Source organism: Cololabis saira, chromosome 6, assembly GCF_033807715.1.
Source record: "Cololabis saira isolate AMF1-May2022 chromosome 6, fColSai1.1, whole genome shotgun sequence".
NCBI lineage: Eukaryota > Metazoa > Chordata > Actinopteri > Beloniformes > Belonidae > Cololabis > Cololabis saira.
Window position 1 is genome coordinate 2556212 of NC_084592.1, and position 71611 is coordinate 2627822.

The 71611-nt window shown below is 44.7% G+C and overlaps 2 protein-coding genes and 7 non-coding genes across 9 annotated transcripts; 1 reads left to right on the forward strand and 8 right to left on the reverse strand.

Moving 5' to 3' along the window:
• Positions 1-4667: 4667 nt before the first annotated feature.
• maip1 (matrix AAA peptidase interacting protein 1) lies at positions 4668-28034 on the reverse strand. The gene is made up of 5 exons (XM_061724325.1): positions 27706-28034; positions 11073-11144; positions 8583-8709; positions 5461-5608; positions 4668-5378 (listed from the first exon to the last, which is right to left on the reverse strand). The coding sequence occupies exons 1-5, from the start codon at positions 28006-28008 to the stop codon at positions 5300-5302; spliced, it is 729 nt and encodes a 242-aa protein (XP_061580309.1). The 5' UTR covers positions 28009-28034; the 3' UTR covers positions 4668-5299.
• Positions 28035-30298: 2264 nt separating this feature from the next.
• Positions 30299-58282, forward strand: tyw5 (tRNA-yW synthesizing protein 5). The gene is made up of 8 exons (XM_061724326.1): positions 30299-30403; positions 32520-32674; positions 33496-33565; positions 33654-33698; positions 36882-37019; positions 41033-41120; positions 54909-55025; positions 56521-58282. Exons 1-8 carry the CDS (start codon positions 30323-30325, stop codon positions 56859-56861), a joined length of 1035 nt encoding a protein of 344 aa, XP_061580310.1. The 5' UTR covers positions 30299-30322; the 3' UTR covers positions 56862-58282.
• Positions 58283-65720: 7438 nt separating this feature from the next.
• trnah-gug (transfer RNA histidin (anticodon GUG)) lies at positions 65721-65792 on the reverse strand. Its single transcript has one exon. It is a non-coding gene; the product is annotated as a tRNA-His (tRNA).
• Positions 65793-66374: 582 nt separating this feature from the next.
• trnay-gua (transfer RNA tyrosine (anticodon GUA)) lies at positions 66375-66463 on the reverse strand. The gene is given in 2 exon segments: positions 66375-66410; positions 66427-66463. It is a non-coding gene; the product is annotated as a tRNA-Tyr (tRNA).
• Positions 66464-67412: 949 nt separating this feature from the next.
• Positions 67413-67501, reverse strand: trnay-gua (transfer RNA tyrosine (anticodon GUA)). The gene is given in 2 exon segments: positions 67413-67448; positions 67465-67501. It is a non-coding gene; the product is annotated as a tRNA-Tyr (tRNA).
• A 308-nt stretch (positions 67502-67809) lies between these two features.
• trnah-gug (transfer RNA histidin (anticodon GUG)) lies at positions 67810-67881 on the reverse strand. Its single transcript has one exon. It is a non-coding gene; the product is annotated as a tRNA-His (tRNA).
• Positions 67882-69527: 1646 nt separating this feature from the next.
• trnay-gua (transfer RNA tyrosine (anticodon GUA)) lies at positions 69528-69616 on the reverse strand. The gene is given in 2 exon segments: positions 69528-69563; positions 69580-69616. It is a non-coding gene; the product is annotated as a tRNA-Tyr (tRNA).
• A 981-nt stretch (positions 69617-70597) lies between these two features.
• Positions 70598-70686, reverse strand: trnay-gua (transfer RNA tyrosine (anticodon GUA)). The gene is given in 2 exon segments: positions 70598-70633; positions 70650-70686. It is a non-coding gene; the product is annotated as a tRNA-Tyr (tRNA).
• A 305-nt stretch (positions 70687-70991) lies between these two features.
• Positions 70992-71063, reverse strand: trnah-gug (transfer RNA histidin (anticodon GUG)). The gene has a single exon. It is a non-coding gene; the product is annotated as a tRNA-His (tRNA).
• Between the last annotated feature and the right edge of the window lie 548 nt (positions 71064-71611).

The following is a 71611-nucleotide window of genomic DNA, read 5'->3' on the forward strand; positions in this document are numbered from 1 at the left end:
AATGTTAGAGAATAAAAAAAAAAGGATACCTCTATACATATGGGTGGAAATAACGTACAGACAGGCTGAATAGGTGCAGCCCACCTTGTGATGTCATCTAAAGTGAAAAACACCAGTCAGACAATTTTACAGATAGGAGGTTATGTTCTTCGGCCCTCGAAATGCTGAAAAGAATAAATTGATCCAAACATAAAGTCATACATGACATTTCTTTATTTGAACACAGACAGACAGAAAAGTGCAACACAAACATGTTTCCCATCAGGGTCATCAGGTCACATTTATCTACAATAATTTCCAGGTTTTCAACCAAAAACACTGCTAGATTTGAGACCGATTTTTTTTATTTTTTTATTTAAAAAAATGCGGGAAAAAAAAATATCATTGCAGACTTTTCCGTGTCCATTCAGCCAGTTTTAGTTTTTATTTCCATAGTGCTCCCTCTCCTTGTTCATACCAGAGCTGAGGATGACAGACATATTAAAGGTCAGGGGCCTCATTTATAAAAGAGTGTGTAGTATTCAGACTAAAAGTGTATGTGCGCTCAAAAGCCGAAAATGGCGTGCGCACAAAAAAATCCTGATTTATAAAACCGTGTGCACGCACACTTGCACGCAATGTTCTCTTTATAAATCACAGTCCAGCTGGAAGGTTGCGCTGGTGAATTCACCTCATACCCCGCCCTCTATCATATTATACCATGAATGGGCAATGCAAACTACATGATGACTGTATTTGCATATGAATGAGCCTGCTGAGCATGCGCAGCGCCACCTGCAGTCTGTTCCTGCTGCGTCAGGATGAATGAGACGTGTGGAGCCACCGTGCCACTAAATTTCATGGAGACTGAAATGGAGATGTTGTGGATGAGGTGGAGGCAGGAAAACCACATTATTTGGTGGTCAGAGTAAAAGTATAAATAGTACTCATCTTCTCCCGCTTTATCCGTTACCGGGTCGCGGGGGCAGCAGCCTCAGCAGGGATGCCCAGACTTCCCTCACCCCAGACACTTCCTCCAGCTCTTCCGGGGGGAGCCCGAGGCGTTCCCAGGCCAGCCGAGAGACATAGTCAGAACCACCAGACTAGTTAAATAGTATATAAATAGTATAAAATAAAGTGAGTGAGTGGCAGCACGTCGTTGTGCGCTAAGCGCCGTGAGTGCCATGGACAGATCTGTGGCAGAAACAACTTTTCATTAACTGTATTTGGCCTTCAATCAATTTTTGGCAGGTAAAAAGACCATTTTCAGGGGAGAAATCGGATTCTGGCAGGCAATCACTCTTTGGCACGACACCGGCCCGGCGTGTGCTGCGCGGTGCAGGACACGTGCGCTGCAGCACCAGCGAGTCCTGACTGACGCTGAGCGTCACACACAGAGGGACACGATCAGCGCTATTATATTATAAGTCTGATATGTGATGACATTAACAGTATGACATTAAGAGTATGACACAAATCTGGCTTCATTTCACCACCTCACCGTCTGCGTCGCCAGTGCCCCATATCGGTATCCCCCCATACCCATATCCCTTTATCGGTGTTTTCTGAATCAAGTAACTTCTCAGTAGTTAAGCTCTTTTATTGATCACTTAGCGCGGTAGCGTGTAGGCGCTAGACAAGCTACATTTCCAAAATAATTTCTGATCAGTAATTGATCAGTAAGATAACACTGATTTGGCACGAAGTTGGTTCAATTTAGTAAAATGCTTGGATGTAGTTGCACTAATTACTTTCATTTTTCTGTAGCTTAGCTTGCTATGTTTCTGAATGTAAAAGCTTTGATGTGGTTAAAGGGGACCCATTATGAAACCAGGTTTTTTCTTGCTTTAACATTTATAAAGTGGTCTCCCCTCAGCCTGCCAACTCAGAGGAGGAGGAAACAACCAGATTCTGCAGTGTCTGTACAGCCGCCCGGATGAGCCGTCCAGTGTCATGTGGATCTACGAGCCGTTCAGATTTGCGCATTTTCGTTACGTGAGCAAAATGCAAACCACGCCTCGGTCTCCTCCGCTGCTGAAACCACACCCACAACTAACTCCGCCGGCTGGAGCTCCGCCATTGTTTGGAAGTGGTGACTGTTTCCACAACGAGGGACAGTAAACATTAGGTTTTGCATCGACATTTACCCTCATAAAAGGATCAGTTCCCACAGTACGGACCCGGCAACTGCACACGAGTCAGCGGTAAGTGACGTTATTTTTTATGTTATTTATATTTGTTTACAAGTACGATCTTTGCATGGGCTAAGTATTTATCTTAGCTCCGGTGTTACTCCGTGTTACGGAGCTCTATTAGTACCGTAATGCATTTATTTCTGTTTATGGTTTCAGATCTTCCAAGCACCTGAAGCTTCAACGACACCTTCAGAAGACGCACGGCCCTTCCTTGAGCCAGCAATAGTGCATACATGTTATTATATACAACTTGTGAACATTCAGTGTTGTGATTTCTTTACAGTTTCTTTACAGAAATTAAATGATGAGGAATCGGAGTAAAGAACTGTGGTGTAACTGTTTAGAATTCAATTAAATCTTCCTGTGTGAATTAGTGTGAAGACGAGGTGACCCGTTCCCTCTTCAGGGAACTAAAGGCTGATTTATGGTTCCTCGTTACACCAACGCAGAGCCTACGGCGTAGGGTACGCGTCGATTTAACGCAGAACCGTAATTCAGGCTTTAAGATCCATTTACACCGTGTAACTGCATGCCAGCGTCCGACTATCGCGTCGAGCTGCGTGACATCGGACGCTCTCTGTCCCATTAAACTCTCTCTGTCCACACTGAAACCGTTAAACTCTCTCTGTCCACACTGAAACCGTTAAACTCTCTGTCCACACTGAAACCGTTAAACTCTCTCTGTCCACACTGAAACCGTTAAACTCTCTCTGTCCACACTGAAACCGTTAAACTCTCTCTGTCCACACTGAAACTGTTAAACTCTCTCTGTCCACACTGAAACCATTAAACTCTCTCTGTCCACACTGAAACTGTTAAACTCTCTCTGTCCACACTGAAACTATTAAACTCTCTCTGTCCACACTGAAACTGTTAAACTCTCTCTGTCCACACTGAAACCGTTAAACTCTCTCTGTCCACACTGAAACTGTTAAACTCTCTCTGTCCACACTGAAACCGTTAAACTCTCTCTGTCCACACTGAAACTGTTAAACTCTCTCTGTCCACACTGAAACCATTAAACTCTCTCTGTCCACACTGAAACCGTTAAACTCGCGGACAGTTAGGACAGTCCAATACAAAAAAATAAAGCAATGGAATTGATTTTGTCGCAGAAGCTCCCTCGCATGAGACACCCTTTGTGTACGGAGCCGGCTGCTCTGCCCGGAGCGAGGCTTTGTTCCCTCCCCTGCTACACGTCATTCAGGCAGCCAATCAGCGCAGAGCCTCATTATCATAGCCCCGCCCCTAAGGATCACTCACAGATAATGAGGTTAGAAGCGGTAAAACTAGAGACATGGCCCACACAGGCCCGGTTCTACGAGGGTGCATCAGCATTGCACCCTCAGTTTTTGTGTTTGCTCAGTTGAAAAGACGAAAAGAAAACTGACAAATGCGCGCGCGTCAGCCTGATTTATGGTTCCGCGTTAAATCGACGGCGTAGCCTACGGCATAGGATACGCGGCGACGCGCACCATACATTCGCGTCACCGCGTATCCTACGCCGTAATCTGCGTTGGTGCCACGCGGAACCATAAATCAGCCAGTGTCCGTCACTCATCTGCGTCCAGCCGTTCCTGCACCAGCAAGACTCTGCTCTCTGCTGCTCTGTTAACACAAAGTAACGATGGATATTCGGAAGTTGTTCAAGCACAACCACGCAAGCAAGTTTACAGGACTGTCTCAGAAAATTAGAATATTGTGATAAAGTCCTTTATTTTTCTGTAATGCAATTAAAAAAAAAAGTCATACATTCTGGATTCATTACAAATCAACTGAAATATTGCAAGCCTTTTATTATTTTAATATTGCTGATTATGGTTTACAGTTTAAGATTAAGATTCCCAGAATATTCTAATTTTTTGAGATAGGATATTTGAGTTTTCTTAAGCTGTAAGCCATGATCAGCAATATTAAAATAATAAAAGGCTTGTAATATTTCAGTTGATTTGTAATGAACCCAGAATGTATGACATTTTTGCATTACAGAAAATAAAGGACTTTATCACAATATTCTAATTTTCTGAGACAGTCTTGTATATTTATGGTTAAATTTATTTTTGTTGCTATGTTTTATTTTCTGTTGCTAGATTGTCTGATGGGTGAGGTAGTCCAGACTAAATGTAGCATTTTCTTTGTTCTGCAGCGATATTGCTGCAAAAATGCACTTGAAATACACTTCAAATATTGTTGTTTTGCTATTATTATTCCGCTTGAAATTATGGGAAAATGCATAATTTAGTGTTAAATAACGTGCCAGGCATGTGCACCCCCTCTGATCTGAAATGCACCCCTAGTCATCATTTTCTAGAACCGGCCCTGGGCCCACAGGCTGAATTTCTGATTTATGTAGAAAAAACAAGCTTTAGATTGTTTTTAAGACATTCAAGGCCTGTTTAAAATATACATTAAATGCCATAATAGGTCTCCTTTAAGCTTCATTTAATGTTAGAGTAACTAGTAGCTTGCCCAACACTGCTGGAATCGTACATGAGGACGGATCACACACTTACCCATCAGCTGAATTCAGACATGGAAATCACAGTTGAGTCCTCACATTTTTGTATAATTTTATTCTATTATTTATTTATATTGCATTTTATATGACATGTACATCGATTTCAATATTCCTTTTGTGCAACAAGTATAATCCAGAGTCATCGGTTCATGTCGTACCTTTATCTTGTTTATACAGGAACAAACTGATGCAGCTAAAATGCTAGCAGGAAAAGTCCTGAGGAAACTTGCTGGCTAATAAACGAGAGTTAAAACTCATTAAATGTGTGTTATTTCCTGTTACCATGCAGAGGAGCAGCTGGCAACTGGGGTGTAGTTGGCTTTTCACTGAGTGTTTCATGGAGGTTTTATGAAATCAATTTGGACAAAAAAGAAAGCGAAAAAACTCAGTATACCAAGAATATGTACAGTATACCAAGAGATGCCTTAAGTGTGTTTTACTTACTACTTACTTAGACTGCGTATTAGTTTAAAAAGCTGACAGCTGCATGGTTTGGATTGGACTCAGCTCTGATCAGTAGAGGATTGGTCTCAGTCTTTAGACTCAGGTTTAATCAAAGCACAAAAAAACTGACAGTTCCACTTGTGACTTGTTTAAAAGCAACCCTTTAATCCAGAAGCTCGGAGTGTTCTACCCTCGTAATTATCCAGTCTGGAGGAACTCCTTTGGTAAAATCCCTTTGGAATCTGTAGAACAAATAAATAAAGAGATCTCAAAGTTGTTTTTTTGTTTGTCACTGCTATGCCGACAGTTGAATATTACACTCACTCATAAATGGCGCTGAGCAGTCTCTTGTTGACGGTTTCTCCGTCTCCAATGGTCACCTTGAACATGTGGCTGCCCTTCACGCTGTCGTCAGGGATCTGAGCACTCGTCAGGTACCAGAACCGCATCAGGATATTCACAAACTTCCTCCCTGGAAAACAAGGAGCCAACAGGTCATTACATAAACCAGATTCATATTAAATACAAAGGAGAGAAAAAAAACAGAAGCTCAAATAGGCACAATTTAAATCGCTCTCCTAACTGGATTTGATGGACCAGAGCAGACATTTCCACTTTATTCACCAAATTGTATTTCAACTTTATTCTCGAAATTCCGACTTTATTCACAAAATTTCGACATTATTCTTGAAATTGTATTTCAACATTAATCTCGACATTTCGACTTTTTTCTTGAAGTGCACAATAAAAAAATACTCCTCCTCCTCCGATACTCCTCCGTACTTTTACGTTGACGTTGACGTGGGATCATTTCTGTCTTTATGGTGGCTCTGGTGCGATGTTAAATCCTGCTGGTTTCCAGCCTTAGTCACACACTTAGATATTATCTTTTACTACTACTCACACCGAAGGAAATACTACAGAATAAAATACTTTTTCTTCCCTCCACCTCAACATACACGTTCATTAACTTCACATTCTGTCAACTTTTTCTTCATTTATGATGTTTTTGTTGTGAAATTATTGCCATATATTTATATGTACAGTTTTAATGGAAAGAGACAAGGCGGTGCAGGTGGTGCAGGTGGTGCAGGTGGTGCAGGTGGTGCAGGTGGTGCAGGTGGTGCAGGTGGTGCAGGTGGTGCAGGTGGTGCAGGTGGTGCAGGTGGTGCGCTGAATTCCATTTTCATCTCATTCTTTATTTCATTCAAAAAATAATAACAATTCAATACAAATACAAACACAAAGGTTCATAAATTGTGAATGAAAAGGGAGCAGAAAGAAGAAGAATCCTATCTAATCTGCCCCTTTTTCCAAGAAATAAAAGCACAAATAACATAAACTAAAAATTATAAAAACAACAACTAAGTAAATAAAAAACTAAAATAAAATAAAATAACCGCCGTCTATGGGTATGTCAATCAAACTTAACTAACATATTTCTTTATATTTACTTAACATACAGGCTTTAATTGTTCTTTTGAATGTAATGTTTGATTTGGATTCTTTGTTTTCTTTATTCAGATTGTTCCATAAACTGATTCCTTTCACAGAAACACAACGTTCCATCAATTTAGTCCTGAATCTTGGTTTTTTTTTAAATCTCTGTTCCTTTTAAGTTATACTTGCTTTCTCTTTTTTCAAATCTTTTCTGAATGTTGATTGGTAAAGTTTTTTTATGAGCTTTAAACATAATTTGCAGAATACTATAGTCCAGGGGTTCTTAACCTTTCTGACCTTGGGGCCCAATTTTTTCAGTACAGAGTGGCCCGAGGCCCGTTAAATATTAACACTGTATAGCAGCGAAGGTCCAGAACATCATAATAAATATATATATATATATATATATATATATATATATATATTCAAGTAGCCTCATAGTTGTATCAACATCTGCATCTGACTGTTATATTAAAAAAGTACATATTTGCCCATTAACATGTGTAACTTCAATTACACATTTTTTTCTCTTAAAAATAAAATAAATAAATAAGATTTTATTTTATTTTTCAAATGCTATCTTATTTTATTTCTTTACCAGCAGTTTGAATTTCCCCTTTTCTTTGTTAGTTGTCTCAACACATTTTTATAATAAATTAATATAAACACATCTTAGCAATTTAAAAGTTTTGCAGTTTTTCTTTCTTCCCCTTAATCTTATGCCCCCACTTTCTGTTGTTCAGTGAGAGAACTGAGCTCTAATTTCTCCTGCCAGGACTTTAAATCTGGGCTTGATGGTGTCAGGTTCTCGCACATGAGAAGGTGATCATTGATGAACCTGGAACGATATTTAGTTTTAATTATGTTCATTGTGGAGAAAGCTGCTTCACAGCTGTATGTGGACCCAAACATGTTTAAGATGGTCAGTTTATTTTCTGTGACTTCAGTTCAGACTTGAGTGGATATGTTTGATGAAAAACTTTGTGTTTTGTTTCAGTGGCGTTTTACTTTCGCACTTTGAACGCCACGGTCTCTGAACGTATGAGACACTGGTTTTGTCCCAGTGTGAAGACTGAACCAGGATGAATCTGTCCATTCCGGGTTGAACTTCCCTTTCCACCTGTTAGGCTTCTCATCTCTGTAAGAGTCAAGCTAATTACTTACTAAGTAACTTACTGAGTTTTATTTACATTAATAAGTTGTCAGGACTGCGCGTGTCGGATTTCATCCGAGCCTGATCAGCTGAGACGGCCGGGCAGAACCCGCAGCTCTCTGACCGCTGCAGCAGAGTCACTTTCCGATGCTTTTGCGAGCCCGAACAACAGTCCAGTCCAGCAGACACATCTACATGTACAATCCTTCAGCAGTAACGATGGAGCCCACCCGTTTCTATAATACATCCATGAGCCCACCGCCCGAGCGGCACCGACCTCCCCGGCTGCGCGGACGAGTCAGGATAAATGATCATGCCGCGCTCGCTCGCTCTGGGCGCAGACCCAAGTAATCGATCCCTGATCCTGGCGGATCTAAACCTACTCTGTGCAAAATGAAGGATTTTCTCTATAAATACACACAATTTCTCTTACTATTACACCTAGAGCTAGCTGAGGATCTTCTTCTCCTCATTTGGTCGGGAGTTGCTATGCAGTCCCGCGGCCCTCGCGGCCCACACGTACAAAACTGAATTTTTTTCGCGGCCCACTAGATGGCGCTCGCGGCCCAAGTGTGGGCCGCGGCCCTATGGTTAAGAATCACTGCTATAGTCTACTAGTTCATGAAATTCCATGTCAGTTGGGATGTACCAAGGAAATGCGAACAAGCGTAAGCAGGAATTCATGTCTGAAAGTTTCTCTGCATACGTACTTCTCCAGATTTGGGCGTACACCATCTTTCAGCATGAAAGCTGAGCCATTATTTGTGCACGAGACCCCAGATGATTCTTTGTGCATGTCAGTCTTTATTAGGACGGACCAGCCTCTGCAGTGCAGCGGGAAACATCAGCTTACCGTTGTTATCGTAGAAAATCCCCACGTCCCCAGGAGTCGTGTACATGATCTCGTCCACATCGGCAAACAGGGCTTTCTTGTAGTTGGATGGCAAAGAGCTGCACTTCTCCTCCAGCTTTGTGATCAGCTGGAAAACACAGAGAAGGAGTTGAACATGAAAAAAGGAGCAAACAGGCTCCACATGTGATGCTTCTCAGAACCCTGAGTGTACACTCATACGTGCACATTTGCATCCCCGTCTGTTCACGTTAAACGGTTGGACCGTTTAAAACGGAGCTGTGGGGTCTGGACCTCACAACAGACCATGTACAAACATAAAACCATTTAAGAAGAAATAGAAAGAAATGCTTTATTGGAGGTATAAAAGTGGAGACTGTGTTTAAAGATCAGCAGCTGTGTGTGTTCTGGTGTTTTATCACGTTGTCTTTGTATGTTTATATACTTAGATATATTATATATCATAGTTACCGTATATTATATTTATGATAGAGCTTACATCTTGTATTAAAGCGACACTACGTAACTTTTCCACCTTAATCTAATATTTCATCATCATCATTGTGATGGAACATCAACTTCCAACAGGTTTAATGAACCTCTGTCCTGGTCTGAGGGGTCTGTATCACCTTCACTGGACTATGTAACTTTGAGGAGCATGGTAGGAACCCTGCCACACTACTGGTAAAGCACCACCGCTTTTGTCCAAAGGAGACGTCAAACTCAACAAAAGCTGAAAGTTACGTTGTGCTGCTTTAAACAAGTTATTTTTGTAAAAATTCTACAGGTAAAAGCCACTAAATTAGAATATTTTGAAAAACTTGATTTATTTCAGTAATTGCAGTCAAAAGGTGTAACTTGTACATTATATGTATTCATTGCACACAGACTGATGCATTCAAATGTTTATTTCATTTAATTTTGATGATTAGAAGTGGCAATAAATGAAAATCCAAAATTCTGTGTGTCCGAATATTGGCCATAACCAGAATTTTCAGGGCCATGTAAACACCAATAACCCCTTTGAATAACCTGAATTGGGGTTTTTAAAAACCCCAATATGAGCCCTGGGTTACTCCTTTTAAAACCTGAATATTGGGTCATGTAAACACCAAACAGAATATCCCCATCAAACGGAACAGGAATTTGTTTTCTGCACATGTTCTGTTCACAAGGAATCCTGGTCTTTTGAGTCCAGGAAGTTCTTATAAACACGGAGAAACACAAGACCAGGAGGAGACTAATCACTTCATAAATGTAATGAAGGATATGAACATTTCTGCATTTGTAGACGCTAGAAAGTACCGGGATAGAAGATTTACAAGAAGGTGAGAGAAAAGTTGCGCGAAGCAGCATTTGTTTTGAATTTGGATACAGGAAGAAGAAGTGGAAATGAGGGTAATTGCGTCATGACGTTCTCCGTGCGTCGCTGGTTTTTTTTTTTTTATATATTTTTATCCCGGTTTTTTCCCATTTTTACCACCCCGTGCTCCTACCTACTGACAGTCCTGTGCATTGCCATCCTCTACCAACCCCGGGAGGGCCCTGCACTGAGCTCAGGTCTCCTCCTTAACCTGAGGAGTGAGCAGTGCGTCGCTGGTTTGATCCAGATATCCTGAATGATTAATTACCATGTAAACAGAATATTATATTATATTATTTCAGTAACCGGAATATTAGCAATAACCCCAACTGTGACTGCATGTAAACGTAGTCAGTGATGATAGGAAGTGACGATGCTTACTGGCCTGCTGGACTTGTCTCACTATGCACTGATTATGTTCATTTTGGCAAATGAACATAATAATGAATAAAATGTTCGTGTTACATTTTGTTGAGAATTCTTGCTGCAGTTGTGGTTTTTGCCTTGTTGTAAACCTTAGAAATGTGATCATCCACTTCAGTTGTTTTCAGCGGTCTTTCTGGCCTTTTTTACATGGATTAACTCACCAGTGCTCTCTTTCTTGACAAGAATGTAGCAAACTGTTGATGTGACCATACCTAAGGTTCTGCTGTCTGGTATAGATTTATGTTGCTTTTTTCAGCCCCCTGCCTCCTTCACATGCATTGAAATCTCCTCAGACATGTTGGTAGCTCCACCCAAACAGCTGCCACATGCCCACACAACACATGCCATCACCTCCATACCTCTTATCTGCAGCATTGGTCTGGAAGTAATGGGAGAATGCACTGCACCGGGGCAGTTAACCTTTATTCAGTCAATTGTCCAAACACTTTTGAGGTGCTTTGCTTAAACTGGCTGCAATTCCTAAATGGGAAATGCCACATTTTTGTGATAATTTTTAAGTTAAAGCTGAATGTCTACACTTTGAATCCACTGTGGTGTACACAAGGCAAGATGAGGAAACCTCTGTCACTGTCTTCTGAACCTAGCTGTATACGTCATCTGATGTAGTAGAAGGTGGTTTGGGCCTTGGCAGCATGACGTGTGTGGGGTAATGTCAGCAGTGTCACCTACATGAACACACTCACATCTTTAGCCAGCAGCCCCTCCAGCTCTTCAAACTGACACTGAGACAGCAGCCTGGACACGTGGGAGAAGGCCTGGGGGAGAGAAGAGCACAGGTCTCTGTCAGGACACCAAACAACACAACTAACAGCTGCTTACCACCTGGGGGAAAAAGACCTGGGGCCTCATGTACAAAGGGTGCGTACGCACAAAAACGTGGCGTACGCCCTTTTCCACGCAAACGTTCAGATGAATCAAGAGTGAAATGACCGTGGAAATGTGCGGTGCCCGACGCCAACTTCATGGCTGGCGTACGCACGTTTCCACAGCTATTGGTCCGTTGGCGACACTTGGGGCCCGATTTACTAAGATCCTAAATAAAGAGTACTAAATTGCGTGTGCACTGAAAAAGTTTGCGCGTGCTGTTGTTGTGTGGTTTGCGGGTGATCAACTAAGATTGCGTGCGCAATTGATAACAGGTGCAAACAGCAGTATTTAAATGAGGTGTTGCGTGTCTTACGTTTGCGAGCGCAAACTCTGCGCCATGGAGAGTCTGGATGGAAAGCACAGTCACAAGTCACAAGCGCAAAATGAAATTTGACGAGTTAGAGTTAGAGATATTAGTGGAAGAGGCTAATTGTTGTGCCGTATTCAGCACCCCTGCCGTGAAAAGCACCCCCTCGTATATTCAATGATAAGTAGACCAAGAAAAAAAACAACACACTGACACTTCAATATATTTATATATACACACTCACACAAACACATACTTAGGAGTTTATATTATATATATTTATGGCGCACAATAAGAAACACTTTTTTCTCCATGAAAACACGTGATTTATTTATTATCACAAATAAAAAAAATTAAGATGCCTCCTGTGGCAACCTTTTGCTGAACAATACTCGATTTAACATTCAAATAAAATATTTCTCCTTTTGCATGTGGAGAATCCTCGTCATGCTGTGCAGATTAGCACCTTCCTTTTGAACGTATTAAATACAGACGCAATCACAATCCCCGCAAAAACTTTCAGGCTTGGTAAATCTCATTGCGCGTGGTAAATGGACCAATTTGCATTTTCCCCTCCCAGTATTTAGCACGTTCTGCCGGATACGCCCCATATTGATTATTCATCAGGGCAAAAGTACTAAATGAATAGTGTGTGTTATTTTGCGCACGCTATTCTTTGCACGCTGTTAGTAGATCAGCTTGCACATTGGTTTGCGGGTGCTGTCAAGTTTGCACACGTTTTTACGCACGCAAACCTTTAGTAAATCAGGCCCTTAGAGGTGATGCTGGGAAAAACAATTAGCCCTTAGAGTGATGTGCACATCAGAGACACACTGATGAACAATTAACACATTCACCTGTCTGCAATTACACGAGTGGATATAAAAGCATGCGCAAAGTGGTGCAGAAAATACCGTTAACAACAATGGCAGCTTTGGCAGTGTTAGAAGATATCGCAAATGGCGCAGTAAGAAGAGAAAGAATATTTAGAGAGCGAGAGGATTTACTGGCAAACGATGACGACTGGCTCATCAGCCGCTTCAGGTTCCCGAGGGCGATCCTCTTGGAACTGTGCGCGGAGCTGCGGCCGGTCTTGGAGCGCGACACGGCGAGGAGCCATGCATTGCTGGTGTCGTGCCAAAAAGTGATTGCCTGCCAGAATCTGATTTCTCCCATGAAAATGGGTCTTTTTACCTTGCCAAAAATTGATTTAAGGCCAAATACAGTTAATGAAAAGTTGTTTCTGCCTAAATATGACTTGATCTCATTCTTGAGCTTCATAATCTGAAAATCTGACGTTTTAGCGTTTTCCTAATGTAATCGGAGCTATCGACTGCACACACATTGCTATAAAAGCACCATCACTGGATGAATATGTGTACGTTAACAGGAAGCATTTTCATTCCATTAATGTACAGATTATATGATTAATTTATATTTGTGAAGTTATTTCTTGGAAAAAGGGGCAGATCAGATAACATTCTTCTTCTTTCTGCTTGCTTTTCATTCACAAGTTAAGAACATTTGTATTTGTATTTAGTTATTTTATTTTTTTGAATGAAATAAAGAATATAAAAAAAAAATATAAATCCCAGAAGGGTCGGTGTCCTGCATGTTTTTGATGTTTCACTGCTTTAACACACCTGATTCTAATTAATGATCGTCACCAGCTTGTCATCAAAGTCTGGATAGTTCTGTTGATGACACAGCTCCTTGTATCATGGTGCAATTAAACAGGGAAACATCTAAAACCTGCAGGGACACCCGCCCTCGAGGGCCTATTTAAATACATTTGCATATTTAAATGGGGCGTGGACAGGGAGGAGTCTGGTACTCCTACATGTGCGCTCAATTCCACGTTGATTGGGATGTACAAAGGAAATGTGCTTGGATTCATGCCTACGCACAGTTTCATACATCTGGATTTTTTGGGCGTTTTGGACGTTTTCTGGATTTAAGCGTAAGCCATGTTTCAGTAGGAAATCCACGCAAGTCTTTGTACATGAGGCCCGCGGGCTAGGGAGTAAAACACAGTAAAATTCTAGCTCTACAAAAGGTATAAAACCATTTGGTAGCAGTTTTTTATAGGGTAGCAAAAATCGTTAGACGCTATCTGTTTATGCGGCGGTAGCATTTTTCGACAAAGCAGCAGAAATCGACAGAACACCGGTTGTTGAAATGTTTTTTCCCCCCCAAGTGATCCTTGTCTCTTGCCAGGCCGTCATTGTAAATAAGAATCTTAAGAGTCTTAATGACCTGCGAATATCAAATAAAGCGAAATAATTGTTTTTTTTCTTCCTCTTTATCGTATAATGTTCACAAAGTGTAATGCAATTCATGTCATGGGTTGTGTATTTTGAAGGATCAACATCCCATATTATCCATTTCACTAGCAAGGACCACGCCATCAACGAGATACGTTTAATGGATTTATTGAGAGATGATGGCGATGATGACGGCGATGACGATGACGATGGCGATGATGACGGCGATGACGATGGCGATGGCAATGATGATCCGAGGTTCGGTTAATGCGTTGTGGGGAAGCTGGTAGGGAATCCGCCGCAGCGCCCGGGCAACGACGGACCCCCTAGGACTCTATGAGATAGAGAAAGAGAGGGAAGAAGGAGGAGAGAAAGGGGTGGGGGGGGAGGGGTGCAAAGAATGAGAGCGAAGAGGAACTGAGGTTTAGGTTAGTATTTGAAGGTATGCCAGAGAGGCGTGGTTGAGGCGTGGTTGAGGCGTGGTCCTGCTCCTGAAATTCACTGGTTAAGCTCCAATTCACTAGCAAGGACCACGCCATCAACGAGATACGTTTAATTGATTTATTGAGAGATGATGGCGATGACGATCCGAGGTTCGGTCAATGCGTTGTGGGGAAGCTGGTAGGGAATCCGCCGCAGCGCCCGGGCAACGACGGACCCCCAAAACCAATTACTTAAGGAGATGAGACTGAGCGGATCTGAGGTCGCTAAGATCGGAGCGAATGTAGCGATGATAGGTTCGGGAGGACCAACGGCCCATGAGCTGTATGAGGTGCTCTGGGATGCCGTTGCGGGAGGCTGAAGTGGCGGCTCCGATCCTAAAGGAGTGACCGGAGTAGTGCGTGGGAGAGATGCTGGATAAGGAGAGTATCTGACGGAAGTGATGGTGAAACCAGAATCTGGTGACGACGTGTCCTGACTCGGACACGAAAAGAGGATCTGTCGAAGACGTGCTTTGTGATTTCCGGAATGACAAGTAGTTGGCCAGGGTCTCGAAAGTATTCAGTTGTGATTGGTCTTTGAAGTAGAAGACTGGTGTTGGTAAACCTGATTGATTGGTCTTGGTTTGCTTCAGGTAGAAGACTATGATGTCGTCAGAGTAAAAAGACAGGTCGGAGATGCATGCGTAGCGGCGTCGGTTGAAGTGGATGGTGGTCGCAGTGAATTCGGAGCATCTAAGGAAGCCATAAAAGGCAAGTAAGAACATGGCTTCAAGGGTTTGAGTGACATGGGGGGTGCTGTATCCGGAGCGGATGGTGTGGATGCATGTTGCTAACAAATTAGCAGTAAGGGGAAGGCGGCGTGGATTCTGGGCTGGTTCTTGACGTAGAAGTCCTTTAAGGAGAGCGGTAACCTGAGGGTGATTAGAGGCTGGGCTTGGACTGCCGGTTAAGAGCTTGGAGAAAAAATTGATACCGCTAAGATAGACTTTGATGGTCTGTATCTTAATAGCCATCACGGAATGGGCGTAGGTGATGTAGCTAGACAGGGTGATGAGGTCAAACGATGGGAAGGTTATGTTGTGTCTAATGTGAAATTGACGGAAACTTCTCCAGGTGGTCCAGTACGATGACAAGGTAGTGTGTGATAAGCTGTTGATGATGGCATTCTGGGATTCGACGACCAGAGGTCTTAGGGCTGGGTTTATACGTTGAAAGTCAACGCAGAATAAGGAGGAACCGGTGTTGGAGAGGGATCTGCATGTGGGGCCAAGCTTCTGAATTTCTGGAATGAGAAACGAGAAAGAGAGTGTTGGAGTGACCGGGGACATGTGCTGCACGGAGGATGTATTGATGTATGACTGAGTGCCAGACTAGGCGGCGCATGAACACCATGATGGATGTGGAGTTGGAGCGTCCTTTATTGATTAGGTCTACTACTGCAAGGTTCTCTGAGTAGATGAGAATGGACTTGCGAGACCATTCGTGGGCCCCAGAGAATGGCGGCCACTGTGATGGGATAGATCTCGTAGAGAGCAGAAGAAGCCGTGTAATATTCGTTTGCAAGCTCTGAGGGCCATCCTGTTGAAAACCATCTGCCATCGTAGAAACCCCCAAAACCGATTGAAGGGGCAGCATCGGTGTAAAGATTGATATCGTGGGGGTGAGCCAGTTGGTCATCATAAAAGAAGGTGATCCCATTCCAGGTGGCAAGGAGGTTGAGCCGAAGCTCGGCACGGCTCGAGTTGTTTAGGGAGATGGGAGACAAGAGAGATGGAACAGCGGAAGCGATGGACAGCAAGTGGGAGATGAAGGCCCGCCCTTGGGGAATAAAGCGCATGGCAAAATTGAGGTGGCCTAGGAGGGAGAGGAGTTGGCGTTTGGTGCAGCCTGGGGCTAAGAGGAAATTGGAAATGAGAAGACTGATTCGGTTGAGCTTTTCGGTTGGAAGAGAAGCCTGAAAGAGATCTGTATCGAAAGTGATTCCGAGGAATTCGAGGGAAGTGGAGGGGCCCTCCATTTTGGAGGCGGACAATGGAACCCCGAGTTCGGAGAAAACGGAAGTCAGGGTGACCAGGCCAGAAGCGGGTGGCGATGAGGGAGGGGTAATGATGAGGAAATCGTCCAAGAGATGGACGAGGAAAGGAATGCCGTGGTTGTTGGAGAGGATCCAGCAGAGGGCCTCTGATAAGGTATCGAAAAGTTTGGGGCTGCTCTTGCAGCTGAAGGTGAGCCTGACTGCGAAGTAGTATGCACCCCGCCAGCGGACGCCGAAGTATTGCCAGAAGTCTGGGTGAATAGGGAGAACCTTGAAAGCGCTGGTGATATCCGCTTTTGAGAGCCACGACCCTTTCCCGGCGAGTTTAATGAGGGCGATGGCGTGATTGATGGTGGCGTAGTGAAGGGAAAAGTCTTCGCTTGGAATCAGGCTATTGATGCTTGCGATGGAACTGCCATGAGGCGCTGAGAGATCGACGATGATGCGTTTCTTTCCTGAGTATTTCCTGGTTGCAATGCCGAGGGGGCTGATTCGAAAGTTCGGAAAGGGGGGATGAGTGAACGGGCCGATCATGAAGCCTTCTTTAACTTCATTGGCGAGCAAGCGATCGACTGACTCCGGCTCGTTTATGGCGGAAAGTAGATTTTTGCATTCGAAAGATGAGGACGGAAGTGAGATAATGCCGGGGTGGAAACCTTCACTGAACCCTTTAACTTGACGAAGCACGGATTAGGGTGGTTGCGAAGTGCCACCCCTAAAGCGGGAATGTTGATAGGTGTAGAAAGATGCTCACCTAGTTTCTGCGAAGTTGGGTTGTGCGGGCAGGCGGGGCGGGCGTGTCCGCCGCCGCAGTAGTAGCAGACGTGGAGGAAGCGGCACTGGGACATATAGCAGCCGGTGTCGTTAAAGTTGTTGCAAATGGAGCGGCCTCCTTGATGCATGATGGGCCTGCCTTTAGCATCGATGCCCTTGGTTATGGGAATGCTGACGGATGGGGTGGATGATGTGTGCGTTGGAAGTAAGGGTGCTGGCGGCGCTGCTGACGACAACCGGGAGAAAGCTGAAGATCTCGCTCGGGTGGAATGAGGCCCAGCGAGGGCAGGAATGGAGCAGGATGAAGCTGGGTGCGAAGGGGCACCGCACAAAGAGCATGTTAGGGCTGTGCGGGCGGCGAAGATGCGGCAATACAGTTCGGTGTCCAGTGTGCCCCAGTATGTGGCTTCGTTGAACTGCTGAAGGCGAGCTGCAGCTTCGGAAGCGAAGTGGATGTGGTAAAGGTAAAAGCCGTTGCCTCTGAAGCCGAGGGCCAGATTGAGGATACTGGATAGATAGTCGTCCAGTTCCTGGCGACGTAAAGGAAAGGTGGAGCACATGACGTCTCTGTAAAGAGAGAACGCGTATGCAAACTCGGTTGGTGTGAGCTCTTTGGAACGAGTGGATGACTTTCCTCTCGGGTGGAGGCACCCTTCATGGTCTTGAAGATGTCTGTCCGCGGGTGGTTGGTGGAGGGAAGGCATGAGGAGGAGTGCGAGATTAATGTAGTTACCCTCTATTATTTGTTTGCGCAGGTTGGCCGGAACTGGAGAAGGGCGGGAAGCGAAAGCATTGGGATGACGGACGGCGGGATTAGCTGTGGACAGGGTGAAATGTGTAGTTGCCTGTGGGGCCGGAACGGGTTGAGGAAGGAAACTGGGTTGAAATGCGGGGGGAGGGAGGCCGGGTACCAACATCCCGATGCCGGTGGCTCCAACCGAGGGAACCTGCTGGAACTGATGGAGCTGGGAGGCAGAGGATCCTGGCAATCCGGTGCAGAGAGCCCCTTCAGCCGCTGGCAGTTGAGGCTGCTGGAAGGGCATGGTGGGGGGTGCTAGCAACCCGGCCGAAGTTAGCTGTTGTAGGTTCTGGATGTGGGATAGGTGCTGGAGGTGGGCAGCGGGGGGTGCGGGCATCCCGGTGCCAGAAACCCCGGCCAGATCTAGCTGCTGTAATTGCTGGAGGTGGACAGCGGGGGGCTTTGGCATCCCGGTGCTAGTAACCCCGGCTGAAGTTAGCTGTTGTAGGTGCTGGAGGTGGGCTAGGTGCTGGAGGTGGGCAGCGGGGGGTGCGGGCATCTCGGTGCCAGAAACCCCGGCTGAAGTTAGCTGTTGTAGGTGCTGGAGGTGGGCAGGGGGCGCTGGCATCCCGGTGCCAGGGACCTTTGGGAGGGAGGGAGGACACTGCTGGTGTGGGTGGAAATCCGGATGGGAGGTGGAAGGTCCAGGAATGATGAGGCTGTGTGCTCCTGCTGAAGTAGGTGATTTACCTGTATTTCTTGTTCCGATGGCTATTTTTTGACCTTGCTTCCGTTTATTGGTTTTTTGCTTTTGAACCGGAGGGTTTAGTTGGAGTGGCCCTTTAATGGGGGCATTGACGTCGCGGCGCGCCGTCGGAGTTGGCGTGCTGACGTCATCCGGAAGTGAACTGGTGTCCGCGGGGCTGTTGGCATGGCAGGCGGACATGAGATGGTTGAAAAGTTTAGCTTTGTTATCCGTGCGGTGAAAAGGGATTCTTTTATCCCGGAGTGTTTTCTGGAGGGTGGCGACGGTCCGAGATGTTTGCAGAAGGCCTGCCGTCTGGGTTTCTCGCCGGAGCGTGATGACGCTGGGACCTCCGGCGCGTTGCGCAGCCTGTGTCGTCGGGTCAATGGCGCGGAGCTTGAGTTAACCTCGTGGGAGAAGGAGTTGGGGACCTGCAACGATGGCTATGAGCTGATCCGGATTGTCCGCGTCCTCTTCCCTCCGATGGCGGAGGTGGGCTGGAAAGGCTGGAAGACGGTGGGCTGCAGTAATGCCGGATGTTCAGAAGGGATGAACCGGGTGGAATGTGGACGGCTGAAGAGACAGAAGTTGGCCGGCTTGCCGGCTTCCTGGGCGGCTGTCGAGCTCGGGAGAGCAGTGTTTCGGCACGGCGGAGGCTGAGGAGCTTTCCTCCTTCGAAACTTGCTGGAGATCACCTGAAAACAGGTCGTCGTCTGATGGCGACAGCAAGACGAGATCCATGTCTGAAAGGTAAGAGTTTTCGAGATACAAGTGCTGGTTTTGACGTTTTTTTGGCTCTGGTGCAAAGAACGAGAGCGAAGAGGAACTGAGGTTTAGGTTAGTATTTGAAGGTATGCCAGAGAGGCGTGGTGCCGGAAGAGGCGTGGTTGAGGCGTGGTTGGGGCGTGGTCCTGCTCCTGAAATTAGCTGGTTAAGCTCTAATTTAAAATCAATATTTCTGGGGTAGCATAATTTGATAGTCCAGTAACATCCTATCAAATAATATCACTTAATGCATCAGGTAAGATATTAATCACCTCACTGCTGCTGCAGGATGAATCTCAGCATTCTTACACCCCCCAAATTTATCAATTTTGTAATCACTATTTTTGGATTGATAATAAGTATAAAATACAGGGTTCCTACCTACACATTTTTCAAGGTCAAATTCAAGCAATTTTAAGAGTCATTTTCAAAATCTTCAAGCACCTTCACCTTCAAGCACGCTGGGGTAAAATATCACGCCCCGGGCCCACTGCTGCGTGGGGGGCCCACGCCCCGGGCCCACTGCTGCGTGGGAGGCCACACCGAAGAGGAAAAAAAAGTGTGCTGAGGAAAGTTGTTTAAAAAATTTAAATAAAAGAAATAGTCCCTTCTCCCCGTGTGTGTTTGCCTGTCATGCATGGTTACGTGCGCGCATGTTGTCTGTTTTAACGCAGAACCATAATTCACGCTTTACTTTTAGCCAGTTGTCACATCAGAGCCTTAAAGGGGACCTATTATGAAAAACAGGTTTTTTCTTGTTTTAACATATATAAAGTGGTCTCCCCTCAGCCTGCCAACTCAGAAAAGGAATTTAGCAACCGAATTCTGCAGTGTCTGTTCACCCCGCCCGGAGGATCCTTCCAGTGTGATGTGACTTCTACGAGCCGTTCAGAATCTGCGCCTATGGTGGCGTCACGACAGGCGGAGAGGTTTGGCCTCCGCTGCTGACACCACGCCCACAACCAGCTCAGCCGGCTGGAGCTCCTCTATTGTTTCGAAGCGGTGGCTTTTTCCGCACCGAGAGACAGTAATAATCAGGTTTTGCATCGACACTTACCCTCATAAAAGGATCAGTGCTCACAGTACGGACTCAGCAACTGCACACGAGTCAGCGGTAAGTGACGTTATTTTTTATGTTATTTATATTTGTCTACAAGTATGCATGGGCTAAGTATTTAGCTTAGCTCCAGAGCACTCACCGGACCGGTGAGCAGCTCCGGTGCTCCAGTGTTCCCTAACGGAGTGTTAGGGAACACCGGAGCTCTATTAGTACCGTAATACATTTTTCTTCTGTTTATGGTTTCAGATCTTCCAAGCAACTGAATCTGTTCGAGACATTCAGAAGACGCACGGCCCTTCCTTGAGCCAGCAATAGTGCGTACATGTTATTTATATACAACTTATGTTCTTTTATTTCTTTAACAATAAAGTCGCCATTTGTGAACATTCAGTGTTGTGATTTCTTTACAGTTAACATGATTCATTTGTCTTGTAACATAAGACTGTGGTGTAACTGTTTAGAATTCAATTAAATCTTCCTGTGTGAATTAGTGTGAAGACGAGGTGACCCGTTCCCTCTTCAGGGAACTAAAGGCTGATTTATGGTTCTGCGTTACACCAACGCAGAGCCTACGGCGTAGGGTACGTGTCGATTTAACGCAGAACGGTAATTCAGGCTTAAGATCCGTTTACACCGTGTAACTGCATGCGAGCATCAGACTATCACGTCGAGCTGCGTGACATCGGAATCTCTCTGTCCACACTGAAACCGTTAAACTCTCTCTGTCCACACTGAAACCGTTAAACTCTCTCTGTCCACACTGAAACCGTTAAACTCTCTCTGTCCACACTGAAACCGTTAAACTCTCTCTGTCCACACTGAAACCGTTAAACTCTCTCTGTCCACACTGAAACCGTTAAACTCTCTCTGTCCACACTGAAACCGTTAAACTCTCTCTGTCCACACTGAAACCGTTAAACTCTCTCTGTCCACACTGAAACTATTAAACTCTCTCTGTCCACACTGAAACCATTAAACTCTCTCTGTCCACACTGAAACCGTTAAACTCTCTCTGTCCACACTGAAACCGTTAAACTCTCTCTGTCCACACTGAAACCGTTAAACTCTCTCTGTCCACACTGAAACCGTTAAACTCTCTCTGTCCACACTGAAACCGTTAAACTCGCGGCCAGTTAGGACAGTCCAATACAAAAAATATTTAAAAAAATTATAAAATAGAGCAATGGAATTTATTTTGTCGCTGAAATTTCTTGCTTCTAAATTCAGATAAAACAGAGGTTATCATTCTTGGTCCAGAGCATCTTAGGAAGGGATTAGATGGTGTTGCGATGGCTTCCAGTGCAACTGTGAGAAACCTTGGTGTTATTTTCGATCAGGATTTGTCGTTTAAACCATATGTCAATCAGGTCTGTAAAATAGCCTTTTTCCATCTCCGTAATATTGCAAAGATTAGGAAAATCCTCTCGCAGAGTGATGCAGAAAAACTAGTTCATGTGTTTGTATCTTCTAGACTAGATTACTGTAATGTGTTGTTAGCAGGATGTCCAAGTAATTTGCTGAATAGGCTCCAGCTGATCCAGAATGCAGCAGCACGAGTGCTGACAGGAATCAGCAGGAGAGACCACGTCTCTCCAGTGTTAGCGTCGCTCCATTGGTTACCCGTAAAATTCAGAATCCAATTTAAAATTTTATTACTTGCGTATAAAGCCCAAAACGGCTTAGCTCCGCATTATTTGCAAGACCTGATAGTGCCTTATGTTCCTGTCAGAGCTCTCCGTTCTCAGAGTGCAGGTTTACTCGTAGTTCCTAGAGTATCCAAATGTAGATTTGGAGGGCGGGCGTTCTGCTATCAGGCACCACTACTATGGAACCAACTTCCAATCTGGGTTAAGGAGGCTGACACCACCTCCACCTTTAAAAATAAACTTAAAACATTTCTGTTTAGTAAAGCCTATAGTTAGTGTTTAGTAAACCTCTAGCTGGTGTTGGTAAATCTCTAGGTAGTGTAAACTTTAGTGTGTCAGAGTCGCTCCTGTAGTTTTTGTGCTGGCCCCCCCTTCTCCTCCCTTTTCTCCCTTTTGTCCATGTTGCAGCATCCTTTGCCGGACACCGGAACCTGCAGTGTGGGAGTGAGGGGGGCAAGGTAACAGCCCGGGCAGGCGGGGGAGAAGGTTTGTCCGTCAAGACTCCTCTCCTTGGCCCTGCCCCTTTTCAACCCTTCCCCGACCCTGCACCCCAACCTGGGACCTGATGATTGGGCCGGAGCTTCGGGAGCTGCGTGCTGGCCTGCGGTCCCCACCCCTGGTCATCCCGTTGCTGCTTCCACCTGCCTGCTGTGCTGTTGCCGTCCCTGACCCACCAGTCTGGCCCTCAGCAGGAGGGTCCCCCCCTACGAGCCTGGTCCTGCTCAAGGTTTCTTCCCTCCTAAAGGGGAGTTTTTCCTTGCCACTGTTTGGCTTAAGGTTTTTCTCCCACTAGGGGAGTTTTTACCTGCCATTGTTTATGTAATAACTGCTCGGGGGTCATGTTCTGGGTATGGGTCTCTGGAAAGCGTCTAGAGACAACTCTGTTGTATTAGACGCTATATAAATAAAATTGAATTGAATTGAATTGAAACTCCCTCGCATGGGACACGCTTTGTGTACGGAGCCGCTGCTCTTCAGCCCGGAGAGGCTTTGTGTCCTCTCTCCTGCTGCACGTCATTCAGGCAGCCAATCAGTGCAGAGCCTCATTATCATAGCCCCGCCCCCTCATAACCCCTCATAGAGAAGGAGGTTAGAAGCGGTAAAACTAGTGACAGGGCCCACAGGCTGAATTTCTGATTTATGTAGAAAAAACAAGCTTTAGATTGTTTTTAAGACATTCAAGGCCTGTTTAAAATATACATCAAATGCCATAATAGGTCCCCTTTAAAGCAGGAAAGTCATGCTGAGTTTCAGCAGCTGAAATGATTAAAAACTCTCTCCAGGCTGCATGGATGAGGCCAGACTATCAAACCTCATCTTGCTCTCAATCGAGAGGGACATCGCCATTAATGAGAGCAAAGTGATTGTGACCAAAAAGACGAGTCATTAAGAAACCCAGTGTTGAGGTCGAGGTTGCCAGATCTGACAGGTTCCAGCCCAAATGCAACGTAAAACCCACCGAAATAAGGAAAAACCAGCCTGAATCTTACGTTCTCTTAAAACCATAAATTATTAAATGCGTAATACATTTCATCTTCACATTACTATACAACTCAAAAAAAGTTCAGGCTCCAAACAAAAACTACAATAAAATTGAGTAGATTAAAGCAAGTATATAATCAGTGAGTTTATTGTGTAAGTTTCTACTTTTCTCTGCCATAATGGAAACTTTTTTTGTTAATAATTTCTCCTAAATATTTAGTAAAAACCAGGAAAAGAAAAGGAATATACATTTTTCAGACCAATTGGGCCGAAACCTGCCCGACCTGGCAACAGATTTAGAACATCTGCAGGAGATTCTCCTCAAAACGATGAAATAAACTAGACATAGACATTTAAATGCCTTATTTTAGCAAAAATGGAATTTGAGACTTTTTAAGGATGAGGCTGCATAGATGAGGCCTGACTATCAAACCTCACCTTTCTCTCAATCCAGAGGGACTTTGGCGTTGATAAGAGCAAAGTGATTGAAAGGTTTTTGTATTTTGGATCGTTCAATGTGCTACCCCCCCCCCTTTTTTTTTGTTGTGGTTCTCTGTCCACCGCTGGATGATGAAACCATCATTGGCAGAGGTGTCAAGTAACAAAGTACAATGTGGCAGGGTGGGGGAGCAGCAATCACAGGTGATGGGTCACAGGTGTGTCCCATCAACCTCTCCACCCTGCCTGCCTTGATAAGGCAGGGCTGCACAGCTGCTGCGGGAGGAGTCTGCTGTGAAGGAGCTGAAACACGTCGGCTGCTGTTGGAAAAGGTGCTTGTGCACGTGTGGCGGTGTATCTAAATAAAGAGTTTCTACACGAGAACCCTGTGTCCTCTCTGTCCTGTCGGTCGGGCCCCCGTAGCACTCGCCCTGCTACACACAAATACTTTGTTACCTTACTTAAGTGGAAATTTTGGTTATCTATACTTCACTGGAGTAATTATTTTTCAGACAACTTTTTACTTTTACTCCTTACATTTTCACACAATTATCTGTACTTTTTACTCCTTACATTTTAAAAACAGCCTCGTTACTCTATTTCATTTCGGCCTAAAAAAAAACTATTCAGTTAAATTGCTCCATCCGGATAGAGTGAATTTGGTTGTTTCAGATGTTCTTGTCCAGTTTTGTTCTTACATCCGTTGCCTCAGATTCCTGCAACTAAACTTGGATGTACATTCCAATAAAGGTTAGGATAAATGATAACATGCCTCTGAAGTTTGACTTTTTGCACCATTACTTATAGGCAACTAGTCATCATATCTGGCCTTCGGCAGGAGGGCCCCCCCTTATGAGCCTGGTCCTGCTCAAGGTTTCTTCCCTCCTAAAGGGGAGTTTTTCTTGCCACTGTTTGGCTTAAGGCTTTTCTCCCACTATGGGAGTTTTTACCTGCCATTGTTTATATAATAATTGCTCGGGGTTTATGTTCATGTTCTGGATCTCTGGAAAGCGTCTAGAGATAACATCTGTTGTATTAGACGCTATATAAATAAAATTGAATTGAATTGAATATCTGCTGCTCTCTCAGTACGTGCACATGCAGCGATTCAAGGTGGTTGGAGATCTGATCAGATAATGACATGCAGAAGATTGGATCAACTTGTCTGATCACACATGCTGTTCTGAGATCAGACTGAATCAGATTGAATAAACCACTGTAACCAGAGCATGGCTGACTCCGTGACGCTAGGTGGCGCTGTACCCGAGGTAACCATGGTAACCATTTCAACAAAGAGCCACTTCCGGTTGACATCCGCTTAACAACAAGGAAAGGAAAAAGTGCATTCTAAGGGCCAATCCCAATTCTCCTTCACTCGCCCTTCTTTTCTCCACTCGCACTTCTTTTCTTCCCTAACCCCTAAAAAAGAAGGGGGATATTTTAGGGCACTTGAGATCTAGGGCACTTGGCCCAGGTGCCTGTCCCATTTCTCCTACTCCCCCTCGTTTTCATCCCTAACCTGATCAGGAAGCTGAGAGCCAAAAGCTGTTTTAATTTCAGCTGTAGCGCTGTTAATATGGCACTTTATTAAGTTTTAATGTTTTTTCCAGGTATAAAGGTAACCTTAAGATCCCCAACCGGGGCTCAGTTTATCCAAATAACGCCTGTTAAGAAATTTGACCCGATGTTTTCGGAGATGAGAAGAGCCGCCGCCCCCGGGGAGCAGCCTCAGCTCACAGCCCGAGAAGAGACGTGTCCGCCGGGTCAAGCTGCTGCGTCAGCCCCGGGAGAGAAACTCTCTCTGGGACGCTGCTCTGTTGAGAATCACGCCGGCTGAAATAAATCATTTAGGAAGATGTTGGTTTAATAGATGAAATCTAACAGTTGTAGCTACGCCTGTTAAGAAATTTGCTCCGAAATTTAGAGATTTCTGTCTGCCGGTTTGGGTCCGCGTTAAATCGACGCAGAGCCTACGGCGTAGGGTACGGCGTATTTTGTTTTTTTTATGCCACAGTTTGCAGATTGATTGTTGATGCGTGGGCTAACGTGTCTGCTGGGATTATTTTGCGAGCTTTTGCAAAAGCGTGCATTTCCGAGGCACCGCACGGCACAGAACGTGACTCTGACAGCGAGGAATTCGGACTGGCACAGCTGATTTAGCGGAGCTCTTTAATGCAGAAACAGAGGATGAGACTTAATGGGTTTGATTAATGTAAAAACTGAAATAAAGTAGCCTACAATCAAACAAAGTTTTGCTCCCGCTGTATTTTTAAATACGCACGCTCCTGTGCTTGTGTGTGTGTGTGTGTTCTTGTGTGTGTGCCGTTTCGGTCGGTGCGCCGTGTGTGTTTTAAATACAGAAATATGACACAAGACTGAGGCTATGCCTTTTCACACGGCGCCCGTATGGTCGCGAAAATACAGTATTTATATATGAAATGTCAGAATAGGAAATATTTTGACGACACCCCTGAAGCAGTCACACGACACCCCAGGGAGCTACTACTGAGCAGCGTTGCGTCGTCTCCTTTCACTTCCGGGTGAATCCCCTCCCCCGGGGGAAAACCCCACCCGGGGGAAATTCTCGAGCATGCGCAGACTGTAATATCCATGTCCCCGTACACATGGCATTAACAAGGCGGTTGCGACTAGGTGCTGCAAGCGGGTTGATGAATCCGGTTTGATCAGATTGACTTGACTGGCTTAAGGTGTTCACATGCAGTTTAAAAGTCAGTACGATGTGTGCAAATGATCTCCAACCAGCTTGAATCGCTGCATGTGCACGTACTGTCTGAAACACATGTTAATGCACAATAGTACACAGATATGGTTCTTTAATATATTTGCATTATACTAACATGCATTCATTTTCAATGGCTTTTGTCCTTAATTGCTTTTTTCCCCATTACATTACTTTTACTTTTATACTTTTACTTGAGTAAAAAACTTTAGTTGATACTTCAACTTCTACAGGAGTATTTTTAAACTCTAGTATCTATACTTCTACCTGAGTAATGAATGTGAATACTGAAGACACCTCTGATCATTGGTAAGCTGTCATAATATTAATTATTTCTGATAACATTGTCATAATGTTACCATTACTTGGACTGTGGAAGAAGGAGCCGATGACGGGTCTTGGTCTGGAGAGGTTGACTTATATAGTCATGGGTAAACAGAAAGGATTTATGGATGTTTGGGACTCATTTATGTCTTTCTTGACCAACGAGATGGATAACACTGAATAACAAAACTTACACTGGCGATGTGAATGTATGATCCTGCCTTTTTAATTTAAATTTTACAGCACTTCATTAGTTTGATGTCTAGTTTATCTTTTTTTTTTTTTTTTTTTTTTTACTGTTTGTGTGATTGTTTTAGGGGATATATGTGTATATATATGTGGAAAAAAAAAAGTTTGTAAATTTGACATAAGTTTTGATATGCTTGTTGAACTTCAATAAAAAAATATTGTTAAAAAAAAACATTGTTGGATATATGACCTTTATATTGTTTGTTGCTGTTTGACCGCCCATCACTGGATGTCATTTGTTTATCTCCAGGTTGATACCTATATCTTAAAGTCTGCATTAGGCTTTTTTCTTCTTAGCGATGATGTTTTAACACTGTTAAATTAACAGGGATGTTTAGGCCACAAGGGCCCATCTAGAATGCTTGCCCCCCCCCTGGGCTGGGAGCCCTGCTCCCCCCCTGAAGGTGAGTGTTCTCCCCCCACCCAGGTGTCTCTCACCTGCTGGGCTCCCTCCGTGAACTCCTCGATCCTGAACTCTCTGTCAAAGTAGGTTCGGATGAGGAAGTAGTAGATCCTCTTGCGGACCCAGATGAAGGGGTTGGGGATTCCGACCACCAGAACCTTCTGTTTGGGCGGCTCCTCCCCCCACTGAGAGCTGTAGAACCGCCCCCCCGGGGCTGCGGGGCAGCGGGGCCGCGGCCTGCAGCAGCGGGCCGGGGCGGACCGGGCCAGCACCAGAGACTCGCCCAGCAGCTGTCGAGAGGACCGGATCCCTCCGCAGGCTCTCAGCAGAACCACCATGTTTTTAAGAGGAGGCTGCTGCTTCCGGCCTGACGCTGCTTCCGGTGCAGCCTCCCCGTCTGCCCGGGTGGAAACAAATGTCGAAATAAAGTATTAAACTTGTACTCGAAACTGAGAGGCACCGTTGTGGTTTAACTGTTTTTGAAACACCAAATTGTTTAAATTCATTGTTTATGTTTTTTTAGAAAATGATTACGATTATGCTTTTCTGTTGATTATTAGGTTTGTGTTTATACGGAACACTAAAACTGTAACACCGCCTCGTTCTGCGTCTTTTCAAACTTTATTGAACAAAATTCTGTAGGGTATACAATGAAGGGCACATGAAACAAACCAATTATCTACAGATATTCAACATTTGGGGGGGTTGACAGAAAAAAAAAGATCCATTTACTGACAATAATTTTTTTTTTCATCAGGTGACATCAGGAAACATCAGAACAATTAGGTTGTTCAGCGCCTACGTCACGCGCGTCCTCGTCAGTCATTTCCGGGGCCAGACAGTTGTGGTGACTATGCCCCAGTGCTGTGTACCTCTCTGTTTCAACAGATCTGAGACTAAAGCAGCGCTTTCCTGCCACTTTCATTAATAACTTAAATTACATTAACTTAACTTAACTTACATAAGGCTACTTAACACTTACACCTTGTCATAACTGCACGCGAGCGTCACGCGCGTCGCTCTGCGTGGCATCGGACGCGCTCTGTCCACACTGAACGCGTTATCGGCCCCCACGTTCTTTTGATTGACAGCTGAAACTCGCTTTTTAAAAGGCTGACTTATGGTTCCGCGTTACACCAACACAGACCCTACTACGGCATAGGGTACGCGGCGACACGCACTGAACTGTGCGCGTCGCAGCGTACCCTACGCCGTCGATTTTACGCGTTACCATAAATCAGCCTTTATTCACCGCACTACCCGCCCGTGCGCTCCTGAAAGAAACTCCTAAAATAAAAAGAGTAAAGAGACAAGTAAAAGATGGGTGAATACTTGTAAGGGAATATAGATAAAAGGAGGTGCCGGATCTTGTTCCAGCAGAATCTGACACAAATTAAGCCCTAATGAGATTCTTATTATTATATCTTATCAGAACCTTCCAGCTCCTTGGCGATCTCCCTCCAGCCAGGTGCCACTTTATTGAGGTTCTTGTATTGAAATGACTGTTTCCTACAGCGCTTTCAACCGGCTTTCAACGCCAGCGACAGGAAGAAAATAGAAACAGGGCGCCCGACAAAAGTCCAGCTCAAAACGGCGCCGCGTCGTGCTGCGTCGCTCGCAACCAGTATGGACAGTGCAATAAAAAATAAAGCAATGGAACTGTATTAACTCTGTATTAACTGTAATAACTCTATTCGAGTTGAAAACGTTAAGACCCTTTTTAACCCTCAATGGTTCCTTTCTGAAAAAGGAGGTTATAGTATTTTCACGGTTCACGGTTCAAACATGTTGTTTACAACGGTGCCTGCTATGCCTGTAAGCCGGGTCGGACCCGGACGTGACCTCAGCCTAGAAATGACGTCACGCTAAAATACCTAATAGACTTACAGGAAGTACGAATGCGAAAATACATGCATTATATGGGAATAGAGAATAATAAATAAAATATAAACTAATAAAATAAATAAATAAATGTAAAATGTTCGTAAAGTTCTAAGATAGGCATATCGCTGATGGTTGTCCATAAGGTTAATGTTCTCCACCATCCTGAAGAATTTCACAGTGCTTTTTTTCTTCTTCATTTGTTTCAGTGGTGAGAGAAAAATGCACATTTCTTTGTGAAACGCAGGAAAGTTTAGTCTAGATTTTAGAAAAATCTATTTTTGTGTAACAAATCAAGCTGAGAGGTTGTTGTTTTTTTTTTGTTTTTTTACAATAAACTCACCATATATATATATATATATATATATATATATATATATATATATATATATATATATATATATATATATATATATATATATATATATATATATATATATATATATATATATATATATATATATATATATATGCATCTACACACATACCCACAACTACGACATTAACCCATATAAATAAATAAATGAACAAAAGATAAATCAAAAGAGAGGGAATAGAATACAGGGCAATATTACTTAAAAAGTACAAAGATTAGGCTAAATTAACTGAGAGATGTGATATCCTTATGCAGTTTCAATTAATAAAAAAAAGAAGTATTTCTGTTTAAGCAGAGGCTGACGTCATATCCGGGTTGTGTATGGAGGTCACGTGTTCCGGGTTGTGTATGGAGGTCACGTGTTCTCTGAAGTATCTGTAGTTTCTTCGCGATCAATGGAGCTTCCCGAAACAATCCCCGTGCAGATATTTACCGGAGTGGATAGAGAGGGCTTTCTGCGAGACATCTATCCTCAGGTAAAATACACATGTTTACTGTGGCTGCCAAATACTTGGTGTTACATTTAGAAGAAAGATTAAGATAAGATAAGATTATCCTTTATTTCTGCCTTCTGGAAATTCACTTTGTGCAGCAGCAGTACACTTAACACACACATGCAGGGAAAGGGTAAAAAAGTAAAAAATATAGGATTACAAAATATAAACAGTATATACACATTGGAATGAAAAATAAAAGTAGTGCATCACGGGAAAGAAAGATAAAAAAAAACAGTGCAAAAAAGGCAGGTAGGATGTGTATGAGCTAGACATGTTGCACATGTTGTTATTGCACATGTTGTTATTGCACATTATTATGTTGTACATTATTATTTTGCACATTGTTGTTATTGCATTTACTTACTTACTTAAATGTTATTTGAGAGGGACCATGTGCAATTAAAAACATAAATGTAAACATTTGATTTATTGCACCAGAGTCTTAGTCTTAGTCTTAGGCTAATTTGCATCTGCAGTCCCTTGGTACAAATAAATACAGCACAGATTTGATTAGATTTTTTTGTTTGTATTATTTTGTACATGTAAAAGACAACAATTAAAGATAAGATAACAAAACAAAGCAAACAAATAAGCAACAAAACAAAGAATTTCATACTTTAACACTTAACATCTTAATTTACATGTGCAAAAAGGAGTAGGAAGAAGTGTAAACTTATTTAATCCTACCCCCATTCACTAATCATTTATTAACACGTATTTATAATAATTAACTATACTATAATTATACTCACACACTTACCTATACATACACGTAGTTGAGTATTTCTATATATTTGTACACACATGCCCATATAGATATTTATATAAATATACTTATTTACACCATACTATCTCTATATTAACTCCATCTGCTATTTCTATATATATCTACTTACACACGTATTCACACACTCAGATAAAAAACATCAAACATTATTCAAGGATATGTAACATATACTGTTGCAATAGATCACACATGAAGTGGAGGTAACAACTCCTGTCACAGCAGCAGTAGCAGCTGTTACCATGGTAACAGCTCCTACTGCTGCTGTTACCATGGTAACAACTCCTGTCACAGCAGCAGTAGCAGCTGTTACCATGGTAACAGCTGCTACTGCTGCTGTTACCATGGTAACAACTCCTGTCACAGCTGCAGTAGCAGCTGTTACCATGGTAACAGCTGCTACTGCTGCTGTTACCATGGTAACAACTCCTGTCACAGCTGCAGTGGCAGCTGTTACCATGGTAACAACTCCTGTCACAGCTGCAGTGGCAGCTGTTACCATGGTAACAGCTGCTACTGCTGTTGTTACCATGGTAACAGCAGCCGCTCTTTCCCGTTTATTCTGGCCCAAACAAGATGACATTATTTAATATTATTATATACAAATATTCTAATATTAATATTATATAATAATATTATTATACTTAATATTACACTTATGACATATACGTATCTGCGCAACACTTTACGCTAGTGTCCATCAATCCACACTAATACATTTCTCCAGAATGAGTATGGATAGTACATACTATTGAGTACGTACTAATGTTTCGGACGCACTAAAAAATCTCACGTACTGTTTTTGCTGCTCATTAGGGGGGAAGTGTGGGATTTGGGACGCAGCTACTGTATAGGCTTTTCTTTGACAGCATGTACAGCTGTTTAGATAGACCGTGTGTTGACCAGGGACAGCAGTAGATGTGTGTGTGATGTGTGTAGACGTGTGTGTGTGTGGTGTTGCAGCAGCACAGGCCGGCCCTGCTCCGGGGTGGGTTGTGTGTGTGATGTGTGTGTGGTGTGTGTGTGATGTGTGTGTGGTGTGTGGAGCACTGACTGGCTGCTGGCTGTGCAGCGCAGGCCGGGCCTGCTCCGGGGTGGGTTGTGTGTGTGATGTGTGTGTGATGTGTGTGTGATGTGTGTGTGATGTGTGTGTGGTGTTGCAGCGCAGGCCGGCCGGCCCTGCTCCGGGGGGTTGTGTGTGTAGATGTGTAGATGTGTGTGTGATGTGTGTGTGATGTGTGTGTGATGTGTGTGTGTGATGTGTGTGTGATGTGTGTGTGATGTGTGTGTGATGTGTGTGTGATGTTGCAGCGCAGGCCGGCCCTGCTCCGGGGGGTGGACCTGGGCCCATGTCTGGACCGGTGGACCCTGGAATACCTGGGACAGAGAGAGGGGGACGCCAACGTCAAGATCCACGTCTGCACGCTGCCCAGGATGGACTTCCTGCACAAGAACTTTGTATACAAGTGAGTACACACACACACACACAAACACACACACACACACACACACACACACACACACACACACACACACACACACACACACACACACACACACACACACACTAAAGGAACATGATTCCAGTCAGGGCCGGCCCAGGCCTCCATGGGGCCCTAGGGGGCCCTCTCTTATTGCCAATAACACTGATTATTTATCATTCACACACCCACTATAAACTTATTTCACATTCTTCCCTGTCATTACAAATACACTTGTAAAACTAGATGTAAGAACTTTTTGTTGTAGTTAGATTGTAATCCACAGGGATTAAGACCATGGAAGCTACAACAGATTAACAAACTTGCAGGAAAATCTTTCATTTACAGTAATATTTATCAAAGTCAGCAACTTCCCCTACTGGCCACACAGAGAAGCAACAGATAAAAGGTCAAATACTGTCAGCCTGGCATGTTTTTACCATCTATGGTTTTTAATCTGAAATGGAGCAAATTCAGCTACAAGAACGGCCTGGGGTTGATTTACACTTAATATTTAAAGTGTCAATATGCCAACAGTCGTCTACTCTAGTCTGTTAACATAATATTGTTTATAGAATAATATTAATTGTTGTGTTTTTGTACAATAATGTATGTTTGATAATGTATGAATCGTCACTCACATAAAACCTTTTTTAATTTTCTTTAACTCTTGGGAGCCCCCTAGTGGTGACGAGGCCCTAAGCAGCCGCTTAGTTCACTTCTGCCTGATTCCAGATCATAACCTTCTCAGGTAAACCATGGAGCCTAAAGGATTTGGAGCTAAAGTTTGCGTCTCCTCTTCACAGGACTCTGCAGTTTAAAGAATTTGTGAAAAGAGCATCTGAGAAAAAACACGCCGACTTCTTCTTATCTGAGGTAAAGAAGGATAATTGAGGGAGTAATACCTTGTAAATATGTATCACATGTTCTTTTTATTAAGAAAAGTCTGGGTTTTGATTTATAGGATGAAAGCTACTATCTACGATCCCTGGGAGAAAACGCCAGGAAGGTACGAAGAACATCAGACCTGATGAACCAGCTGAAGCCGTCACTTCCTCATGTCACATTTATGAATCATTTTGCACGCCCACTTTTTCAGTTTTTTATTTGTTAAAAAAGTTTGAAATATCTAGCAGCAATATATAGCAGCTATGACTACTGACTCTAACACACTAGAGCAGTGTTTCCCAACCCTGGTTCTCAAGGCCCACTGTGCTGCATGTCTTAGATGTTTCCCTGCTTCAGCACACCGTGATACAAGTGGCTGTGTCATCAACAGAATTGTGCAGGCCTTGCCGACGAGCTAATTAGAACCATTAATTAGAATCAGGTGTGATGATGAAGGGAAACATCTAAAACATGCAGGACAGTGTAGCCTTGAGGACCAGGGTTGGGAAACACTGCACTAGAGTTTACACTAACTAGAGGTTTACTAAACACGAACTATAGGCTTTACTAAACAGAAAGGTTTTAAGTTTAGTTTTAAAGGTGGAGGTGGTGTCAGTCTCCTTAACCCAGATTGGAAGTTGGTTCCATAGTAATGGTGCCTGATAGCAGAACGCCCGCCCTCCAAATCTACATTTGGATACTCTAGGAACTACAAGTAGACCTGCACCCTGGGAGCGGAGAGCTCTGCCAGGAACATAAGGCACTATCAGGTCTTGCAAATAATGCGGAGCTAAGCCGTTTTGGGCTTTATACGCAAGTAATAAAATTTTAAATAGGATTCTGAATTTTACAGGTAGCCAATGGAGCGATGCTAACACTGGAAAGACGTGGTCTCTCCTGCTGATTCCTGTCAGTACTCGTGCTGCTGCATTCTGGATCAGCTGGAGCCTATTCAGCAAATTACTTGGACATCCTGCTAACAACACATTACAGTAATCTAGTCTAGAAGATACAAACGCATGAACTAGTTTTTCTGCATCACTCTGCGAGAGGATTTTCCTAATTTTTGCAATATTACGGAGATGGAAAAATGCTATTTTACAAACCTGATTAACATATGGTTTAAACGACAAATCCTGATCAAAAACAACACCAAGGTTACTCACAGTTGCACCTCAAGCCATCACAACACCATCTAATCCCTTCCTAAGATGCTCTGGACCAAGAATGATAACCTCTGTTTTATCTGGATTTAGAAGCAAGAAATTTCCGGACATCCAGTCCTTGATAATAATAATGAATTTAACTTGTAATGCACTTTCCATTCAATGAATCTCAAAGTGCTACACTTAGAACATTATTCATTCATACACATTCTCTCTGGTGGTGGTAGCTACGTTTTTGTAGCCACAGCTGCCCTGGGGCAGACTGACAGAGGCGTGGCTGCCATTCCGCGCCAAACGGCCCCTCCGACCAACACCAACATTCAAACACATTCACACGGGGCAAGCTGGGTAAGGTGTCTTGCCCAAGGACACTACGACAGCAACTGGGATGGAGCGGGATTTGAACCGCTGACCTTCTGATCATTGGACGACCCGCTCTACCACCTGAGCTACTGCCGTCCCAATGTCCCTCAGACATGCCTGAAGTTTAACTAACGGTTCTGTTTCATCCGGCTTCATAGACAAGTAGAGCTGCGTATCATCAGCATAACAATGAAAGTGTATGCCGTGATTCTGGATTATACTTCCCAACGGCTGCATGTATAAACTGAACAAGATTGGTCCTAGTACTGAACCCTGCGGAACACCATAACAGACCCTCGGCTGTTCTGAAGATCTATATATATATATATATATATATATATATATATATATATATATATATTCAATTTCAATTTTATTTATATAGCGTCTAATACAACAGATGTTGTCTCTAGACGCTTTCCAGAGATCCAGAACATGAACATAAACATAAACATAAACATAAACATAAACATAAACCCCCGAGCAATTATTATATAAACAATGGCAGGTAAAAACTCCCTTAGTGGGAGAAAAGCCTTAAGCCAAACAGTGGCAAGGAAAAACTCCCCTTTAGGAGGAAGAAACCTGGACCAGGACCTGGATCATAAGGGGGGACCCTCCTGCCGAGGGCCAGACTGGGGGAGTCAGGGACGTCGACAGCACAGCAGGCAGGTGGAAGCAGCAGCGGGATGACCAGAGGTGGGGGGGGGGCGTCAGCAGCACACAACAGTCATGTGGAAGCAGCAGCGGGATGACCAGAGGGGGGGGGGGGGGCGTCAGCAGCACACAACAGTCATGTGGAAGCAGCAGCGGGATGACCAGAGGGGGGGGGGGCGTCAGCAGCACACAACAGTCATGTGGAAGCAGCAGCGGGATGACCAGAGGGGGGGGGGGGGTGCAGGCAGGCGGAAGCAGCAACAGCAGACATCCACGTAGGCAGGTGGAAGAAGCAATGGGATGACCAGAGGGGGGGGAGGGCCGGGAACACAGGCCAGAACGCAGCTCCTGAGGCTCCGGCCTGCAAACATGCACAAAAGAGAAAAAAGGGGGGCCGGCACAAGAAACTACAGGAACAATGGACAAAAATGATAGCTATGAGATATTTATAATAATTAAAAATGGTAATGGAGAAGAGAGGCAGGGAAAAGGAGAGGAGAAGAAGGGTGAGAGGCACCGCCCAGTGGATCATATCGGTGCCCCCCTGCAGCATAAGCCTATACCAGCATATCTACCACCAAGCTATATTTGAGACTAACTATTATAGTTTTGTTCTATAGCTGCGACAATGACTACTGACTCTAACACACTAAAGTTTACACTACCTAGAGATTTACCAACACCAGCTAGAGGTTTACTTAACACTAACTATAAGCTTTACTAAACAGAAAGGTTTTAAGTTTAGTTTTAAAGGTGGAGGTGGTGTCAGCCTCCTTAACCCAGATTGGAAGTTGGTTCCAAAGTAATGGTGCCTGATAGCAGAACGCCCGCCCTCCAAATCTACATTTAGATACTCTAGGAACTACGAGTAAACCTGCACCCTGGGAGCGGAGAGCTCGGCCAGGAACATAAGGCACTATCAAATCTATATATATATATATATATATATATATATATATATATATATATATATATATATATATATATATATATATATATATATATATATATATATATATATATATATATATATATTTAATACATAGATGTTCTGGATCTGTAGGTGTTTGTGTTTTGATACTAATCAAAGTGAAAGTTAATTGTACGTTCCTCCACAGGAGCCTGCTGATATCAGGAAACAGTTCCCAAACCTGGCTGCAGATTTCCACATCCCCCCGTTCTTCAGTGAGGATCAGTTTTTCTCCAGCGTGTTCCGGATCAGCTCGTGTGGTCTGCAGCTGTGGACGCACTATGACGTGAGTGAAACAACTCCCACCAGCCCACTCTTACACTACACAATCTTAACCTTCTGGACGCTTCAATTGGTCATTTTTGACAACTTTTGAATTTAGCCTTAAAAACATTTGACCTTGCCGTGTTTGGCATCATTATTTTCAGAACAAGCTCAGCTGTGTTAGTGTACAATTATTGTCTTCATAAAATTACACAAAACGTAGATTGTCTTTACTGTGAGAATAACAAACATGTGTGACGCATTTGATAGCTTGGAATGAAAATATAAATTGTAAAATTCAAAAGAAACAAAAACTATGCAAATACACTTTTTTCCTTAAAATGCATGCAATGTCACGTTTTTTAGAATTCCAACAGAAATCAGGTGTCCAAGTAAAATACTACACAAAAAAATGTGTGCCTTAAGTGAAAATGTGTGCTTAAGAAAACTCAAATATCCTATCTCAAAAAATTTGAATATTCTGGGAATCTTAATCTTAAACTGTAAGCCATAATCAGCAATATTAAAATAATAAAAGGCTTACAATATTTCAGTTGATTTGTAATGAATCCAGAATGTATGAAATTTTTGTTTTTTTGATTGTATTACAGAAAATAAAGAACTTTATCACAATATTCTAATTTTCTGAGACAGTCCTGTACATACATATATGCTGCAGTTACATCTGACTGGTTTAATTGTTTAATTGTTTAATTAGGATCCCCATTAGCTACAGCATGACTGCAGCTGTTCTTCCTGGGGTCCGCCAACATTATAAAACAATACAGTACTAAACATAACATAGTAAAAGCAAACCAAATACATTTCCACATGATAAAGAGAATATCAAATTAAAAATACTGTGCAAAAAATGAAGACAGTGAAATGAGAACAAAACAAAACAGAAACACCGCACAGTTAAGATTCATCTGAGGTCGTCAGAAAGTCTGAAACGTAGTCCACAATTTCATTTCATTTGTAGGTCTAGAACTTCACAACTGATCTAATACAGAAAAAAAGAAAGAAAAAAATACATTCACCAACAGTTATAACCAACTATGTTTCAATTTCCAGCAGGTCAGACAATCGGTTTCAGCAGCTGCTGGTTCAAGTGATCTCTAGTTCAATCATTGTTACTTACAGTATACTGATTCAAAAGATGCTGCTTAAAGCGACACTATGTAACTTTTCCAGCTTAATCTAATATTTCATCATCATCATTGTGATGGAACATCAACTTCCAACAGGTTTAATGAACCTCTGTCATGGTCTGAGGGGTCTGTATCACCTTCACTGGCACTATGTAACTTTGAGGAGCATGGTAGGAACCCTGCCACACTAAAAACTAAATATTTTTACTGCTTTGACTGCTTTACGGCATACGTCACTTCCCCCTCCTTCCCGATTCGCAGTCGAGACGAAAATGGGCGGGGCGTGGAGCGCAGCTCCGCAGAAGCTGGTAACCCGTTGCTGTGTTGTGGTTATTCTGTAACCATGGTAACCCGTTGCTGTGTTGTGGCTGCAGCAGCTCCACACAACAGACGTGGGGAAAAGATCGCTAATGGTTTAACTTTTCACCGCTTTCCTGCTCGGAGGCAGAACCACGCAGGCCAAGTATCTGATATAACAGAGTAAAAGAGTGAAAGAGTCGTCGGCTCGCTTGGATCGCGGCTGTAACGACAAACCTTCCACACAGTAAAGCCTGAATTATGGTTCTGCGTTAAATCGACGCAGAACTACGGCGTAGGGTACGTGGCGACGCGCAACGTACGGTGCGTGTCGCCGCGTACCCTAAGCCGTAGACTCTGCGTCTATTTAACACAGAACCATAAACAGCCTTAAACCACAAACACTCACACAGACCGGGTCGGATCAAAACACGGGTTTTATTCCCCGCTTCTCTTAATGCAGTTGCTGGCCAGCTCTCTGCAGTGCAATTAACCCCAATCTTCAGATAAAACTAGTTTGTTGAGGAAAAAATATTAACTCTTATTTGTAGCTGCAGAGGAAAAAAATAATCTCACGAGGAAAACAAAAATATTGCTCACGCCTCGGAGCCTCTTCAACATAATATAGCAGTCAAAAAAAAAAGAAAAGAGAAGTAAGAGGGATACAAAACATGTACTGTATGTTGTACTATTATACAAATTTATTGAAACACATGGCGAGTCAAACATTTACCAAAGCAGCTGCCAAACACTCCTAAACAAGGTACCGTAATTTCGCGACCATAAGGCGCCCTTTTTTTTTTTTTAAATGTGCCGGTCGCCTTATGAAACGGTGCGCCATATCTAGGCTTTGGGTGAAGCCCGGGGGAGTTGCGGACGTGAAGGAGACCATCCACAGACAAGGGGGAAGGGGGGGTGTGTGAAGCACCCGTGGTCTGGGGACGTGAATGACACCAGCCACAGACGTTAAAGGGGGAAGGTGGGGGGTGTGAAGCACCCATGGTTTGCGGACGTGATGAAGAAGAAGAAGAGTTTGAAGGATTTGCTTGATGTGTACGGTAAAGTGAAATAAAGTACAATCAAAATAAGTTTTGCTCCCGCTTTATTTTTTAAATAAGCACACGTGCGTGTGTGTTCTGTGTTCTGCAGCGCGTGTGACACGCACTGCTGCAACCCGACTTCCAGGAGCAGGGATTTCAGGGGTCTGTCCCAGGTCGGATCAACTTCACCCTGCGAGATTTTCAGGCAAATCTGTCGGTTTGATCTCCGGTAACCAAGATGCAGAGGATGCGCTCAGGAGCCGCCAGGCTCCCGCCGCGGGTTTGCCGGGCCAGGGCGCACCATCCCCGGGGCAGATCCGGCCGAAATGCCGCTGGTCTTTCCCCGGGAGCCCCTGCTCCCATACAGGTGGGTGGCTTCGGTCCCAGCCGGTCCGAACAGGTCACATTCCCGGTTAAAGCCGCTGTGACGCGCGCTGCTCCACCCCGCTGGGGAGAGACGGGCTCTGCGCGGTGGAGGATCCGCACAACGGGGTATGAAAAGTTTATTTACTGTTGTGCATAAAGTGTCTGACACCGAGGAAATTCGGACTGGCGCAGCTGAATTAGCGGAGCTCTTTAATGCAGAAACAGAGGTTTTGCTCCTGCTCTATTTTTTAAATAAGCGCTTGTGTGCTTGTGTGTGCGTTCTGCATGTGTGTGCGTTCTGCAGCGGGTGTGTGTGTTTTCCGGCCGGCGTGTTTTGCGGCACGCGTGTGTGCAGCTCTGCTCTGTAGACTGCGCCTTTTGGGTCGGTGCGCCATATGTATGTTTTAAATCTAAAAATGACACACAAAAATGAGGGTGCGCCTTTCCACACGGTGCGCCGAATGGTCGCGAAAATACGGTAGTAAGACATGGGTTGTGCAGAACTGCGGCAGTAAATCCTTTCTAAAGAGTGGAGCTCCGACCAGGAGCTCCATTCTTTAGTAGGGATTTCATATGGATCCAGACCATTAATAATCATTATTTTCTCCATATACCGCTCCCTGGCTTCCTTGTTTAAGGTATCCCGGTAAATTCCAGTTCCTTTCCAGCAGTTTAACATCTTTTTTTTTGCTCTCCGTCTGTTCACTTGGTGAAACAGAAAAGCGTCCCGTCTTCTCTCAAAACAAATGCAGCGACGGGACAGGAGTTTTCCGGCAGTACGCGCTGGTGCTCATGGGAAACGTAGTGTTCTTTCTGGTAAAGCACTACCGCTTTTGTCCAAAAGATGCCGCCAAACTCAGAAAAGCTGAAAGTTACGTTGTGCTGCTTTAACTAATAATTTGAATATTCTTATGCTGTTTATTTGTGTGATGTGTTTGGGAAATGAATTCATCTCATACATGGCCCTGAACACACCAGTCCTTTTATCAGCATTAGAATCACATTTGGCAGCAGAATCTCCTCCAGCTGCATGTGGTGATTTATTTATGATAGTCAGAGCTGGAACAAGCTCCTGGTTAAACTCAGATCTGACAGTAGTAGTAGTAGTTCTCTCAGTAGTAGTTCCCATCATTCAGGGGAACTGTTTGTTTACTGTAATGCTTTTTGTGTTTGTGTTCCAGGTGATGGACAACCTGCTGGCCCAGGTGACGGGGAGGAAGAGGGTGGTTCTGTTCAGCCCCCAGGATGCCCTGCACCTCTACCTGTCTGGTACGTCTCCATCATGTACTGCACCTCTACCTGTCTGGTACGTCTCCGTCATGTACTGCACCTCTACCTGTCTGGTACGTCTCCATCATGTCCTGCACCTCTACCTGTCTGGTACGTCTCCGTCATGTACTGCACCTCTACCTGTCTGGTACGTCTCCATCATGTACTGCACCTCTACCTGTCTGGTACGTCTCCATCATGTCCTGCACCTCTACCTGTCTGGTACGTCTCCATCATGTACTGCACCTCTACCTGTCTGGTACGTCTCCATCATGCCCTGCACCTCTACCTGTCTGGTACGTCTCCATCATGTCCTGCACCTCTACCTGTCTGGTACGTCTCCATCATGTCCTGCACCTCTACCTGTCTGGTACGTCTCCGTCATGTCCTGCACCTCTACCTGTCTGGTACGTCTCCATCATGTCCTGCACCTCTACCTGTCTGGTACGTCTCCATCATGTCCTGCACCTCTACCTGTCTGGTACGTCTCTGTCATGTCCTGCACCTCTACCTGTCTGGTACGTCTCTGTCATGTCCTGCACCTCTACCTGTCTGGTACGTCTCCATCATGTCCTGCACCTCTACCTGTCTGGTACGTCTCCATCATGTACTGCACCTCTACCTGTCTGGTACGTCTCCATCATGCCCTGCACCTCTACCTGTCTGGTACGTCTCCATCATGTCCTGCATCTCTACCTGTCCGGTACGTCTCCATCATGTCCTGCACCTCTACCTGTCTGGTACGTCTCTGTCATGTCCTGCACCTCTACCTGTCTGGTACGTCTCCGTCATGTCCTGCACCTCTACCTGTCCGGTACGTCTCCATCATGTACTGCACCTCTACCTGTCTGGTACGTCTCCATCATGCCCTGCACCTCTACCTGTCTGGTACGTCTCCATCATGTCCTGCACCTCTACCTGTCTGGTACGTCTCCGTCATGTCCTGCACCTCTACCTGTCTGGTACGTCTCCATCATGTCCTGCACCTCTACCTGTCTGGTACGTCTCCATCATGCCCTGCACCTCTACCTGTCTGGTACGTCTCCGTCATGTCCTGCACCTCTACCTGTCTGGTACGTCTCCATCATGTCCTGCACCTCTACCTGTCTGGTACGTCTCCATCATGTCCTGCACCTCTACCTGTCTGGTACGTCTCCATCATGTCCTGCACCTCTACCTGTCTGGTACGTCTCCATCATGTCCTGCACCTCTACCTGTCTGGTACGTCTCCATCATGTCCTGCACCTCTACCTGTCTGGTACGTCTCCGTCATGTCCTGCACCTCTACCTGTCTGGTACGTCTCCATCATGTCCTGCACCTCTACCTGTCTGGTACGTCTCCATCATGCCCTGCACCTCTACCTGTCTGGTACGTCTCCATCATGTCCTGCACCTCTACCTGTCTGGTACGTCTCCATCATGTACTGCACCTCTACCTGTCTGGTACGTCTCTGTCATGTACTGCACCTCTACCTGTCTGGTACGTCTCCGTCATGTACTGCACCTCTACCTGTCTGGTACGTCTCTGTCATGTACTGCACCTCTACCTGTGTGGTACGTCTCCGTCATGTCCTGCACCTCTACCTGTCTGGTACGTCTCCATCATGTCCTGCACCTCTACCTGTCTGGTACGTCTCATCATGTCCTGCACCTCTACCTGTCTGGTACGTCTCCGTCATGTACTGCACCTCTACCTGTCTGGTACGTCTCCATCATGTCCTGCACCTCTACCTGTCTGGTACGTCTCCGTCATGTACTGCACCTCTACCTGTCTGGTACGTCTCATCATGTACTGCACCTCTACCTGTCTGGTACGTCTCATCATGTACTGCACCTCTACCTGTCTGGTACGTCTCATCATGTACTGCACCTCTACCTGTCTGGTACGTCTCCATCATGTCCTGCACCTCTACCTGTCTGGTACGTCTCCGTCATGTCCTGCACCTCTACCTGTCTGGTACGTCTCCATCATGTACTGCACCTCTACCTGTCTGGTACGTCTCCATCATGCCCTGCACCTCTACCTGTCTGGTACGTCTCCATCATGTCCTGCACCTCTACCTGTCTGGTACGTCTCCGTCATGTCCTGCACCTCTACCTGTCTGATACGTCTCCATCATGTCCTGCACCTCTACCTGTCTGGTACGTCTCCATCATGTCCTGCACCTCTACCTGTCTGGTACGTCTCCATCATGTCCTGCACCTCTACCTGTCTGGTACGTCTCCATCATGTCCTGCACCTCTACCTGTCTGGTACGTCTCCATCATGTCCTGCACCTCTACCTGTCTGGTACGTCTCCATCATGTACGTCTGGTACGTCTCCATCATACCCTGCACCTCTACCTGTCTGGTACGTCTCCATCATGTCCTGCACCTCTACCTGTCTGGTACGTCTCCATCATGTACTGCACCTCTACCTGTCTGGTACGTCTCCATCATGCCCTGCACCTCTACCTGTCTGGTACGTCTCCATTAAGCCCTGCACCTCTACCTGTCTGGTACGTCTCCATCATGTACTGCACCTCTACCTGTCTGGTACGTCTCCATCATGTACTGCACCTCTACCTGTCTGGTACGTCTCCATCATGTCCTGCACCTCTACCTGTCTGGTACGTCTCCATCATGTCCTGCACCTCTACCTGTCTGGTACGTCTCCATCATGTCCTGCACCTCTACCTGTCTGGTACGTCTCCATCATGTCCTGCACCTCTACCTGTCTGGTACGTCTCCATCATGTCCTGCACCTCTACCTGTCTGGTACGTCTCCGTCATGTCCTGCACCTCTACCTGTCTGGTACGTCTCCATCATGTCCTGCACCTCTACCTGTCTGGTACGTCTCCATCATGTCCTGCACCTCTACCTGTCTGGTACGTCTCCATCATGTACTGCACCTCTACCTGTCTGGTACGTCTCTGTCATGTCCTGCACCTCTACCTGTCTGGTACGTCTCTGTCATGTACTGCACCTCTACCTGTCTGGTACGTCTCCATCATGTCCTGCACCTCTACCTGTCTGGTACGTCTCCATCATGTCCTGCACCTCTACCTGTCTGGTACGTCTCCATCATGTCCTGCACCTCTACCTGTCTGGTACGTCTCTGTCATGTCCTGCACCTCTACCTGTCTGGTACGTCTCTGTCATGTACTGCACCTCTACCTGTCTGGTACGTCTCCATCATGTACGTCTGGTACGTCTCCATCATGTCCTGCACCTCTACCTGTCTGGTACGTCTCCATCATGTACTGCACCTCTACCTGTCTGGTACGTCTCCATCATGTCCTGCACCTCTACCTGTCTGGTACGTCTCCGTCATGTCCTGCACCTCTACCTGTCTGGTACGTCTCTGTCATGTCCTGCACCTCTACCTGTCTGGTACGTCTCTGTCATGTCCTGCACCTCTACCTGTCTGGTACGTCTCCATCATGTCCTGCACCTCTACCTGTCTGGTACGTCTCCATCATGTCCTGCACCTCTACCTGTCTGGTACGTCTCCGTCATGTCCTGCACCTCTACCTGTCTGGTACGTCTCCATCATGTCCTGCACCTCTACCTGTCTGGTACGTCTCTGTCATGTCCTACACCTCTACCTGTCTGGTACGTCTCTGTCATGTACTGCACCTCTACCTGTCTGGTACGTCTCCATCATGTACTGCACCTCTACCTGTCTGGTACGTCTCCATCATGCCCTGCACCTCTACCTGTCTGGTACGTCTCCATCATGTCCTGCACCTCTACCTGTCTGGTACGTCTCCATCATGCCCTGCACCTCTACCTGTCTGGTACGTCTCCATCATGTCCTGCACCTCTACCTGTCTGGTACGTCTCCATCATGTCCTGCACCTCTACCTGTCTGGTACGTCTCTGTCATGTCCTGCACCTCTACCTGTCTGGTACGTCTCCATCATGTCCTGCACCTCTACCTGTCTGGTACGTCTCTGTCATGTCCTGCACCTCTACCTGTCTGGTACGTCTCCATCATGTCCTGCACCTCTACCTGTCTGGTACGTCTCCATCATGTCCTGCACCTCTACCTGTCTGGTACGTCTCCATCATGTCCTGCACCTCTACCTGTCTGGTACGTCTCCATCATGTACTGCACCTCTACCTGTCTGGTACGTCTCCGTCATGTCCTGCACCTCTACCTGTCTGGTACGTCTCTGTCATGTCCTGCACCTCTACCTGTCTGGTACGTCTCTGTCATGTCCTGCACCTCTACCTGTCTGGTACGTCTCTGTCATGTACTGCACCTCTACCTGTCTGGTACGTCTCCGTCATGTACGTCTGGTACGTCTCCATCATGTCCTGCACCTCTACCTGTCTGGTACGTCTCCATCATGTACGTCTGGTACGTCTCCATCATGTCCTGCACCTCTACCTGTCTGGTACGTCTCCATCATACCCTGCACCTCTACCTGTCTGGTACGTCTCCATCATGTCCTGCACCTCTACCTGTCTGGTACGTCTCCATCATGTACTGCACCTCTACCTGTCTGGTACGTCTCCGTCATGTCCTGCACCTCTACCTGTCTGGTACGTCTCCATCATGTACTGCACCTCTACCTGTCTGGTACGTCTCCGTCATGTACTGCACCTCTACCTGTCTGGTACGTCTCCGTCATGTCCTGCACCTCTACCTGTCTGGTACGTCTCCATCATGTACTGCACCTCTACCTGTCTGGTACGTCTCCATCATGTCCTGCACCTCTACCTGTCTGGTACGTCTCCATCATGCCCTGCACCTCTACCTGTCTGGTACGTCTCCATCATGTCCTGCACCTCTACCTGTCTGGTACGTCTCCGTCATGTCCTGCACCTCTACCTGTCTGGTACGTCTCCATCATGTCCTGCACCTCTACCTGTCTGGTACGTCTCCATCACAGCCAGTCACACTCTCACTTTACACTTACAGTAACATGAAAAAAGGAAATACTATCTCTGAAATGGAAAAATCAGCGGTTAAATCCTAAATAAAGCTTGGAGAGCCACCTGCAACAGCAGTAAGGTGAAGTTGTGACTCTCACATGGTTGTGCTTTGACTTTGGTCCATTCTTCTTCACAACGTTGCTTCAGTTCCTGGACGTTTCTGGACACATGCACGTCTCTCTCCAGGCCCTGCCGCAGGATAACAGCCAGCTCCAGGTTTACAGGATCGCTTCAAAGCAGTCATTCTTTTAACTTTTATTTTTTTCTCAATACTGATGTGTATCTGCTGCTCGGTTTAGAGTTTTGAGTCCTTGTCCTGTTGCATGACTCAAATTCAGTCATGTTTTAGAGCAGGGCTTGGCAACCAACCCTGGCAACCCTCTAGAGCTGCATGTGGCTCTTTAGCGCCGCCCTAGTGGCTCCCTGGAGCTTTTAAAAAAAAGTTTGTCCTTTTTTTTTTTTCTTCTTTATTTTTTCTTTTTCTTCTTTTTTTCCTTTTTTCTCTTTTCTTCTTCTTTTTCCTTTCCTTTTTAATCTCGAAATTTCGACTTTTTCCTCTACATTTCGACTTTTTTCTCAACATTCGACTTTTTTCTCGACATTTCGACTTTTTTCTCAAAGTGCATAATAATTCCCCCAGTTATAACTAATATAGAAACATGCAGCATGTGTTGTCTTCATTCTAAGATGATACAAGACTTTTCATTTTTTGTGGCTCCAGACATATTAGTTTTTTGTGTTTTTGGTCCAATATGGCTCTAAAACATTTTGGGTTGAAGACTCCTGGACTAGACAGATCTTCCCATTTGTGAAGCAGCCCCCCCTCCACCATGATGCTCTGCAGTGGTTAGGAGCTATTTCTGCTCAAATGTTATGGACACGTCCAGAGATCAGGGGTGAAAGTAGATTAAAGTTCTTGCTGGTACTACGACCCCAACCTTCATGGCTTGTTCTCCTCCCACCACCAGCTTCTTCATCCCTGAACACACATTACATTTTTTAATGCCTGTACGGTGTAGAAATTAGAAACACAACACTGTGTAGGCCTATAGCAAATGTTCTATTTCGTCCCTACTGACCGCCAGGCGGTGCTGTAAGCACTGGATATCTCCCCTCACGCATGCGCATGTCGAGTACAATACCAACAATGTCACGTCACCCGTGACCCCTGCATGACCCCCGGAAGGGTATATCTTCCGGCGTCAGCATGGGATCGACTCCTTATTCTTCTCGCATCGCGCGTCTGAAGTACAGGACGGAAATAGGAGCTTTGTGAAGCTTCTTCCTTTCCTCCCTAAAAAACCGCCGGCCTCGGTGCAGCTTCGTGCCATTCAGGTAGGAGTTACGATTTTTTTCGTCCTCCGAGAGGCTGTGGCCGGCGCGGTATTGATGGTGTCGGGTTGCGGCGGCGTCTCCCCGCCCCGCCCCCCTGCGCGGCTGACAGAAGGTAAGCTGAAGGTAACCTTCTGAAGGTAAGCCCCCCCCCCCCCCCCCCCCCCCCCCCCCCCCAGGAGCCCAAAGGCCCCAGTTTTCGATTCTATTCGATTTTATTTATATAGCGTCTAATACAACAGATGTTGTCTCTAGACGCTTTCCAGAGAACCAGAACATAAACATGAATATAAACCCCCGAGCAGTGTGGGACCTGCCCATGGTGCTAGGTGCCCTCTCTTCTCCACCCTTTTGGGCCCTTGGCCCGGGTGGGCCTGAAGTGGCTCTCTATGGAGATAGCTTTTCTCCTCGCCATGACATCGGCGAGTCGATGAGTTACATGCCCTGTCAGTCAGCTCAGGGGCTACGTTGTGGCCGAACGTGGCGTTCCTGCCCTAGGTCCTGCAGAGAGTGGGCCGAGCCCTTTGTGCCCCGTACGGGCCCTTGCTGCTTATGCTACCGCGCCTGTGCGACGGTCGGAGCAGCTTGTTCTCTGCCATGGTGGCCCCAACAGGGGGCGTGCTGTTTCTGGACAGCGCCGTCCCACTGGGTGGTGGACACCGTCGAGCGCACCCACAGGGCCAGTGGCCGCCCCTTACCAGTGGGGGTGAGGTGCCACTCGACCAGAAGCGTTGCAGCTTCTTGGCTGCCCTGCAGGGGGTGCCTCTGGAGGACATCTGCACCGCGACTTCATGGACGTCGCCAGACACGTTCTCCAGATTTTACCGGATCAATGTCGCCACTCCCCAACCATTGGGCGTGGTTCTACTCCCGGGTCCTTCTGCCCCTGGTCAGTGAGGTAAGTGACCGGGATCCTACGTGACATTGTTGGTATTCGTCATCCAGTGCTTACAGCACCGCCTGGCGGTCAGTAGGGACAAAATAGAACGAAAGTTACGCCTGTAACTACGGTTCTATGAGTCCCGGATGACCGCCAGGCCTGCCGGTCACTCCGAATCCTCGTGCTCTCGCGAGAAGATTCTAGGAGTCGATCCCATGCTGACGCCGGAAGATATACCCTTCCAGGGGTCATGCACGGGTCACGGGTGACGTGACATTGTTGGTATTGTACTCGACATGCGCATGCGCGAGGGGAGATATCCAGTGCTTACAGCACCGCCTGGCGGTCATCCGGGACTCATAGAACCGTAGTTACAGGCGTAACTTTCGATTTATTTAAATGGTGTAAATAGACAAATTTCTCTCAAGGGAGACAATAAAGATTATCTTATCTTATCTTATCTTAAATAAAGGCCAGTCCAGAGCAAGGATTGACACAGAATAATTTGTAAATGTTGACAAAACTTTCAAAATCATAACAATTTGTTTTGTTTCAAATTAGAATAAATTTACAGTTAAATTCACCAGCACCTGAACAGTTAACAAGTCTCTGTCTTTGAATTTTCAGAACATTGGGCACATAAATGAAAGAAGAGATGATGATGATTAAAATGTCTCAAAATGTCTCTTACAATGTGTGCATTGAAATGGAAAATAACTTCTTAAGCATTTTTTTCATCAAAGCAAAACACTTAAAGGGGACATATTATGGCATTTAATGTATATTTTAAACAGGCCTTGAATGTCTTAAAAACAATCTAAAGCTTTTTTTTTCTACATAAATCAGAAATTCAGTCTCTGGGCCATGTTTTTATTTTTTCCGCTTCTAAAGCCTTTTTCTGTGATTCATTTTCAGGGCGGGGGGGGCTATGATAATGAGGCTCTGTGCTGATTGGCTGCTTGAATGACGTGTAGCAGGGGAGGGAACAAAGCGTCGCTCCGGGCAGAAGAGCAGCGGCTGCGTAGCAAAGCGTGTCCACGGTTCTGCGTTAAATCTACACGTACGTACCCTATGGTGTAACGCGGAACCATAAATCAGCCTTTAGTCACCTCGTCTTCAAACAGGAAGATTTAATTGAATTCTAAACAGTTACACCACAGTTATTTACTCCGATTCCTCATCATTTCACTTCTTATGTTACAAGACAAATGGATCATGTTAACTGTAAATAAATCACAACACTGAATTTTCACAAATGGCAACTTTATTGTTAAAATATATAAATAAAATGTATGCACTATTGCTGGCTCAAGGAAGGACCGCGCGTCTTCTGAATGTGAACAGCTCCAGGTGATGAAAGATCTGAAACCACAGAAGAAAAATGTATAACGGTACTAATAGAGCCCCGAGCCCGGGGCTCCTCGACGGTCCGGTCCGTGAGCAGCCCCCGCAGCTCCATATGCGGCGCCGCGGCTCCGGAGCTAAGCTAAATACTTAGCCCATGCAAAGATCATACAAATATAAATGACATAAAAAAAAGGAACATAGCGCTGACTCGTGTGCAGTTACCGGGTCCGTGCTGTTGGAACTGATCCTTTTATGAGGGTAAATGTCGATGCAAAACCTCATTTCTACTCTCCCTCGCTGTTCAAACAGCCACCGCTTCTAAACAATGGCGGACGCTCGAGCCGACGGAGAGAGCTGGTTGTGGGCGTGGTTTCAGCAGTGGAGGCCGAACCTCTGCGCCTGTCGTGACGTCACCCTAGGCGCAGATTTTCATCGGCTCAAAAAAAACCACGTGACACTGGGGGATTCTGTAAGGCGGGGGTCAGAGACCTTGCAGAAATTCATGGTATTTTGTCTCCCCTGTGCTGGCAGGGTGAGGGGAGACCACTTTATATATGTTAAAACAAGAAAAAACTTGTTTTTCATAATATGTCCCCTTTAAAACATTAAAAAAAAAAACGTTACTTCAACATTTTTGCCGCTTTTGTTCCTTTTTTTTTTTCCTGAAACGAAGAATGAAAACCTATCACAAATATGCTGTAATGTGTCAGCCAACCACAAAAATCTTGGAATCATTTATTTTTGGTCCTTGCCCGTCGGTGCAAATGACATAAATAAAGTGCGTGGTTTGGTCGTGAAAAAATAAAAAGTAATGTTACATGAACAATAAATCAAACGCTCCCTACCATGCAGTGTGTGTATTTAGGAAGTAAAGACTGGAATACGCTATTCACAAAAGCACAAATAGTGGCGTTTTACTAATATTTATATCGTACAAATATTTAAAAAAATATTCGTACAAAAAGGCAGGTTGGGACTCTTAGTGTAGGAAGATAACTGTATGTCCAATCAATGGCAGAGCTGAGTCATGGCTGAGTGGTCAGCGTCGCCGTCTTTGGTGTGAGAGGTCGAGAGTTCGAGACCGGCTGTACGAGAAGATTGTCAGTAATTCGTGTTTTTTTTCCCGGTACTGCGTACCGGCACTAAATCTTTTGGTGGTACGGAGTACCGGACCGTACCGGCTTACTTTCACCCCTGGTAGAGATATATTATACAGATATATATATATATGGATGAAGTAATGTGAACTTAAGTTGTGTTTCCAAGTTCATTTTGGACAGAAGAGGCAACCCTTCCAAACCAGTGCTACTTGTTCTTCTAACTGCCACGCTGTCGTGGACTTAAATACCAGCACGCTCAGTCAAGCCTGTCGTCTCTGACATGTCGATTTTGGGGGTTTTTTGTTTCTCTTTCCACTGTACGGTCTGACCTTGGGCTGACCTTGGGCTGACCTTGGGCTGACCTTGAGCTGACCTCGGTCTGACCTTGGGCTGACCTCGGTCTGACCTCGGTCTGACCTCGGTCTGACCTCGGTCTGACCTCGGGCTGACCTCGGGCTGACCTCGGGCTGACCTTTGTCTGACCTTTGTCTGACCTTGGGCTGACCTCGGTCTGACCTTGGGCTGACCTTGGGCTGACCTTGGGCTGACCTTGGGCTGACCTTTGTCTGACCTTTGTCTGACCTTGAAATGTATCATTCATTAATTAAATATGTCATTAAGTAAAATACAATTCATTTCAAGTAAAAAATGTTGTTTTAATTATTTCAGTATTTAATTAATTGATGACACATTTAATTAATGATTTCATGTTGCGTGTGAATCATGAAATGTCAAACTGTCAGTTTAACTCGTCAAACTCCCATTTTTGACATTTCATGATTAAAGCGCAACACGAAATCCTTAATTATGTGTCATTAATTAATTAAATACTGAAATAATTAAATAGGCCTAGCCTAGCGGGCTGGATCCAAGGCAGGCTGGGGTGACAGCAGGGTGAAGGAGTGGAGTAGGTGGGTAAGGGGTCAAGCCAGACCGCAGCACAACGGTGAGGGCAAAAACAGGCCATTCTTAGGGAAGATCTGGCGATGAATGACTGGAAAACCGGGGTTTAAATGGGCAGAGGGATCTGATGAGGAGAGTGGCTGCAGCTGTGCTGGATCTGGCTAGAAGCTCCTTCCCCAATCAACCACAACTCACATCACCTGCAGCGAAGAGCACGCAGTGCACGAGCTGTGGGGGTGGGGCAGGCTGGTTGTTGTGGAGGGTGAGTGTTAGGTGGAATGAGTGGAGGTGACACCGTAACAGGCAGCATGTTTGGAAGAAGCCTCATTCATACCCATAAAAATGTTATGTAGTTTATTCATATTTGACATTGAGATTTTGGAGAACTGATGATCCAGCAGTGGCAGGTATGCCATCTTTCAAAACAGGGCTGTACCGTGGTGACATGACCCGTTTATATTGGGCGAATGCTACTAAAAAAGATGTAAATAAACTCCAGCTGGTCCAGAACAAGGCCTTGTTCTCCAGTGTCCATATAACACCATATAACACCATATAACACCATATAACACCATATAATACCATATAATACCATATAATACCATATAATACCATATAACACCATATAACACCATATAATACCATATAATACCATATAATACCATATAATACCATATAATACCATATAATACCATATAACACCATATAACACCATATAATAACATATAATAACATATAACACCATATAATACCATATAACACCATATAACACCATATAATACCATATAATACCATATAACACCATATAACACCATATAACACTATATAACACCATATAACACCATATAACACCATATAACACCATATAACACCATATAATACCATATAACACCATATAACACCATATAATACCATATAATACCATATAACACCATATAACACCATATAACACCATATAACACCATATAACACCATATAATACCATATAACACCATATAACACCATATAATACCATATAACACCATATAATACCATATAACACCATATAACACCATATAACACCATATAACACCATATAACACCATATAACACCATATAACACCATATAACACCATATAACACCATATAACACCATATAATACCATATAACACCATATAACACCATATAACACCATATAACACCATATAATACCATATAATACCATATAACACCATATAACACCATATAACACCAGCATTAACAGCTGCACTTCTGTCTACATGGTTAAACGTTGAGGACAGAATGAATGCTGCACTTCTGCTTTACAATCCAAAACTCCATTATATCAGTACAATCAGTTAAGACACAATCTAGAGTCGTATACGCCACTAGACAGGAAACAAAGGGCCGGTTTTCACTTCCTAAGCCAAACACTCATTTTCTGATGCATACAGTAGAATATAGATCAATGAAATCATGGAATTCTTTACCACTATATGACTAAATTAAAGCAGCACTATGTAACTTTTCCAGCTTAATCTAATATTTCATCATCATCATTGTGATGGAACATCAACTTCCAACAGGTTTAATGAACCTCTGTCATGGTCTGAGGGGTCTGTATCGCCTTCACTGGCACTATGTAACTTTGAGGAGCATGGTAGGAACCCTGCCACACTAAAAAACTACACATTTTTACGGCTTTGACTGCTTTACGGCATACGTCACTTCCCTCTCCTTCCCCATTCGTAGTGGAGACCAAAGCTGGGCGGGGCGTGGAGGGCAGAGCTCAGCAGAAGCTGGTGTCATGGCCCAAGCAGCAGAAAAACCCAAGAAAATAAAAGTTTTATCGGAGGAGGCAAAAAAAAGAAAGTGGGAGAGTAACAAGCTAAATGCCCGGACAAGAATAAACATTGTCCCGGCGTTCACTCGCTGGCGTGAGCTGAAAGACGAGGAGGGACGTCCGACAAGAGAGACACAATTGTTATGATACAAATGTAAATGTAGAGTTCTATGTTCAATAAGAATCAACATTAGAATGTTTTCACATACAGGGGATTCGTCTTGGGTTCTAGTATTTTTCCTGAGAACTGCAAAATTGTGCAGGGCTGATCTGCAGAATATAAGGAATGGGCATTCAGTTAGTATGTTGGACTACTAATTTATGACGAAGTCCCTCTAAAAAACGGTGTCGTAGAACAAAACCAGCGCATTATCTGTCTGAAACAGGACGGGGGGACGGGGGAGACTTCACTAATAAAACCAAGTTGAACTTAGTGATTTTCAACAACGTCATATTATATTGTTTAGCCAAAAATAGATACATTACCTCTTCACTATCCATCCTGCAAACGACCGCTGAAAACAGAAAAGTAGTTTTGAAAGTCCGTCCCGTCTTATTTCATTCACTATCAAAACAAATGCAGCGACGGGGACAGGAGTTTTCCGGCAGTACGCGCTGGTGCATCATGGGAAATGTAGTTCTTTCTGGTAAAGCACTACCGCTTTTGTCCAAAGGAGCCGCCAAACTCAACAAAAGCTGAAAGTTACATTGTGCTGCTTTAACACAGAAATCAATATTCAAAAAGCAAATTAAGAAACACCTTGGAATGTTATATGTACAGGATACCAGACACACACACACACACACACATACACACACACACACACACACACACGCACACGCACACACACACGCACACGCACACACACACACGCACACGCACACACACACACACACACACACACGCACACGCACACATACACACACACACACACACATACTGGACAGGGTAAGGTGTATTTTCATCTGATTTTCATGGCCTAGAAGATGTTTTACTTTATATTGGAATGTTTCATGTATGTTTTTTTTGCTTTAAGATAATGATTTACATGTATGGTAAAGTTTAATGTAGGTTTGTTGTGTTATTTTGTTTTCTTTCTTCATGTCTTGTTTTGAACTGTATGTTTTAAATGTATTGTTTTTAACGTGGACCCCAGTGAGACTAGCTGTGTTTAAGGGCATAGCTGATGGGGATCCTTACAAATAAACACATAAACAGCCTGACGTGTGTTGAAGGAGCTCCACTCGAGGTCTGGACCACCAGCCATCACATGGTGGAATTGGGAGGATGACTTTATCAGAAACAGTTCATGGAAGTTGCTGGTCGTGTTCCGGGTCTCCTAGAGACCTCTGGTGTTGTCATAGATGCTATAGAAATAAAATGTAATGAATGAAGTCAGCAGGTTGGATGTATCAGCTGTTTTCCGGATGATTCCAGTCTAAGTGTTGATGTGTTGAAGTGTTGATGTCATCCACAGGGGACAAGTCCCAGGTTCTGGACATCGATTCCCCGGACCTGAAGCGCTTTCCTGAGTTTGTTAAAGCAAAGCGATACGAGTGTGTGCTGGAGCCGGGAGATCTGCTCTTTATCCCTGGTAGGAAGTGCTGCCCACAGTCCTGGCAATGATGGCAATGGCACTTTATTTTGGTCATTTACATTGAAGATATTTGCATATACACACACATGTGTATACATATATATATATATATGTACATACATACATACATACACACACACACACACACACACACACACACACACACACACACACACACACACACACACACATTTCTCTTTTTTTACAGATTTACAGAAAAGGAAAAAAAAGATACTAATAAGAAGAAAACAAAACGAACGAACAAAACAAAGAAAATTAACAAAGAAGAGAAGAAAATAAATGTGGTCACTCACGATCAAGATCATTTATATTAGTGTTCTATATTTATCTATTATTTTAGATTTATAATTCTTTTTAAATTTGTAAATTGAGCTACTTTTTTTTAGTTCCTCATCCAAACGGTTCCACAGTTTCACCCCTTGACACTGATACATCTTGACATTTTATGTGTTCTTGGCCATTTCTGTTCAAAAATGCCATAGCCCCTTAGGTTGTACATACTTTCATTCAAGGAAAGAGATTTGTTGTAATTATATTGAACTGTTTTGTTTTTCTTTTAATGAATGAAATAAAGAATAAAATAAAAAGAAATAGATAAATAAATAACCTCACCTACACAATCTGGATAAGTCACGCTGGTTCTCTGGAAACAGAGTTCAGGTGAAACTGGTCCCATGTTGGGCGTACTGGGATGTAACGTATGCAGTACTGGAGTTGTAAAAAACAATCAGGGGGGATGGTGGATTTGATCATATGGGGACAGATAATTTGTGCTGATTACAAATAATATAATATATTACAAATAATAGCAGTGACCAAAACACCTGCAGAAATACTGCAGGAATGACATAGCAGCAGTTAAATGCAGCCTTCTGTAAGCTTTAAATATCCACTGGACTTACATCAAATACATCAAAACACAACAATAAAAAACACTTTTCTGAACTTATCAATATGACTCTGTCCTTCACAGGATAAGTAAAATGGATCACTGCAAAAACTCACAATCTTAACAAGAATATTTGTCTTATTTCTAGTTAAAATGTCTCATTTTAGTAAATAAAATGTCATTACACTTAAAACAAGACTCATCACTGGAAAAAACAACAATTTTCACCTGTTTCTAGTAAATTTTCACTTAAAATAGAAAAATCTGCCAGTAGAACAAGATTTTTTTGCTAGTAATAAGAAGATAAATCTTGTTCCACTGACATATTTTCCTACTTAATTCAAGTGAAAATGTACTTGAAACAGGTGAAAATTGTCAAATAAGTTATTTTTCTGGTGATGACTCTAAATGTTGAAATAGCAGTAAAACCACATTCATTGATGAAATGACATAAGGGATGGAAAGGAGGGATGGCAGATTTACAGGGGGGATGATTTGGACCGTTTTTATTTCAGGGGGGATGCCGTCCCCCCTCATCCCCCCTCAACTCCAGCACTGACCGTATCCTCCTTGTGTTTCCAGCTCTGTGGTTTCACAACACCCTGGCCCTGCAGTTTGGAGTGGGGGTTAACGTGTTCTGGCGTAATCTGCCTGCAGACAGCTACGACAGGAAGGACCCGTACGGAAACAAGGACCCAGTGGCTGCAGGCCGGGCCCTGCAGGCCCTGGAGAGGGCCCTGCAGGGGCTGGACGGCCTCCCGCCCGACCACCGGGACTTCTACGGCCGCCGCATGGTCCAGCACATCCAGCAGCGGACGTACTGTCCTCCTGCTCCAGGATCAGACACGCAGGAGCATCCCGACCCCACGATGCCAGCAGCTCCTGCTCCCAACACCAGTGTGCTTAAAGACATGAACTCATGACAGTTTTGTGGGGAGTTTTCCTGAGCCTGGGGGCGTGGAATGTGCCATCATTTAGCTTTTATATTTCCTTATGATTTAAATTATACCCGCTGTAACAGTACGGAGTATTAAGGCTCAGTTATGCTTCTGCGTCAAAATGGCGCCGTGCCTACGGCGTCTGGTTTTCGTCGACGCAGAGGACACGCCGTCACCTGCGCCGTCACTGACGTGCACCTCCCGAAAATTGTAACTACGCGTCGAGGAGACGCCGACCACACGCAGACCGAGAGGGCTGTGATTGGTTCGTTTGAAAGCGAAGCATTTCCGGTTTCCGGTTTGAATCAGTAGTGAACTTCCAGGGCTCTTTTCTTCGTTTATATGTAATTTTCTTTTGTTTTGGTTTTTTGCACAATAGTTGTCCTTATTTCTTTGATTTACTGTGACCGGAAAAAGTCGGATAAACCATTCAGAAAAAGATCGCTAACTAGTGGCCGCAGGGGGTACTGCACCGCGACCAAATGGAGTGACGGAGAAGTCAGAAGGGTTCAGCACGGCGTCACGGCTGTGGCGTGTGCTCTGCGTTGGTGTGACGCAGAACCATAACTCAGCCTTTAGGGCCATGCAGGAGAAAAATATTTGAGAGGGAAGATTTTTTTAATTGTGCACTTTGAGAAAAAAGTCCAAATGTCGGGATTAACGTTGAAATACAATTTCAAGAATAAAGTCGAAATTTTGCCTTTTTTCCTCAACTTTTCAACTTTATTCACAAAATTTCGACTTTTTTCTCGAAATTTTGACTTTTTTCTTGACATTTATTATACTTCAACATTATTCTCGATATTTCAACTTTTTTCTCAACATTTCAACTTTTTTTCGAAATTGTACTTCAACATTAATCTCGACATTTCGACTTTTTTCTCGAAGTCCATAATGAAAAAAAAATCTTCCTCCTCTAAAATATTATTTTTATTTTTCTCCTTCTCCTTCCTCCCTTATACTCTTCCGTACTACGGAAGAGTATTAGGGCCAGGCAGGAGTAAAAATAAAAAAAGGCAAAATTTAGACTTTTTTCTTGAAATTGTATTTCAACATTAATTTAGACTTTTTTCTCAACATTTCGACTTTTTTCTCGAAGTGCACAATAAAAAAAAATCTTCCCCTCTCAAATATTTTTTCTCCTGCCTGGCCCTAATACTCTTCCGTACATTTTCCTATGTGGGTTTTCTTTATTTTTGTAGTAAATGTTTTTGTACTGTGGCTGTGGTAACTTCCTGTGGAAGTGCATTTATTGAGCCACGTTAATGAGACCAGGTAACAGTTTTGGATCGTGGCTGAGGCTGAGGCGTCTGCAGATAGCAGCAGTATGAAAGAATAGGCTACTTAATAGCAAACCCGAGGTGTTGTATTTGTTGGACTTAAAGACCGGAGAAATAAATGGAACAAAAGCAACGGGAAATGTGTGGACATTGATTTGTGGGAGCCAAGCCTGGCGTGCGTAAATAAATTACAACGACATGCACCTTCAAGTAAGTGACATTGGAAAGCCACTAACCCGCTGTGTGTAAAATTCATCCCCACTAAGAACAATGGCCGGGTTTCCCAGACCCGACCCTTCTTAAGGATTTAAGAAGGCTCTTAAGAAGGGTTCAACTAAGAAGGGGCCCTAAGATACGGGTGTTTCCCAGATGACTTCTTAACACAGTTCTTAGGACCGCTCTTAAGATTGCTCTTTGGAGGAGCTGTCCACCACCGGGGTTCTGAAACCAAATCAATCAATGCCAGGCAAATCGATCACCGATCACTATCAGTGCATTTTCACACGCAGCACTGCTACCTAACGCACTAAGGGCCCGATTTACTAAGATCCTAAATAAAGAGTACTAAATTGCGTGTGCACTGAAAAAGTTTGCACGTGCTGTTGTTGTGTGTTTTGCGGGTGATCAACTAAGATTGCATGCGCAATTGATAACAGGTGCAAACAGCAGTATTTAAATGAGGTGTTGCGCGTCTTACGGTTTGCAGCGCAAACTTTGCGCCATGGAGAGTCTGGATGGAAACAGAGTCGGCGGCAGAACAGATCTAATTGGGGGGCACATAATAACCAGCGATGTAAATGCTTAATATGAGTTTGCCATCAACGATCACAGCCATCCAGTTTCAATTACACAACATACTGCAAAATCTCTTTTTAATACACACACACACAAGTGTATTGTGCACCCAAACTGCAAAAAAACAAAAAACAACGACGTACAGGCCACGTCTCTCCCTCCCTCCCTCGCCCTCTCCATCTCTCTCTCATACAACGCATACACATAAAAATGTGAAGGGTGAATCTCCAAATTTAATTTGACGAAATGAGACAGACCCAATCATTCCACATTTGCGTAATAATAAACGCCAAGGCTGGCGCCATGAAGTCAATTAAATGCATGTCTCACCTTTAGAAGAGTTGCACATCTTAATTTTCCTATTTCACCATAGATCACACTTTGGGAAGCCTTCTTTATATTTTAGCTTTATTTCCGCGTAGATAAGAGTGAGTTTGATGCTCCTTAATGAGTTTTGTCCGCGGATCAACATCAACCCAGCTCCCCAACCCCTTGCTCCCTGATTGGCTGATTTATGGTTCCGCGTCACACCAACGCAGAACCGACGGCGTAGGCTACGCAGCGACGCACACCGCACCGCGACCCTACGCCGTCGATTTAACGCAGAAGCATAATTCAGGCGAAGCTGCAGTCTGTCTGCGCTGATCACAGACACAGCGGGTCGGAGCGGATTTGGTCATGATGTTTAACCTGTGTTTTGTGATTAATAAGCACGGGTTTTAATTAAATGTAATTTACGAAGGATGATTTCACGTTCAATAAGATAAGTAATCAATAAAATACAAAGTTTGGCACAAAGGCTTGGCCTGCTTGTGGGCGAGTGGAGGGGGGCACATTAAAAGAAGGTGGCAAGATATAAGGCGAAGAACTAAAGAAAAAGTGGCCTTTAATAAAACTTGTGCAACCATTTTTAAAATAGCATGCAGCAGAATAAAGACTCTCTCTCTGCGTATTCTTTGATTTTGGATGTCGCCTCCTTGCCACAATAACGGCAGCAGCAGATTAGCACCTTCCTTTCGAACGTATTAAATACAGACGCAATCACAATACGCGCAATTACTTTCAGGCTTGGTAAATCTCATTGCGCGTGGTAAATGGACCAATTTGCATCTTCCCCTCCTGATCTACTAACAGCGTGCAAAGAGGACTGCGCCTCTCAAATGAGCAAAATAGCACACGCTGTTCATTTAGTACTTTTGCCCTGATGAATAATCAATATGGGGCGTACCCGCCAGAAAGCGCTAAATACTGGGAGGGGAAAATGCAAATAGGTCCATTTACGACCCGCAATGAGATTTACCAAGCCTGAAAGTAATTGCGGGGATTGTGATTGCGTCTGTATTTAATACGTTCGAAAGGAAGGTGCTAATCTGCCCAGCATTACGCACCGATGGCTGCTGTTATTGTGGAAAGGAGGCGACATCGCCAAAATCAAAGAATACGCAGAGAGAGAGTCTTTCGGACTCGTGTAAATTTGTTTGGAATGAATGAAAACCAGATAGTTGAAACATATCGACTATCTAGCGATTCCATCTTGGAGCTGTTGAATGAGTTAAGGGCTGATTTGAGGACTGGGGTGGGGATGGCTCAACTTGTGGTGAGGATTCTCCACATGCAAAAGGAGAAATATTTTATTTGAATGTTAAATCGAGTATTATTCAGCAAAAGGTTGCCACAGGAGGCACATTCATTTTTTTATTTGTGATAATAAATAAATCACGTGTTTTCATGGAGAAAAAAGTGTTTCTTATTGTGCGCCTATACTTGTTCTGCAGTTGTCATACCCCGGTGTTGTGCCGTATTCAGCACCCCTGCCGTGAAAAGCACCCCCTCGTCTGACAAAAATTATATTCTCATTCCGTGTCACGTTCTGTTTAGCGTCCAGTTTTGTGTTAATGATTCATGTTTAAATGCGCTCATGGATTCCACAATGGTCATACTTTCCCACAATCACAGTCACAGATAACAAAAATCGGGTAAATGGTTATTGATGTCATTAATTAATAGCCTGCTTACTGTGTTGTCTTCCATAATATTTGTAAATATATATAATATAAACTCCTAAGTATGTGTTTGTGTGAGTGTGTATATATAAATATATTGAAGTGTCAGTGTGCTGTTTTTTTTCTTGGTCTACTTATCATTGAATATACGAGGGGGTGCTTTTCACGGCAGGGGTGCTGAATACGGCACAACAATTTGCCTCTTCCACTAATATCTCTATAACTCCAACTCGTCAAATTTCATTTTGCGCTTGCAACTATCCTGCTTTCCATCCAGACTCTCCATGGCGCAAACCGTAAGACACGCAACACCTCATTTAAATACTGCGGTTTGCGCCTGTTATCAATTGCGCACGCAATCTTATTTGATCACCCGCAAAACACACAACAACAGCATGTGCAAACTTTTTCAGTGCACACGCAATTTAGTACTCTTTATTTAGGATCTTAGTAAATCAGGCCCTAAGTCCCTGCTGCCTGTGCGTTATGTGTGTTATAATGAAAAACTAAGATGATAAATATACTTTAATTACCCTTTTTCATGATGAAAACAAGACTACAACTAAATAAGAAGTAGTCTTGGTAAGAGAATAATGAGGAAATGTAATGTTTTTATTAAATGTGAAAGATGGACGAAAGGACAAATTAACTTCACAATCAGCATATAGGACCACATTGTATCCTCGTGACTAGTAAAACAGTATCCTTCACCTCAAAAAAATATTCTGAAGTTTATTTAGCTCTTGACCTTTTTCCCTATTAAGCAGAATCTTGCCTTCATCAACGTTGTATTTGCGGGTGTGTGGAGACACACAGCGCTGCTCCTCAACAGCAATCACCCGGGGGATCCCAGCCATGGCGTGGAATCCTTGGTGGACCTGGCGGATCTCCTCCCTTGTGGTGGCATCTTGATGTACGCTCGGGCATGGCGCAGGAGGATCGGTGTCACGGCTGCCCCACTCCGTGACAACGACTGTTAGGTCTAAATCAACATTAGATAAGTTCATAACGAGGAAAGACACAGAGACTACTTGGAATGGTCTTTTAACACACTTCTGCAGAAGGGGGAGAGCAACGCAACAGGGGCAGAGCCCCTGACAGCAAAATGCTTCCCAAATGCTTCCCCTCTGCATGATGCTTTTATTAAGAAACTTGACAGGAAATTACCATATAAGGACAGTGAACAGTGAACAGTAGACAGTAGACAATGGGTGGAAGTGATAACGTGTGATTGAGTCAATCACATTACAGTAGACAGATTTCAACAGACAGTCCAAAACCCTGAGTAGATCAGGAAGTGGCTGCTGTGACTTCTGTTGACAGAGCATGTGACAGTTTCATAAGGACAAAACAAGTTTAAAGGTTGATTAACCTCACAATTCCCCCCTGTTGTCCTTTTGAAACTTCAACTAAGATCCCTCCATTAGGCTTAGAATATCAAACATCAAACATTTAAGAAATGGCCTATAACACACTTAATGTAAGCTTGTTAACGAGTATTTATATGTCAAGGGAGAGGCGAAAAACCCGGCTATATGGGGCAAAATTCCTCTCCGACCCTCCTAGTGAGCGATCACTCATGGTCAAGACACGTATAAGCTTAAAACATTTCACAGTAAACAAAATGAAACAGTCTACAATTCATTGTCATCATAAACATCCTTGTCATCAGTTAGAGTAGACTTCAGAAGAGGTCAGCCAGGACCCAAAAGTGGTGCCTGCTGAGCGTCTGTCTTCTGACACGACTTTGGCCAACTGACGTAATTCGGCTATAGCTTTGGTAACATTACCTTCAGCACCAGTTTCATCAGGGATGAATGTACAGCAGTGTAATCATAATTACAACAACAATGTAAGTAAAGAGTTTGAGGAACAATTCCCAACATGTCAGCATGACTTATTAGTGGAAAGGTTTCTTCCATCTCTCGGGGCTCCACTCCAGTCTCTTGTAGCTAGTCAGTTTGGGCTAGTCATCTTCTTCAGGCCCGTGGCTGGTGAGTAGGCGTCAGGTGAGTTCTTCAGCGGACAAAGGTTTTGATACCGTCCGACTTCCGGCCTACTCAGGGTCTGGAAAGTTTTCTACTAGCTTGCACTGTGACTGGTGAGCCCACGTAGATCGTTCAGCCACCTTTACTGCTGTCGTTGTCGCGATCTTGGCCACAAAGGGGCTGTCCCAACGGGGTGATGACCTTTCACCACCCGAATCAGGATCTGGTCACCTGGTTTCAGCAATTCCTGCTTAGGAGAGAGAGGAGAAAGCGGCAGCTTACAAGAACTTTGAACATCTTTTCAGCCAACAATTTACTCATCCACATCAAGTGTGTATCTCCCCGGCTTTCTCTTGCCACGGTTCTCCTGAGCCTTAGCTTAACAGTCCCATTAGTTCGTTCCACTAGGCCTGCTCCTACAAAATTTTTAAAGTAGGTATTTGAATACTTAATACTTTGTGTACTATACTCCTTCCATTCCCTCCTGTTGAGACACGGGACTTCCCATGGCTCAATTTAGCCACCAGGGTGAACAGGTTTTCTGGAAGTACTGGTTTGTTTGTAAACTAGAATTTGAGTTGGATGTCAACATGGATAGAGGTCTCGTTGTCATCCTCTCCTTCTTGACCTTTGCCTCCTGGCAAGTCAGCAGTATCTCTATGTCCCCCAGATCCCCCCGCCATCACCTTAGATTAGATGGGAGCAAAACCTGTTAAATTCTGTCTTTTACCATAGTCAAGGACTACAGAAGTTTCCTATTGCAAAATTTTCTTATTTCAACCCAAGAGGGTTATGGTTTTATGAAAGCAACAACACACGAGTTAATAACATAAGTTATTATTCATAATCACATAACGGTCCTGGCCGTTCATGCTTGGATGCCTCACAGACAAAGCTGTCCGTGCAGCAACTCTCCTGCAACGTAAAACACTAGTTCTAGTGAACTTATATATATAAACAATAACTCCCATCCATCCATCCATCGTCCGCCGCTTATCCGTTCCCGGGTCGCGGGGGCAGCAGCCTCAGCAAAGATGCCCAGACTTCCTTCACCCCAGACACTTCCTCCAGCTCCTCCGAGGGGAATCTGAGGCGTTCCCAGGCCAGCCGAGAGACATAGTCTCTCCAGCGTGTCCTGGGTCTGCCCCAGGGTCTCCTCCCGGTGGGACATGCCTGGAACACCTCCCTAGGGAGGCGTCCAGGAGGATCCGGTACAGATGCCCAAGCCACCTCAGCTGACTCCTCTCAATGTGAAGGAGCAGCGCCTCGACTCCAAGCTCCTCCCGGGTGACCGAACTCCTCACCCTATCTCTAAGGGAGCGTCCAGCCACCCTGCGGAGGAAACTCATCTCGGCCGCTTGTATCCGCGATCTTGTCCTTTCGGTCACTACCCAAAGTTCGTGACCATAGGTGAGGGTAGGTGCGTAGATTGACCGGTAAATCGAGAGCTTCGCCTTTCGACTCAGCTCCCTCTTCACCACGACGGTCCGGTACATCGACCGCATAACTGCGGACGCTGCACCGATCCGTCTGTCAATCTCCCGCTCCATCGTTCCCTCACTCGTGAACAAGATCCCGAGATACTTGAACTCCTCCACCTGAGGAAGGACTTCTCCACCCACCCGGAGAAGGCACGCCACCCTTTTCCGATGGAGAACCATGGCCTCGGTTTTGGAGGTGCTGATTCTCATCCCTGCCGTGTCGCATTCGGCCGCAAACCGCCCCAGCACATGCTGAAGGTCCCGGTCCGATGAAGCCAACAGGACAACATCATCTGCGAAAAGCAGAGATGAAATCCTGAGGTTCCCAAATCGGAACCCCTCTGGCCCCTGGCTGCACCTAGAAATCCTGTCCATAAAAATTATGAACAGGACCGGTGACAAAAGGCAGCCCTGCCGGAGTCCAACATGCACCGGGAACAAGTCTGACTTACTGCCGGCAATGCGAACCAGACTCCTGCTCCGATCAGACAGAGACAATAACTAATTGTCACAAAACCCACTCCACACTGATCACATCTGGTGTGCACTCAGAGTTTCCCTTGTCTAAAAGGGCTGCTCAACGGGATGACGGGATTTCCGACAGACAAAATAAAGAGAAATTATTGATATGTTTCACGCTCATGTCACAGTCAACTCAATCATGCACGGCTCACAATGGCAAGAATCACATTTCCATATGATCCGGGTCAAATACATTATTACAAAAGTAATCTGAAACCATTCGAACGGTGAATTAACCCCATTTGACAATTCTACATCACTATGCTTCCATTCAGGACTTAGAATGATAGAAAAGACTTCATGAGGGGAGCTTCTCACTTGACAAAAAGTCTCCCTCGTCAGACACAGACCACACCATCTAAAGAAGCTAGTTATTTGTATCATTATAACAAAAACTTCCCCATAGAAAAGTTAACACTCACGGACATCTAGTCTCCAAAATGTGAGGACACCTCACTCTGAGGATTCACCAAGCCTCCTCCATGCAGCTTCTCGTGAACGTGCAGCCAAACAGGCAACATGGAGCTTACTTAGACACACACACTGCAGCCGTTTACACACACACACACACACCCCATGACCTTTGGCCCTGCTGCAGCTTTACAGCAGCCTCTTTTCTCCACTTTCCAATCTCCCATCAAAACCCATACTCCTTTTCATGCTATTCTTTTATAGGTTCGCAACTTTCCAAACGCCATAGTGGATTTTGTTGTGGCCGTGGCATCTTTTCTTTCTTTTTCCAAAAATTTCAGAAGCACTCTGGCTTTCACAAGGGTGCTGTGACCCGGATTCGAACCAGGGTTGCTGCGGCCACAACGCAGAGTACTCACCACTATACGATCACAGCTTGAAAGGGTATGTGTACCCAGCTTTAGATATGTGGTTTCTGCAGGTATGTCATGAACACGGTGTGAAGTTGGAAGAAGAGTGTACGGAGGTGGGACGCCCCTGTCGTCAGGTAATGGCATTTGTCTCGTATGAGATATGAGGAAGGAAGGGAAGGAATTAAAGAGGTCCTATGAAAGACAAACATAATGCGCGAGCCGGGGGCAGCTTTGGAAACATTATGGAAGACGGCCTATCCTGCGGCACATTTGAAGTGTAAATTCCCAGGCATACACAGAGACAAATGAAAAAAGTTAGTAAATAAAAGAACAGAGAAGAAGAACCATGTACACTACGAACGTTGTGACAGGGAGAATATTGAAGATTAGGATCTTTTCAGCTAGCCAGGAGTTGAACCTAGACTCTTCTGATCCGTACTCAGATGCATTATCCATTGCGCCACTAGCCCTCTTTTATGGTAACATGTGGAAACACACGTGGTGTAACGACTCAGATGTCCCATCCACAGTAGATGGCAGTGGCCATAGCCATAGCAAAATGATGAAATAGAGTCCCGCTCTGGGCGGATGAAAAGTAAAGGCAGTCCTTCGAGCCGGAGTTGAACCAGCGACCTAAGGATACCTGTTGTACTGGTTCTACAGTCCTCCGCTCTACCAACTGAGCTATCGAAGGAGGATGCGTGTTGACAGCTCCATGACTTGTGTATTCTTCTACCAAGGCCTGAAAGTGGGAAAAGGAATCATTTTAAATGAATTATCGTCTCCCTTATGCGCCCCTTGGCAGGTCCTTGGTCCTTGGCTAAGTGTCCGGGCCATAGCACCCATCCCCCCACCCCAATCAATTGAAGTGTGAAGGGGGTCAAAATCTGATCCAAACACTATAGTGGATTTTGTTGTGCCCGTGGCAACTTTTCTCTCTTTTTCCAAAAAACTTGAGAATCACTCTCGCTGTCACAAGGGTGCTGTGACCCGGATTCGAGCTGGGGTTGCTGCGGCCACAACGCAGAGTACTCACCACTATACGTTCACAGCTTGAAAGGGTATGTGTACCCTGCTTTAGATATGTGCTTGGTTTCTGCAGTTATGTCATGAACACGGTGTGAGGTTGGAAGAAGAGTGTACGGAGGTGTGCCGCCCCTGTCGTTGGGTAAATGCATTTGCCTCGAATGAGATATGAGGAAGGAAGAGAATTAATAAAAGAGGTCATATGAAAGACAAACATAATGCGTGAGCCGGGGGCCGCTTTGGAAACATTATGGAAGACGGCCTATCCTGCGGCACCTTTGAAGTGTGTATTTCCAGGCATACACAGAGCCAAATGAAAAAAGTAAGTAAATAAATAAAGGGACAGAGAAGAAGAAAGGTGTACACTACAAAGGTTTTGACTGGGAAAGTATTAAAGATTAGGATCTTTTGAGCTAGCCAGGAGTTAAACCTAGAATCTTCTGATACGTACTCAGACGCTTTATCCATTGTGCCACAAGCCCTCTTTCATGGTAACATGTGGAAACACACGTGTTGTAACGACTCAGACGTCCCATCCACAGTAGATGGCAGTGGCCATAGCCATAGCAAAATGATGAAATAGAGTCCCGCTCTGGGCGGATGAAAAGTAAAGGGAGTCCTTCGAGCCGGAGTTGAAACAGCAACCTAAGGATACCTGTTGTACTGGTTCTACAGTCCTCCGCTCTACCAACTGAGCTATCGAAGGAGGATGCGCGTTGACAGCTCCATGACTTGTGTATTCTTCTACCAAGGCCTGAAAGTGGGAAAAGGAATCATTTTAAATGAATTATTGTTTCCCTTATGCGCCCCTTGGCAGGTCCTTACCACTGGCAGAGTCCATGGTCCTTGGCTAAGTGTCCGGGCCGTAGGATCCGTCCCCCCCACCCCAATCAATTGAAGTGTGAATGGTGTGGTGAAAATCTGATCCAAACACCATAGTGGATTTTGTTGTGGCCGTGGCACCTTTTCTTTCTTTTTCCAAAAATTTGAGAAGCACTCTGGCTGTCACAATGGTGCTGTGACCCGGATTCGAACCAGGGTTGCTGCGGCCACAACGCAGAGTACTCACCACTATACGATCACAGCTTGAAAGGGTATATGTACCCTGCTTTAGATATGTGCTTGGTTTCTGCAGTTATGTCATGAACACGGTGTGAGGTTGGAAGAAGAGTGTGCGGAGGTGTGCCGCCCCTGTTGTCGGGTAATGGCATTTGTCTCGAATGAGATATGAGGAAGGAAGAGAATGAATAAAAGAGGTCCTATGAAAGACAAACATAATGCGTGAGCCAGGGGCCGCTTTGGAAATATTATGGAAGACGGCCTATCCTGCGGCACCTTTGAAGTGTAAATTTCCAGGCATACACAGAGCCAAATGAAAAAAGTAAGTAAATAAATAAAGGGACAGAGAAGAAGAAAGGTGTACACTACGAAGGTTTTGATTGGGAGAATATTAAAGATTAGGATCTTTTGAGCTAGCCAGGAGTTGAATGTAGAATCTTCTGATCTGTACTCAGACGCATTATCCATTACGCCACTAGCCCTCTTTCATGGTAACATGTGGAAACACACGTGGTGTAACGACTCAGATGTCCCATCCACAGTAGATGGCAGTGGCAATAGCCATAGCACAATGATGAAATAGAGTCCCGCTCTGGGCGGATGAAAAGTAAAGGGAGTCCTTCGAGTCGGAATTGGATCAGCGAGCTAAGGATACCTATTGTACTGGTTCTACAGTCCTCCGCTCTACCAACTGAGCTATCGAAGGAGGATGCGTGTTTACAGCTCCATGACTTGTGTATTCTTCTACCAAGGCCTGAAAGTGGGAAAAGGAATCATTTTAAATGAATTATCGTCTCCCTTATGCGCCCCTTGGCAGGTCCTTACCACTGACAGAGTCCATGGTCCTTGGCTAAGTGTCCGGGCCGTAGCATCTGTCCCCCCCACCCCAATCAATTGAAGTGTGAATGGTGTGAAAATCTGATCCAAACACCATTGTGGATTTTGTTGTGGCCGTGACACCTTTTCTTTCTTTTTCCAAAAATTTGAGAAACACTCTCGCTGTCACAAGGGTGCTGTGACCCGGATTCGAACCGGGGTTGCTGCGGCCACAACGCAGAGTACTCACCACTATATGATCACAGCATGAAAGGGTATGTGTACCCTGCTTTAGATATGTACTTGGTTTCTGCAGTTATGTCATGAACACGGGGTGAGGTTGGAAGAAGAGTGTACGGAGGTGTGCCGCTCATGTCGTTGGGTAATGGCATTTGTCTCGAATGAGATATGAGGAAGGAAGAGAATGAATAAAAGAGGTCCTATGAAAGACAAACATAATGCGTCAGCCGGGGGCCGCTTTGGAAATATTATGGAAGACGGCCTATCCTGCGGCACCTTTGAAGTGTAAATTTCCAGGCATACACAGAGACAAATTAATAAAGTAAGTAAATAAATAAAGGGACAGAGAAAAAGAAAGGTGTACACTACGACGTTTTTGACTGGGAAAATATTAAAGATTAGGATATTTTGAGCTAGCCAGGAGTTGAACCTAGAATCTTCTGATATGTACTCAGACGCGTTATACATTGTGCCACTAGCCCTCTTTCATGGTAACATGTGGAAACACACGTGTTGTAACGACTCAGACGTCCCATCCACAGTAGATGGGAGTGGCCATAGCCATAGCACAATGATGAAATAGAGTCCCGCTCTGGGCGGATAAAAAGTAAAGGCAGTCCTTCGAGCCGGAGTTGAACCAGCGACCTAAGGATACCTATTGTACTGGTTCTACAGTCCTCCGCTCTACCAACTGAGCTATCGAAGGAGGATGCGTGTTGACAGCTCCATGACTTGTGTATTCTTCTACCAAGGCCTGAAAGTGGGAAAAGGAATCATTTTAAATGAATTATTTTAAATGAATTATCGTCTCTCTTATGCGCCCCTTGGCAGGTCCTTACCACTGGCAGAGTCCATGGTCCTTGGCTAAGTGTCCGGGCCGTAGCACCCACCCCCCCCACCCCAATCAATTGATGTGTGAATGGTGTGAAAATCTGATCCAAACACCATAGTGGATTTTGTTGTGGCCGTGGCACCTTTTCTTTCTTTTTCCAAAAATTTGAGAAACACTCTCGCTGTCACAAGGGTGCTGTGACCCGGATTCGAGCTGGGGTTGCTGCGGCCACAACGCAGAGTACTCACCACTATACGATCACAGCTTGAAAGGGTATGTGTACCCTGCTTTAGATATGTGCTTGGTTTCTGCAGTTATGTCATGAACACGGTCTGAGGTTGGAAGAAGAGTGTACGGAGGTGTGCCGCCCCTGTCGTCGGGTAATGGCATTTGTCTCGAATGAGATATGAGGAAGGAAGAGAATGAATAAAAGAGGTCATATGAAAGACAAACATAATGCGTGAGCCGGGGGCCGCTTTGGAAATATTTTGGAAGACGGCCTATCCTGCGGCACCTTTGAAGTGTAAATTTCCAGGCATAAACAGAGCCAAATGAAAAAAGTAAGTAAATAAATAAAGGGACAGAGAAGAAGAAAGGTGTACACTACGAAGGTTTTGACTGGGAGAATATTAAAGATTAGGATATTTTGAGCTAGCCAGGAGTTCAACGTAGAATCTTCTGATCTGTACTCAGACGCGTTATCCATTACGCCACTAGCCCTCTTTCATGGTAACATGTGTAAACACACGTGGTGTAACGACTCAGATGTCCCATCCACAGGAGATGGCAGTGGCAATAGCCATAGCACAATGATGAAATAGAGTCCCGCTCTGGGCGGATGAAAAGTAAAGGCAGTCCTTCGAGTCGGAGTTGGACCAGCGACCTAAGGATACCTATTGTACTGGTTCTACAGTCCTCCGCTCTACCAACTGAGCTATCGAAGGAGGACGCGTGTTGACAGCTCCATGACTTGTGTATTCTTCTACCAAGGCCTGAAAGTGGGAAAAGGAATCATTTTAAATGAATTATCGTCTCCCTTATGCGCCCCTTGGCAGGTCCTTACCACTGGCAGAGTCCATGGTCCTTGGCTAAGTGTCAGGGCCGTAGCACCCATCCCCCCCACCCCAATCAATTGAAGTGTGAATGGTGTGAAAATCTGATCCAAACACCATAGTGGATTTTGTTGTGCCCGTGGCACCTTTTCTCTCTTTTTCCAAAAACTTGAGAATCACTCTCGCTGTCACAAGGGTGCTGTGACCCGGATTCGAACCGGGGTTGCTGCGGCCACAACGCAGAGTACTCACCACTATACGATCACAGCTTGAGAGGGTATGTGTACCCAGCTTTAGATATGTAGTTTCTGCAGTTAAGTCATGAACACGGTGTGAGGTTGGAAGAAGAGTGTACGGAGGTGTGCCGCCCCTGTCGTCGGGTAATGGCATTTGTCTCGAATGAGATATGAGGAAGGAAGAGAATGAATAAAAGAGGTCATATGAAAGAGAAAACATAATGCGTGAGCCGGGAGCCGCTTTGGAAATATTATGGAAGACGGCCTATCCTGCGGAACCTTTGAAGTGTGAATTTCCAGGCATACACAGAGACAAATGAAAAAAGAAGGAAATAAATAAAGGGACAGAGAAGCAGAAAGGCATACACTACGAAGGTTTTGACTGGGAGAACATTAAAGATTAGGATCTTTTGAGCTAGCCAGGAGTTGAACCTAGAATCTTCTGATCCGTACTGAGACGCATTATCCATTGCGCCACTAGCCCTCTTTCATGGTAACATGTGTAAACACACGTGGTGTAACGACTCAGATGTCCCATCCACAGTAGATGGCAGTGGCCATAGCCATAGCACAATGATGAA

Coding starts and splice junctions, on each gene's coding strand:
- maip1 (XM_061724325.1), bottom strand. CDS start 28,008: ATGGTGGTTCTGCTGAGAGCCTGCGGAGGGATCCGGTCCTCTCGACAG. Junction 8,710..11,072: donor AGGGGCTGCTGGCTAAAGAT/GTGAGTGTGTTC, acceptor TGTGTTTTCCAG/CTGATCACAAAGCTGGAGGA. Junction 5,609..8,582: donor GATTTTCTACGATAACAACG/GTAAGCTGATGT, acceptor CTTGTTTTCCAG/GGAGGAAGTTTGTGAATATC.
- tyw5 (XM_061724326.1), top strand. CDS start 30,323: ATGGAGCTTCCCGAAACAATCCCCGTGCAGATATTTACCGGAGTGGAT. Junction 33,566..33,653: donor CCGACTTCTTCTTATCTGAG/GTAAAGAAGGAT, acceptor TTTGATTTATAG/GATGAAAGCTACTATCTACG. Junction 55,026..56,520: donor AGATCTGCTCTTTATCCCTG/GTAGGAAGTGCT, acceptor TTGTGTTTCCAG/CTCTGTGGTTTCACAACACC.